Consider the following 71,672-nt stretch of genomic DNA (forward strand, 5'->3'; position numbering starts at 1 on the left):
CCATAATTGAGTGAGCAGGGCCACTGATGTGGGGAGATGTTGAAGGAATCCCCTAAACCCCTCTACATCTGACTTTTCCACTCACCCACAATGTGACCAAAGGTCTACATCTATCAGTTTTGGGAAGTGCTACAAATGCCCTTTTACTCTCGGCTGACTGACTCTACCCCCAGATTTGCTGCTGACAGCAAACCCTTTCATAAAGCTCTCACTTGGAAAGCAATATGCAAAGTGCATTCATTCATAAATCAATACTGTCTTTTTGACAGTCCCTATCAAAAACTAAAATGCGTATACCCTTAGATCTCGCCATTCCACTACTAGGGATCTCTACTACAGAAATCCTTACGCATGTGCTCAAAGATACTGTACAAGATATTTGTGAGATCTATATAAACAGTAGAAAAAGGGGGGCAGGTAGTCCTTCAGTGCAAATGAGGTTAAAAGACAAAGAAAAGAGGCGGGGAAATATCCATTCATAGCAGATAAATTGTGGCACATCATATTATAAAATACTCTGCAACTATTTAAAAAAAGAATGATAGTTCTATGAGTTTGGTCATGGAAATTCACAAGATATGCTAAGTGAAGAAAGCAAGTTGCATGTTGTTTAATGGGTATGAAAAAGTTCTGTCAGTTGCACAACAATGTGAACATACTAGTGAAGTGTACAGTTAAAATGTTTAAGATGGTAAATTTTCAGTTAAGTGTATTTTATCACACTTTTTTAAAAGCAGCTTGCAGAACAATATGCCTAATGATTCCATTTATACTTGTTATAACTGTCAAAGAAATTTCTCAGTTGTGCTTATAAGTATATTTGTATCTAGATAAATTAACAAATTTTTGGATAAAAATTTCAAAAAAAATAAAGCCATTCAATGAAGTTATTTCTGGAGGGGGAATTGGCATCACAGAGGTGGAGATTATAAAGAGAAAGGTTCACACCTCACTCTGTATGTCTGTATATGTATATATAATGTCTTGTTTGAGTTACTAAAATTACTTGTGTTAATTTTCCTTTAGATGCATTCATCCATCCAACAGATACTAAGCACCTACCCTGAGTAAGCTGAAATAAGCCTGAAATAAGCCAATCAGACTGAATTTCTCATCTACCCTTTCTCTTCCTTGCACACGGCTCAAAGAATGCCTGGCTGTCATCCTTTCCCTCCTGCCCTCAACCCTCCTGTGGGTGGGTAGGGCTAGAGTCTCACTATGAGGACCATTTCCTTAGAATAGGTTTGTGACCAGAAAAGGAGACAGCTGAGTGCCAGAAAACCAAAGGCCCCTCTAGGTCTTACTACAAATACCAGGTCTCTCTGCACCACAGACTCCATCTAACCAAGGTCTCGGTCTTAAGACTTAGATGAGATCGTGGTTTCTTTAAAAAGTAAACCTTTGACTGGTGAATTCAGAACCACATGTCTCCAAATCAGAGGGTAAGGGCTGAGAGAACTCAGCTCATTCTGAAACTTGAGGCCTTATTACCCCAAGAGGCGGTAGCTGTTTGAGGAACAAGAGACCCACAGCTGCCTGGACAGAGGAAGGAGCAAGATCACGTTTCACACACTCAGACAGCAGTAGTCAGAGCTAGTAACTGCCCTGGGCTAGGACCAGAGCCACCCAGACAGGATGCTCATTTGCATAAACTTGTACAGATACTTTGCATATCCGGGTCCTGGGAACACTACTATCCTAGGATCAGAGAGGTTGAGACTAGTATTTGGTCACACAGGACCTCAGAGACAACACCAAAACCAAGGGGTGGGGGAGGACTTAGGAAGGAAGGAGGACTCGTGAGCGGGGAAAGGGGAAAATCAGTCCTGGTATTTCACTTGCAAATCCTGGCAGGGGTGTGGGATGGTGGTAGGAAACTTTACTGTCCCTGAGAGCAAGAAAGTTATGCAAACAAATGCATTTGCATGGCAGCCCTGGTCCCTAAAAATGACTTATCATACACAGGTTCCACCACCTCGGCAGCCCCACCTGAAATCCTGCAGGCTTGACAGCCAAAAGACTTCCTGGCCAGAGGCTCTGGGCAGTAACTTACCTTCCAGGCAACTATGACTCCCTCTAGAGGAGACAAGTAAATTCCTAGGTAATCCTGGGTTCCAGATGGTGGTGTGTTAAAAATGGAAAGGGTGGATGCCAAGTATATTGACATTCTTGTGTGAAGTGCCAGGGAGGCTCCCAAGGGCTCCACTTTCAAACTGGGTGGAGTAAGAACCATGAAGACAAAGAGATGAGAAAGGCTTTTTAGAGGCAGAGGGAAGAGGGACAAGGAAGCCCCTAACAATCCTGCTCTTCCAGGAGGGCTCCCAATTTCATGTAATGTCATCATTTTCCATGATGATTCATAAAGTGCCTGACTACAAAAGATCTAAGTTTAAGGTGTACCACTGTAACACTTCTTAAAAAATTAATGAATTGGGTGAAATGTGGCAAAATCCCCATCAGACCACATCCCCAAATTTTGGTTTTCAGGGAGCAAACATCATTTATGAAGGGAATCCAAGTTGGAGGGGCTGGAAAGGGAAAATGGACAGAAAACACCCCAAGGGCACCCCACAGTGGGACATAAATCAGATTTCTCTGAGCAGAACCCATGAGGGGTCAAAGGTCAAGCTAACAAGATGAGCAGACAGCAGTTCAGACCAAAAGACAGGAGGGGCGAACCTGTTGGAGAAGGAAGGATCTAGCTCTTGCAGAGAGAAGCAAGAGTAGAAATGCAATGGGGAAATTTCCATCATGCTGTTCCATTTTCTACCATCAAAACTGTCAGTCAGGTGCCAGCTCCAAGGGCTGCTAGGAAGCTCTCCTGGGTCTCTAACAGAACAGCTCCATCTTATGTACCCCAAACACCTCTGCTCTTGTTTTGGAGAGCATCAGTTCTCCTTCTGTTACAACGCCCGCCACTCCTCTACACTGAGCTCCACAAAGGCTAGACCCACTTCTGGAGTCATCTGTGTGTCTGCAAAGTCCTGAGCACTGGGCGTGACACAGAGGAGGTGCTCAACATGAGGTGAATGTTGAAAATGGCATTTTTACTCTTGGATAGTGGCTGAAGGTCTTCTTTTTAAAGAGCAGCCTAGGCTGAAAAGGCCAAGGCACTGACCTGTCTGAATGGTGGCCCGGAGCTCGGGGGCAGTCCTATCTTTCCACATATGAGTTGCGCTTCCCCCACCTTTCAAAGTCTTGGCACAGCCTCATTTAATCCTCATGAAATCCTCCCCAACAAGGCATGGATGTGAGGTCTTCGTCCAGAGGACGAGGATCCAGGGTGTGGTTTGCTTTTTTGTTTTGGTTTTTTCACCTCACTCATGGTCATCTCAAAACCCCTGGGCAGCTGCCCTATGCCACCGGGGCTTGGATGACACATTGTTCACAGTCTGGAACAGTCCCTAATGTGTCCAGGCCTGTGGGTACAGGGAAAGGAAAGACAAAGTCACTTGCTTCTGCACACAGGCATTTTGTATCTCCCCAACTAGGTTCTCAAGGGCAGGAACTGGGCCCTACACTTCATTTGTTTCTCCCAAAGCACAGGGCATACACCAAGTGCCTGGATTATCTAGCGGTCGAGTATGCTGGGGAGCCACACTATTCCGACTGCGTGCAGGGAGGCGACAGGGAGATGAAGTCAGCAAAAGGACCCAGGGGTGGCTGGAGCCCCTAAATGTAGGCGTCCGGAGACAGAGGCCGAAAGGAGCTGCATTCTCAGGGCTGAGGATGCAGTGGCTGCCCCTCAAAGCCTCCCCTGTCCCCACTCTGCCCCACCTGGGCAGTGCCCAGAGGGTTTGTTTATATTCACCAGTAAGTGGGCCAGCCACTTTCCCCAGCCTCACCACCCTCACCCTCCTCCCTTGAATAACTGAATTTCCTTCACACCCTGAGCAGGCCCGACCTACCCGACCTACCTGCTACCCACTGTACCCACTCGTCACTCACAGCCTCCTGCATTTCCTGTCTCCAACCCAGTCAAAGGAAACCCCCAAATTTACTGTTATTGTTTACCAACCCAACTACCTGCTCACCCCAAGGCACAGAGACCCTCCCTGAAGCTCAGGGCAGGAACATGGACCAGGCCTAGGCCACTGACTCGACTCCAAGCCTGGGGCTCCCTGTGCCCCCACTGCTGAGCAGCCACTGAGGGGTGGGACCCTCCTGGTGATAAAGGCCACCTGGCAGCTGGCATTTTAGGAGGCATTTAAATCCACCAACTAGGCTGGGCACAGTGGCTCATGCCTGTAAGCCCAGCACTTTGGGAGGCCGAGGCACGTAGATCACCTGAGGTCAGGAGTTCGAGACCAGCCTGGCCAACATGGTGAAACCCCATCTCTACTAAAAATACAAAAATTAGCTGGGCATGGTGGCACGCACCTGTAATCCCAGCTACTCAGGAGGCTGAGGCAGGGGAATTGCTTGAACCTGGGAGGCGGAGGTTGCAGTGAGCCAAGATCACACAACTGCACTCCAGCATGGGTGATAGAGTAAGACTCTATCTCAAATAAATCAATCAGTCCACCATCTCACTGAATTCCTTAAAACAGCCACGGGCCTAGGATTATCACCCTCCTTCCATAGCAAAGAAAACTAGACCTTCCTCAGTGAAGCGGAATCTAGCCTCATATCTCCTCTCCTCCCCGCCCCCTCTGCACTTGCTTACCAAGACGACGTCCACGTGCTTTGTTAAAAAAGCTCTCAACTTGGAAACAGGAGATCCAGGTCAGAATCCCTCACTAGCTGTGTGATGCTGAGCAAGTCCCTTTACTCCTCTGAGCTAGTTTCTTATAGGTAAGCTGGAGACGAGACTGACTACCTCAGAGGGTTCTGATGATGAAGAGATGGAGGGGAAGAGCCCAGCATAGGTGCTTGGCAGGGGCCCAGGAGTGTCTGTAGGCTCCTCTTTACATCTCACACCACTTAAGGGTGTTCAAGAAGCACACCTGCTCCTGAACTCATGCAAGTCAGCATCTGCCCTTAGGGACAAAAGTTTCCACTGCCATCCTACCCAGGCATTTAGCAGAGGTGTTAAGTTCTCCCTAGAAACAGGGACTCGCAGGGCCACGCCAGCATGGAAGGTCAAGGGCATGGGCATGGGGGGTGGAAAGGTGTGGCAAGACCCCACTAACCACGCCAGACCCCTCCTGGCCCTTCGCCCCAGCCATTTTCCCTGAAAGCCAACCCCAGGCTGAATCCTTGCTGACCACAGAAGCATCCTCCTGAACTGGGCTGAGTCAGGGAAGGAAGCAAAACACAAGGGCCAACATTGGGCACAAGCACAAGAAGGCTGTGAGATGGGCCTCTGTGGCAGAATCCTGGCCCCCAGTGATGCCCACGTCTTGGTCCCAGACTGTGGCTATGTTCCCTTACATGGCAAAGGGGACTCTGCAGATGGGATTACAGTTAAGAGCCCTGCAATGGGGAGATCATCCTGGATTATCTGGCTGGGCTCAATCTTATCACACCAGCTGGGTCAGAGATGTGACCACAGAAGGATCAGAAAAACGCAAGGTTGTAGTTGAAGATTGAGAAAGGGGTCCATGACCCAAGGAATGCAGGAAGCCTCCAGAACTGGAAAAGGCAAGGAAACAGCCTCCAAAGAGGAATCCAGCCCTGCTGAGACCCGGACTCCAGCCAGCCTAGTAAGACCCTATCACGCTCCTGACCTACAGAACAGGAACACCATAAATTTGTGTTGTTTTAAGCCATAAAATTAATATGGTAGAAGTTTTGTTAACAGGAAACTAATACAGCTTCTAAAGATAGCAGAACTCTGACAACTTCCTCTCCTTCTCTCCCTCACTCCCTCCTACCACCCCTCATTCCTCCTTCTCGGGTTATTGCTTCTAACACCTCCATATTTGCACACACAATAAATGGATTTCTCTGAAAGCAAACCCCCATGCTGCTTTGTTTTGAGCTGTGATTTTAGAGTGATGAGTAGTGTCTCAAGGCAAGAACCAACTTCAGCAACCATTGTCATGAAGAGGAGGTCCAGGGCCTGATGTTCCCGTGAGCTGACAGTGGAGACATGGTCCCTCTGGCAGCAGAGGGGACAAGCAGGTCTCTCCTCCAGGGGGAAGCGGGGTCTGATTTCCAATCCCATCACGCAGCTGCAGCACATTATCCCGCCTTCTCAGTCACTTTCCTCACACTAAAACAGCAATCAGCAGCCACCCTATACTGTCTCTCGCTGGCAGCTCTGAGGGCCACGTAAGAAAATGCGGGTGACACAGCGAAGGATATGCCGTTTTCCCGTCTGACCCGGAGGGACTGCAATGGGGCAGGTAGCCCAGTTTCCACTTTGGGCTCTGCTGCAGGTCAAGTCATCACGTGGCCCCAGCTCTGGGCTTCAGTCTTCTCATCTGTGCACTGAGAATGGGCCACAGGAATCCTGAGCTCTCTTCTAGCTCCGAGGTAGAGCATTTGGTTTCTGCCTGACCCCTATCACCGCCTCCTGGAGAGTGCCGGTACTACACTAACCTGCTCCCCTGGTATCTTTTCCAGGATTTCAACAAAATTCACCAGCACCCCGTCTTCCCTGGACCCTATACCAGTCGGCTTTCACAGGCTAAAGGTGCCAGCACCTGGTGGTGGTTATGTAGGTCAAAGAATCATATGCCAAAAAGAGCTTGGCTCCTGATTCTGCATTTGGCAAAAGAAGATGGGCTTGAGCCTTGCAGCCTCCCTGCCCTGCTTTGAGGATGCCCTACACACATCCTGCCCAGGTCCTCACCAATGAGGTGCTGGCTCCTGCTCGCCCAGGAGGCCCTCTGCTCCTCTCCCAGGACCCCCAACCCACACCCCCACCACCCAACAAAACCCCTCTGCACACAGAGGCATTGGGGGCTAGCGCCTGAGCCCCAGGAAGAAAGAGAAAGAAAAACTCTCAACTATTAAATCTGTTTAGTAAAGACAATTTCGCTCATACAAAACAACAGTTTACAACAATCGAGTGCTGGACACACCATCTGAGACAAGGGAGGCGCTGCAGGCACCCAGCACCTTCCCCGGTGCACAAAGACAACCCTGGGTGCCCCTCCACCACCTGCCCCTGAGGGAGAGGAAAGGTGAAGTATTCCTGCCACCTCTCCCTCCAAGGGAAGGGGGAGTGGGGGGCCATGGCACAGACAGCCTACCCCAGCTGCTCCTCGACTGTGCTGGGGGAGGCCCCTCCCTTCACCGGCCCCGAAGCTGAGTTGTTTGGGGTGATGGCAAATGGCTGATGGGCAAGGGGGCAAAGTCGGGACATCTTTGGTGCAAAGACTCCCCCTGACCCACCAGGCCACACAATGGAAATCTGAGGGAAGACCTCAAAAATGGCCCTGCCTTTGCCCACAAGGGGTAGCTGGCTGATGCCCCAGAACCCAGGAGAAACACAGGAAATGCAAAAGCTTTGTCAACAGAAGCTGCCCAGGCTCACCCACATGAGCTGGGCAGCGGCCCATGGAGAAATGGCTAAAAATTTAAGGAAAATAAACAAAAATGGGTTAATAAATGGCAAGAAGGGGAAGTAGAGAGGTCATTCAGTAGATGAGTGCCTCAGAGGACCTAGGACCAGCACTAAGTGGGGGGAAGGGGGCCCTGGGGCTGGGGGTCCAGTCTTCCTGATCGCTGTGCCAGTGCCCGGTCACTCCTCTCTGCCTCCCGGAACCCAGCGAACAGAGACAGGCCACAGAGGGCCTGGTTCAGAATTTGGATGGGCTTCCCAGGCACTTTGGCAGGCTCAGTATGGGCAGGGCAGACCCAAGAAGGGAGAAGGTTCCTAAGCCCCAGCAGGGCCGTCTCCCTCTGCAGCCCTGCCTGCCCCTGGCCCCTCAAATGCACGATCCCAGGCACAGATCTGCGCACTCGTACACACATGTGCACACACACACACACACACACACTCACTCCTTTTTGTCTGGCACACTGGAGATGTCTGAGGGCTCCGAGAGAGGAGGTGCATGGCATCCTCCTCCAAGGTGGCCTTGAGCTCCCAGAACGCCTGAGCCAGCGGGGACGACCCCAGGCTGTTGTGGAGAAAACAGGGAGGGCAGATGGGACAACACAGGGACAATCCCTATGACAGTTTCCACAAATACCCTCTAACAAACCACAAGCCTTTGCAGTATCCAGAGAGGAAGGCGTCTGGTGGAGAGGAGGAGTGGGGCAAGGACAACAAAAGAGGTTTCATAAAAACTCTAAGTCAAATTACTGATAAAATTGCAAAATGAGCACAGGTTCAAGAGCACCTTGCTCACTTCTCTCCATAGCCTCCCAACCTCCCAACCTCTCCCACTCTGGGGTGGTCAGAGCCAAGGCAGAATTCAGCCACTGACGCAGTTCCAGGCTCCATGCAGCTGAGGAGAGGCGGCGGATGTGGACAGTTCTGTGTCTCTTCGTTTAAAAAATATATTCCTGTAGAGAGTTATTGCTTGTCCTCCCGCGGGCAGGAGGGCGCGGTGGCTCAGTGGGCCAGGGCCGCAGCCTCCAGGGCCCGAGCTTTCTTCCGCCTCTTCAGCAGCAGAGGGTTGGACGCATCCTCAATCTTTTTTATCTTGATCTGCTCGTAGTCGACGCGCATTGTGGCCAAGGCACTGGTCATCTCCTCCTGGGGGCACAGCAGCACCAGGAAAGGTACAGAGAGAGCCAGAAGACAGGAAGGAGAGACAGCAGAAGAGAGATGTAAGAGCAGAAGAGACACGTGGGAGACAGAGACAACAAGAGCAGGGTGAGGGCGGCAGGGGTGGGAGCACAGAGAGAAGACGGGCTGCTTAGTGGTCCACGCTGACAACGGCAGCCTCACCCCAGCACTGAGCAGCAGAGAGCTTGGCTACAGCACTGCTGCTGTTCCCTGAGAGCCCCCCAGTGACCCCGCAGGAAAGGAGGAAGAGCCCCGGGCCAGGAGTCAGGAAACCTGGGTCCGGTCTGCCCCAACCAGTCACCAGCTGCGTGACCTTGAGCAGACTGCCTGTCCCCCTGCCCTGGGGCCTCAGTTTCTCTTCTGCAAAATGAGAACATTATACCAGATGGTCTTTAAGGTCCCGTTAGAGACCCAGGGAGTAAAGGGATTCTAAGAAACAGTCCTGAGTTTGGACAGGAACACAGAATTCTCTGCTCACAACCTAGTCAGCCAAGTGGCCTGGTTGCTGTTCTTGTAATGAAGACACCCCTGGGATGAAAGAGGCAGAATCAAGCTCTCCCCTACCAGCACCATGCCTCACACCTGGGCAATCCCCGCAAGCCGCCCACCCCACCCGGAGCCCCTCTCGCCCAGTGGTGCCCCTCACCTTGACATCCTCCCACCGCTCCTTGTCCTCCTTCAGGACCCGGCTGGTGTGCAGTGGGGTTTGAGGGACCTTCGTCGATTGCTGAGAAGACAGAAAAGGGGTCCGAGTGAAAGCCTGGGGTGGGCAGGGTCCTAAGACTCTGTCCTGTGGAATAGTCCCGTGGGACCCAAGGTTCCCCAGTCTGCCGAGCTTACCATGATCCAGGGGTGGTTCATAAACTCGGTGATGGTCATTCTCTGGGTGGGCTCTGTTTTCAGCAGGTTCCGAATGAGCATCTTCACTGTGGGATGGGGCAGGGGGCAGTGACAGCTCAGGGGCCACTCTCGCTGGCCTGCTCCTTTCCCCAGTTTTCATGGGGAAACCAGATTCAAAGAGGGGTTGCATGGAGGCAGGCTGCCTGAACAACTAGCCCCAAGGACCACGACGGCTCTACCACTTGATAGGCCCTGCACAGCCCCACAGCCTCGGCCCTGCCACTGGCCCTCCACACAGGCAAAATGAGGCAGGACGCACCCCGCAGGCATGGGCACAGGTGTTAACCCACAGTTACACCAGGCACATGAGATGGAGGCCCATACGTGTGTCTGTGTGTACACACACACACACACACACACACACACAGAGGCTCTTCCCCTTGTCCTGAAAGCCTGGATTCTTACCTTCCTCTGATACTTCTGACCATTCTGGGTTGGGAAATTCATACTGGCCCATTCGGATGCGAGTCTTCATGCCCGGAGAGATGGCAAGGCCGTGGTTGGAGTAGAAGGGGGGATACCCACACAGCCTGCATCAACGGGAGGAAGGAAGTGGGAGACACAACAGCTGTCACTTAGGGGCCCTGCACCAGGAACAGGATGAGAAACAGGCTCTTCTCCTTGTAAAGGTCACAGAGAAATCAGGGCTCATTGACACAGGCACAACATACAAAGCCAAGGACGGGGCCCGGGAATCCAGCATAGCAAGTATCTAAGGCGCACACTTTCCAGTCCATGAGCTGGTTTACACCCACCACTTAGCTATCGGAACTGAGAGAAGGGGCACGCAGGGGACCTCCCCTGTAGAAAGAGGAATCTAACGTCTGCCTCTTCCTCTTGTCCTGGAGAAGTACTGGCCGCCCTGACTCCCTGCCCCACCCAGTGCTCTCCCCAGCACACTCACAGGATGTACATGATGACACCCAGGGACCACATGTCACAGGACTTGTCATACTTCTCTGGACCCAGCACTTCTGGAGCTGCAAACCAAAGGTCAACATGGGTGGGCCAGCCCTCAGAATCCTGTGATCCACTCAGTTTCTCTGTGACAGATGCTCCCCATCCCAACTTTCAGCCTATCATGAGGTGGCAGCAGCTGGGGTGCAGAAGGAAGAGCTGAAGCCCAGCCCAGGGACTGGAACAGAATACCCTCCTCCACGAGAAACCCTGGAACTAGGATCTTAAGATTTTAAAGATCCTGAACTGCATGAGACTTTCCGACCTATGCCATCCATTTAATTTCACAGATGCTCTGAACATGCTTTGAAAGCTTTTTCCATGCCAATCAGCTGAGGCTCCAGAACAAGACCTGGGTCCAGATTCCACTGAGAATCTGATGGAAACCATGGCTCTTCTCAGAAAGATCCCAGCAGATCCTTTCTTACAATTCCTCCACTGTAGCTTCGCTCTGACAAGCCCAGCTTCTCAGCAGGTCCCAGCAGAACCAGCACCAGAAGGGGCCATAGACACAACTCTCCTAGGATTTGCGGCGCCCCCCGACAGTCAAGAGGAGGGGCTGAGAAAAGTTCTGGGAAAAGACTAGGTCCCTGGGCCCCCTGGGGACTTACCCACATAGTATGGCGTATAACAAGGAGTGGTCAAAGAGTTGTGGCTGGTGGTTTCCTTGGCAAAGCCAAAGTCAGTGAGTTTCAGGATGGCGTTGGGCCTTTTGGAGGTGTATAAGAGATTCTCAGGCTACAGAAAGAGAGACAGAAAAATAGCAACCCTGCTGGACCTGGGAGGGGCTATCAGAAACAAAAGGGTGCTGGTTCCTTCCTTCCTCTGCTCATCCAGCAACCATTTGCCTATCCCGGGCACTGCCCACCACAAGTGGCAGCTCTCTGCGGGTGTCTGCCCAGCCCACGCACTGCCCACTACAAGGAGTGGCAGCTCTCTATGGGCAAGTGCCTGCCTCTGCAGGGTTTCCAGAGTGCCTGGAGATAAGAGAGTGACACACAGAACCCACAGTAAACACCACAGAGACAGAGAAACCAACAGTGTGACTGGGGGGTTCTGCCTGAGGAGAACCACAGGGCTGAGTGGGGTCAGAGAATGCTTCACTACTGGGTTTATGAGTTTGCCCATGGGCAGAGAGGGCAAGGCCCTACAGGGCAGAGAATGGCATGCTCAGGAACCAGGCAGCAAGGACATCGGGTGGCCTGGCAACCATCCCTGGGGTGGCCAGGCCCCCCTGTTGCCCCCACAGCACTCGGGCTCAGGGCTGTGAACAGTTGGCACCTTGACATCCCGATGGGCAATGTTGATTGAGTGCAGATACTGGATGGCCTCACCGATGCTCTTCATGATTTCGGATGCCTCTGTAGAAGGGAGGGAAGAGAGAGTGGGAAAGAAAGTCACAAGGACATGTCATTAGGCTTGAAAACCCAGTGCACCAGTCCCACCTCTGTGTAGCCTGAGGCTCCCCACAGCCACCACCCACCCCAGAAACAAAGCCACCAGGAGCTGCCCTGGTCAGCTGAGGCAGCCCTTGCAGTGTGCTGGAGGGGACAGCAGCCTCAACACCCTTCCCCAAGAGCAGGCACTGCAGAGGCCCCCTTCACACCCCCACTGCCCTGCCTGCCTGCACCTGTTCCCACAACAGACCCTTTCTACCTCTTTCTGTGAACGCCTGGTCTCCTCGGTCCTGGATTCGGCTAAAGAGTTCTCCACCGTCCAAACTGAAATGAAGCCACAGTGAGATCCGGAGAACACAACAGCCCACTGCCACTCTCTACTGACCCCCAAAAAATCAAGTGTTTACATTCCAGGCTTCAGGCCCATCCCTGGGCTGTCCTCAGAGGGCAACGTGCCTGAGTGAGGAGAGGGGACAGGCTGGGCCGGGACCCGAACAGTGGCTGCTTACCATTCCATGACAATCAGCAGGCACTTCCTCCCTGCGTACAGATTCTCGTACACATCCACGATCCGTACGATGTGCGGGCACTGGGAGGCCCGCCAGTGCAGCTCCACCTCCCTGCGGGCCTTGGGGCAGTCCTGAAGCATCTGCAGGCCAAACAGCTTCCTGAGTGACTGTGCTATCACATGGCCCTGCTCTAAGCCCCCGGCCTGCATGCCCTGACATTGCCACCGACACACCACAAACCCCCCACTCCTGCTGGCCCTTTCTACCAGCCCCCCTGGCACATTTCCTGAGGCCTCTGCATTTCCTTATCTGCTCTATATAAAATCTCACGATGACTCTTTTGGGGCCTTGACAGCTACACTGAGATCAGCCCTCGGGCCATTCAGTCCAGCTTAGGCCTGTCTCCAGCTTAGGCCATGAAGTCTACTCTAGAAGGCAAACAGCACTCAGGTACTGGGAAGCAGGGGGTGAAGGGGCTTCAGGAAGAAAGGCCGACTGAGAAAAACCAATACAGTATGGGAAAGGGGGCTAGAGAGAAGAGAGACTCCAGAGTCCAGAGGAAAAGGCACCTCCTCAATTACTCAGACCCAGCACAACAAATCCAGAGTAATGTTCTCTCTACCTCTGCGGCTGACTTCAACCAGGCAACAGATGGCCTTGGAAGTCAGCTAGATGCCGATTTGAATCCAGTTATTACTAGATTTCCAAGCCTGAGCAAGTTACTTAACTCACTGAACCTCGCTGATACCCCTTCTCCCTGGACAAGTTGGCTGGGGGTATTAAAGAAGGCTGGCTTCTCACCAGCCTCCGGGGTTCAATCTTGACTTGTCTAAGCCAGTCTCATTAATTCCAGTCCCTTTGCTAGTGACTGGCTTGGGAACGAGCCTACAACCCAACTGGCCAAGAACCTTGTAAGAAATCTGCTAAGAGGCTTCTTAAAGGGAGCCCAAGAAACCTACATCTCTCTCCTGTATATGGCACCTGGGACCATGACAATCACATCATTACCAGTAAGGGGGGCCTAAGAGGATAAACCAATGCACCAAGGAAGGCAACCAGGAGAGATGGCAACTACCTGGATCCTTGCTGACATCACCAGGGATCCCTCAGGACTTATTTTTGACAAGATAATAAACTCTTCTTACTGTTTAAGCTGCTTTTTGTGAAATTTTTTATTGCCTGGAGCCAAAATCATCCTGATCTACCCTTCCTTTGTAAAGTGGGGATGGATAATGGCTTCTGTTTCACATATTTGTTGTGAGGATTAAGTGAAATATTTCCACAAAGCACCTCACAGAGTGTCTGACATATATGCTCACTAATAGCTGTCATTTTTATCACCAATTGTCTGCTAAGTGCAAGCACAGGTGCCAAAATAATTAAGACAACGACACTCACAGATTTAGCATCTTCATGGGAAGTCAAGAAGAGCCCTATATGGTCTACACTCCAACTGCTTTGGACATTCAGAGGGCTGGGGTGTCCAAGAGACAGGCTGAGAAGGAAATGGACAGGCAGAGGGAAGGCAGGCAGGCAGAGGGGAATGGGGCAAGCAGGTGCTGACACTGAGATGGAGTGGAGCTGGGGTGATACAGCAGGGAGGCCTAAGAACCTGCTAGGAAGTGTCTGAAGCTTGCAAATAAGATCAGATGGCCACGATGGAGCCAGCTTGCAGGGGGCAGGGAAGGGCAAATGAGCATTTCCAACAAGAAAGCTGGCATACATTCATGCTATGGCCCATGGTATGTTGGGTTTTTCCTAACTGTACATTTGCCATTTTACAGGATGAGGAAGCTGAGGCTCAGGGAAGTAGCATGCCCAAGGCTAAGTTTCTGAGAAAAGGCAGAGCCAAGGTTGGAATCCAGGCCTGGTAGATTCCAAAGACCAAGGCTTTCCACCACACCACCCAGTTTTTAGAGGAGGCTGGAAGCCAAGATTTCTCTGACTGACTTTGCAGAGGCAATTCCCCAAGCAGGTGTCTAGAAGGAATCAATGGCTAGATACCATGGAGTAACAGGTGGCTGGAGCCAATAGGTGCAGGAGGCAAGGGTCCCATGAGGTCACACTGCCACCTTGTGGCCATATGAGGACACGGCATGGGTCTTGAGTTCTGCCACCTTTAACTTCCTTCGAGATTTTTTGTTGTTGGTTTGTTTTGGGGACCGGGTCTTGCTCTGTTGCCCAGGCTGGCGTGCAATGACACAATCTTGGCTCACTGCAACCTCCACCTCCCAGGTTCAAATGATACTCCCACCTCAGCCTCCTGAGTAGCTGGGATTACAGGTGTGAGCCACCAGGTCTGGCTAATTTTTTGGTGTTTTTAGTAGAGACGGGGTTTCGCCATGTTGGCCAGGCTGATCTCAAACTCCTGGTCTCAAGTGATAACCTACCTTGGCCTCCCAAAGTGCTGGGATTACAGGTGTGAGCCACCACGCCCAGCCTTCGACTTCATTCATTTGGATGTACCAGGAAAAAAGTTTACTTTCCCATGCTCTAAGGGGAGCAAGAGAAGGCAATGGCCAGTTTCTTTGGTATATAATTCAATCCAACAAGCATTTACTGAGCTCCTACTATGGGCCATGCATTGCACTGAATGTCAAAACCAAATAGAACAGTCCTGATCTGGAAAAGCCTAGGCTAGTGGGGGCAGAAGAAGATATGAGGGGAAACACAGAAAATCCTTAAAATCCAGTGAGATTATATGCTGTAAGAGTGCTAAATTCAAAGGGTTCAGGAGGAACAAGTTTTCCAGAGCAGCCACGCAGAAAGAACCTCGATCGCCCCCTACAGGCACATAAGAACTGGAGCCCAGAAGAGAATTAAAGTTGTCAGATTTACTCAGAAGCAGTGCATGGTTGTAGAGCTACAATCAGGGAAGACTTGGCCCAGTCTGAAATTTGTCAGTTTCTTCTTGCACAGCTTCACAGAGAGGTCTGCCTTCAGAGTCTGTGCCACATGCATTTAGGAGTGATGATACCTGCCTAGCCTCCCCTTCACAGAAACATTATGAGCATCTAATGAAATAATACCTCTAAAAGTGCTTTATTGTCAGAAAGGCATTCATCACTGTTAACCAGTACCATTAATGCCACAGAACGGGGGGTCCCTCCGTCACCAGTGAGTAGAGCCTGGAGCATGTAGATGTAACCAGTACAAGTTACTAGCAAGACTGTAGGCTGGGTTTCTGTCTTCAGTGCAGTGACCACCACCAGGACATCCGCCAACCAGAGCTGTGCTAAGTGAGGATGCACCAAGGTCCAAATCCAAATGCATGCTCCTTGGCACCCCCTGAATTGCAAGTGCCCACTGCAACCTCCACACTTTCTGCCCTAGACACGTTAAGAGTGCATGGTACAAGGCAAAGGAGAGTTTGCGCAAGAAGGGCTGGGTTCACATCGCACTTCCAGACTTGCACAAACTCTCTACCCATTAGAGGAGGCGGGTGTAGCACAGTGAACCTGGGTTTTGCAATTACGGGCATTTTGAATCCCAGTTCTGCACTTCCTAGCTTGTGTCAGGCAAGCCCACCTATCTTTCTGAAAAGGGTTTCCTCATCAGTAAAATTAGATTCAACTTCATGAAATAATATCCTTGAAGGTGCTTCAGAAACTCTATACAGGGTAGTTTTCACTTTTAAAAAATTTACCCTTTTGCATATTTATGCCTTATCTGCCCAACCTGAGTTTCTAATGGGCAAGATCTAACCTGATTTCTGTTTACTCCCTCCCCTCTTCCTTCCCTCACCTAGTGGTTAGGAATTTCTGAGCCAATACCGCCTCATTCTGTTGCTTCTTCTCCCTACTAAACTCTCCCCCAGTGACTGAGTGAGGGTGAGCTGTCCTTTCTGTCCTGAATTGGAAAAGGTAGTATTTTTAATTTCTTAGAGAAACACAGCAAGAATTTCCCATGAAGACTGGTCATTGCACATCCTGCATTTGTATTCCAGAACTTAAATTAAATTTAAAAAAAAAAAAAAAAAAAAAAAAGGACTGGTCATTGACATTCATCCAGGCACATGTTTATCAGAATTCCCTGACTGGATAGGAAAATCAGCCCAAGCAATGAAAGACCTTCAAATGGGTGAGGCAGGCTGGCTGACGTCATGGGCGCACAGCCCTGAAGTGCCAAAGTGGCTTTGTGGACAAGTGTGGAGCGCAGAAAGCCTGGAGAGAGGAAACCAAGAATGTGCTAATCTGGAGTACAGGGCTAAGTAAAGAACAGCAGGGGAGGTGGCCTGCACGCCAAGCCAGAGAAGAGACAGGGAAGGAAAGCAGGACTCCTAGGGCACTGCCAGAGGCCACCAGCAGAGTGAGGCTGGGGGCCCACCCAGAAGCCAAGGCCCCCGCACCTTGGGCATGGGCATGGCCATGAGCAGTGGAGGCCAACAGGCCCTGGACCACAGCTCTGAGGACTGGAGACTAGAAGAAGGAAGGGTCTTCCCACTGAAAGACCACAGATCGTTAGTCAAGGAATGCCTGGAGGAATTGTGAAATATTTTAAGACCAAACTAAGTCCCAGTCCAACATTGTGACTCACCTCAGCCCCACACAGTTTGTGCCTGAAATGATCTTACACGTAGAAAAGGTTAATGATTGCGTGTGCTCAGCTGCAATGCAACAGGCAAGGCCCCCTGCCAACTGTGGCAGGGGCAGGGGGTCAAGCCACAGAGCCCATTGCCTGGGGAGGAAGCTCTAGGACAGTGGCAGTAAGGGAGCTGCGGGAGCTGCCTAAATACAGTCCTATGCCTCTCTGTCTCTGCCAAAACCTGAGGGGAAGAAGGACAGGACCCCTCCCCCTATTCAGGGTGTGCATGGTTCCCCTCATCTCCTCCTGCGAGTCTGCCATTGTGGAGCCACGTGGAAAGACTCAGGAGTGGTCGGCATTAGAAGCCTGGCTGAGCCAGAGGACAGGAAAGCAGCCGGCACCCAGGGCCTGACGTCTCACTTGCCAGCAAGGTGGATATGAGGACAAGACTGGGAAGGAGGAGGCCCCAGGCCCTCAGTAGGACCCCCTCCACAAGCGCCACTGCTCACTAGCTATGTGAACTTGGGAAAGTTTCCAACCCTTTTGTGCCTTGGTTCCCTTATCCATTAATAGGACAGTAACAGCCCCTACTTCACGGGGTTGCTATATGAGATGAGTTAATAGATGTGCATGATGTAAATAACTAAGAATAATGATTGGCATAATAAGTACTGCATCCGTGTTTGCTATTATTATTCTGCTCCCCACTCCTCATGTGTTGGAGTTCCACTGGGGTGGGCAACTGGGATTCCATTACACCCATTTCAATGAAAGTGTTACTAATAGCTCTGGGCACTGGACAGAGGGGGGACCCCGGGATACGGGGAGGAAAGCAGGCTGTGGTATCCCAGCCCTAGGCGCTCCCTCACTACACCACCAAAGCTGGGCAGCTGGGGGCGGGGATGCACATGTAATGAGAGAAGGAAGACATCCCTCCCCAAGACAGACTGATTCAGCACCAAGAGCGATGCAAAAGGCTCATTCTGGCACCAAGTGTGTTGTGGGTGTGTGGTGCGGTATGTGGTGCGTGTTGTCAAACAAGACCTCCTCCTCACTCCCAGGAGGCAGCTGGGGGTCAGGGGAAAGCCACGTGTGTCACACACTAACCCACCGTGCCTCCAGGCCAGGGCCACCCTCTCCGCCTCCTGGACCACCGGTGCCTCTGCTGCACCACATGGAGGATGGCTGGCCCGGGTGCTCTGCAGGGTGTAAAGGAAAGAGGACTCGGGAGGGCAGCTGCTGCAGGTGAGCCTCGGCAACCTCTTAGCAAGGTGCTGGAGCAGGCTGCTGGCCGAGGGGCGCTGGCAGTGCTCTGTGCTAAGTGGCTACTAAGTACTGTCGGCCCTTAAACAACCTGGGTTTGAACTGTGTGGATCCATTTATTCAGGGATTTTCTTCTGCCAGCCCTGCAACAGCAAGGCCAACCCTTCTGCTTCCTCCTTCTCTTCCTCAGCCTACTCAATGTGATTTTCTTAACAATGTGCATTTTCTTTAGCTTATTTTATTCTAAGAATAAAGATAAAATACCCATAACAGACAAAATATGTGTTAATCAACTATGTAATCAGCAAGGCTTCGGGTCAACAGTAGGCTACTTTTTAATAGTAGTTCTGGGGGAATCAAAAGTTTTCTTTGTTTGTTTGTTTTGTTTTGATTTTTTGAGACGGAGTCTTGCTCTGTCACCCAGGCTGGAGGGCAGTGGTGCAATCTCAGCTCACTGCACGCTCCGCCTCCTGGGTTCACACCATTCTCCTGCCTCAGCCTCCCAAGTAGCTGAGACCACAGGTGCCCGCCACCAAGCCCGGTTAATTTTTTGTATTTTTAGTAGAGACGGGGTTTCACCGTGTTAGCCAGGATGATCTCGATCTCCTGACCTCATGATCTACCCGCCTCGGCCTCCCAAAGTGCTGGGATTACAGGCATGAGCCACTGCGCCCAGCCTTTTCTTTTTTTCTTTTTTTTTCTTTTTTTTTTTTTTGAGACGGAGTTTCACTCTCGTTACCCAGGCTAGAGTGCAATGGTGCGCAACTTCCGCCTCCCAGGTTCAAGTGATTCTCCTGCCTCAGCCTCCCGAGTAGCCGGGATTACAGGCACGTGCCACCATGCTCGGCTAATTTTGTATTTTTAGTAGAGATGGGGTTTCTCCATGTTGGTCAGGCTGGTCTCGAACTTCAGTCTCAGGTGATCCACCCACCTCGGCCTCCCAAAGTAGGAATCAAAAGTTTTCTGTGAATTGTTGACTGCTGAGGGGTCAGTGGCCCTAACCCTTGCATTGCTCACGGGTCAACTGTCCTTCTGACACACGTGGTGCCAGAACCAGCCTTTTGTACACCGAAGTACATTGAACTGCACTTCAAATGGGCCATCTCTCCCACTTCACCCCTCCCTGGGAGGAAACATCCTATTTTATAAATGAGAAAACTCACTGAGTCATTAATTCATGACCTTTTGGACAGTTGTCCCTGGCAGGGTTGGAATCTGAATCCTGCTCTGGCTGCTCCTACAGCCTCCTTTCCACCACCCCACAGTAAGGCAAAGAGTTCAAAATCTGCCCAAGACTGCCTGCAACAGCAACAGCCAGAAATGGAAGTTGAAAATGCCTTAAAGTACAAACGCTTTGATGTTAAAATTCTACTTTTAGAATTTCATCCTCAGGTATTAATCATAGATGTATCTTTAAGAAAATATACATCTCAAGAGTTATTTACCTTTACCAGAAATAGCTAACAAACTTATTAAATGTCTACTTTGTATTGCTATTAAGAAATACCTGAGACTGGGTAATTTATAAAGAAAAGATGTAACTGGCTTATACTTCTGCAGCTGGTACAAGCGTGGCACTAGCATCTGCTTTTGGTGAGGCCTCAGGAAGCTTACAATCATGGTGGAAGATGAAGGGGGAGCAGGGGTGTCACATGGCAAGAGCAGGAGCAACAGGGGCGGGGTGCCACATACTTTTAAACAACCAGATCTCCTAAGAACTCACTATCTTGAGAATAGCACCTAGCCATTCATGCGGGATCTACCCGCCGGGCCCAAACACCTCTCACCAGGCCCCACCTCCACACTGGGGATTACACTTCAACATGAGATTTGGAAGAAACAAACATCCCAACTATATCACAAACTTAAGGCCCAGAGATAAGTAATAGAGGTTGTTTTATTTAAAAGCGAGTTTAGCTACACAATCTACAGTCACTAAAATGGTGTTTCAGATGAATATTAAATGGGGAAATGTGGATTCCTGAGTGTCCACTAGATTCTCAGGTATCATCACTGTCATTGTCTAGAATACTATCCTATTTTTTCTTTTGCAACCCAAATCCCAATGTGTACTTTCTTTAAATTTCATTATCAGAACATGTCTGATGGTAAATGAAAATTACGAACCCTTATGTACAGCATAAACTCGGTGCTATATGGATATTTATTTGGATCTGTATATAAAAACAATAAAAGCATAGGTGCCAGGCACGGTGGCTCACGTCTATAATCTCAGCACTTTGGAAGGCCAAGGCAGGCAGATTACTTGAAGTCAAAAGTTCATGTCCAGCCTGGCCAACACGCTGAAACCCTGTCTCTATCGAAAAATACAAAAAAATTACCCAGGCATGGTGGCACGCACCTGTATGTAATCCCAGCTACTTGGGAGGCTGAGGTGGGAAAATCACTTGAACCCAGGAAGTGGAGGTTATAGTGAGCCTGCACTCCATCCTGGGCAACAGAGTGAGACTCTGTCTCAAAACAACAACAACAACAACAACAAAAAACAGTAAAGGCATTAAGACTCGATGACTTGTTAAAAGTAATGATCTCTGAAACACAGAATCACAGATTTAATTTCCTTTATTATGTCTTTATTTTCTAGGTTATTTATAATTAGTATATGTTACTTTTTAAAGAGACGAAGCTTAGCTCCCCAAATTTTAGTCAGAGGGCAGCCATCCACGCCTCAGGCCCTATGGCCATGGAGCATATCTCTGGGGCTTCCAGAAACCCTGCCAGGTAGAAGATCTGGAGTCAGAGAGGGACACAGGAGGAGACACACGAGCACCTGATCCCATCCTCACAGAACGGATCACTCAGTGAAATCCCAGAGTGCCCAGCATGTGCCACACACTGGTTTAGAGGATGCCAAGGATATAATAGAGAATATGACAAATAAGGCCCGTGACCACCATGGAACTCAACATTTTAGTGCAGGAGGTACACAAAAAACAAGCTCAAAGAAAATAGTTTTAATTATACACTGTGATTTGTGCTGCAAAGGAAAGAAATAAGATGCAGCCACAAAAGTGGCAATGGTTTTAAGGAAGAATCCCTCTCCTCTCTCAAAATTACAGACAGCTGCTTATAGGCTGGAGCGAGACGTCACACTTCTCAATTAGCCCAGCTTGGAAGCATAAGAGGTGGCAGACAGAGCAATCTTGGCTGAACTACTGACTTTCCTCTACATTGATGGGGGAAGAGACTATATCCTCCTTTCAGAGCCTCTGCAAAGCTCAATGAGGAGTGACAATGGTTCTCCCCTAGAACCATGGTCTAAACATAAATCTAACAACAGATTTTAAAAGGCTTAGAAGGTTGATGAGATAAAGATACCACACAGACCCTTCACATGGGTGCACACATTCCCAAACATTTGGTTGGGAGGCAAAAGCAAGTCTCTATTTGTTATTAATGTTCATTAATATGATGGGGAAAAGTCCCTAACCAAAACAAAGCTAAAACTTACAACGGGGAATCCCAGTACCAAAAGCCTTAAAACAACCACGCGGCACTGCCCAGAAGATGGGGCCTGGCTCGACTGCGGGCCACCGTCCCTGTCGGCCCCCTCTCCAGAGCTGTCACAAAAGCCTAGGGCTCAACCAAAAAGTCAAGAGGCCTAAAAATCGCACTGTAGATGACAAATCTTTAAAATATTTACAACACATGATGGATAAAAGGCTAACTTAACTCAGACAAATCAATTGTTGAAGATCGCCAACCCAGTATAAAAACGGACAAAGGATAAGAATAGGCAGTTCAAAGCAAAAGAAACACAGATGGTGAATGGAAGATGCTCAGTGTAGCTCAAAGAGAAATGTTTATAAAAACAATGATAATCTCACCAGACTGGCAAAAAAAAAAAAAAAAAAATTTAACGTTTGACCAAAACAAAACTCCCGGGTTTATGCAAAGATCTAGGGAGAAAAGGCACTCTCTTACACATTCAGTTGGTAGAGAAATAAACTAGTATTTTTGGGGAGGTATTTAGCCATGTCTATCAAAATTGTAAACATTCAAACCTTGGACCCAGTAATTACTCAGCAAGAAACCATCCTACAAATTATATTCATAAAGCATTTTAATGGCAAAAAAAACTGGTAACAACCTAAATGCCTACCAATAATAGGCTGGTCAGATAAACGACAGCAAATCCATACAACGGAATAACGTGCAGCGTCGTAGAAGAAAGAGGCAGCTCCCCATCCGCAGCGACGGGGACAGCAGGATGATATTAAGTGGGAAAGCAGATAAGGACCAAGATGATATAATACTTTGGCTTTATCTTTAACATCCTAATTTTTTAAATGGAACTGCTTCCACCTTACTTAAGTAGCTTTTAAAGTATATTCAGAAAGACAAGAAGCAAACACACCAAAAAGTTAATTAGTGGTTAATTTAAGTGGTAGTAATAGGGATGACATTTTCTTCTTTTGCGTATTTTTTAAATTTTCAGAAACAAGTAAAGTACTGAACAGAACACATAGCATAATCCCATTTGCATAGTTTTGTTGTTATTGTTTTGTTTTTTATGGAAGAGGGGAGAGGATATATGAAATTGTAGATGTTTAAATTTTTTTCTGGAGGAATTTACTTCCCCTGCAAAAAAAAAAAAAAAAAAAAAAAAGGTAGCAGTGTTGACTACTGGGGAATAGGTACTAGAGAAAGGTGTGTATTTTTTTTTTCTGTTTTATATCTCTCTGTATTGTTTGAACCTTTACCATCTCAATGAAATTTTTTTTAAAAAATTAAGTGAAAGGGTTTGGATTCTGAGGTGCAGTATGATTCAGGTCTTACATTTGAATCCCTGGGTTGAGACAGTGCCACGAATGTGCCCCAAATGTAGGCCAACCTTCCTGCTAGAGGCAGGAGAGCAGAGATGAGAAATTTCTGCACTGGCCACAGGAGGAAGAGAGGCCTTGCATAACTCTAGGTCAGAGGCCACACTTGACCAGGCCTGGCATCTTCCCAGAGGATGTAACCCTAAGAATTGATAAGGAGCGAGCAGAGGCCCCAAAGCCCCAAACCACTGCTGCAAACCACTTCTGACTTATATGGACATGAACACTGCACACAGCAGTGATGTCAACCACACAGGAGTCTTGGGTAGGAAACTGAAAGATGGGGACAGAGATATTTCTGTTTCTTCCAGCAAATGACTTTGAAAGAGAAAGAGGAATTTTCATATAAACCGCATCAATCATGTACCAGGTGCACTTTATATATAGAAAATATTGCTATATTTAAGCTTCCTAGCAGCCCTACAAAACAGGATCCATCGCTGACTCCATCGTACAGGTGTGGCAACCAAGGCCCAAGGAAGTATTAATAATTTGCCCAAGGCCAGATGGCTAGTAGGTGATAAAGCCAGGACTCAGATCCAATTCAGATCTAACCTTTTATTCACAACGAAGGAGGCTTTGACAAATAAACCCTGAGTTGGTAATATTAGTTTACCATTGGCCTCTGTCGTCCCCTCCTAAGTGACTCGTCTTTGCTCTGTTCACAGGCCTGCCCTATTCGCATCAGGCCGGGGGCCAGAGCCCAGTAGAGAAGAGCCACAATAAACACTTACTGATTAAATGGGCAGACTGTACACCAGAACAACAAGATACAAGGCATCTTTCCCTAGGAGACCAGGCAGACAGTGGTAGGAAGGAAAAACCCTAAATGCTCCAAGTTGGCTTTAAGCTAAAATCCAAGTGGCAAGAAGAAAAAGATCATGATCTTAGTAGTATCGAGGTATCTAGTATCTACTTAAAAAAAAATCCACAGAGATGGGCAAACTAGCAAGAGAAAGTAAGATGGAAGGAGGTCAGCAACACGGTGCCTCTGGCCTAAGCAGCCCCCATGCATATGACCCTGCGCGGCTGCCAAAGCAAATCTAAAATTTCACTTTGAAGTGACAAAAGCAATCTCACCTTCATCACCCCAGCTGAGCAGAATGAGACTCACGGCAACATATACCTGAGTCAACAGATCTCATAGCGGGCAGAGGGGAGTTGAGAGAGAATGTGGAGGAAGAGAAGGATCCTACAAATCAAGAGGACAGCTCACACACACATCCTCCACCCGGTACACAATTCCACACGCCTAAGACTGGAGACTACTGGGTGAGGAGAGAAGGAAAAAGAACCAGAAGATAGATTATTGTTGTGGTGACACACAGCAGACTACATGGCCAGGGAGAAGACAGGAACCATTCTTTCCTACACAGTGAGAGAAACGGCCCAGACACAAACGTGAGTTCAAGCCACCAACACAAACACAAGGTCACCTGTGAGAGAGAAGTCGCGTCTTCTGCTACGAGCAGGGCACCTGATAAATTCTCATTCTACATCACCTTTCACACAGCTGAAGACACAAGGAAGGGAACTATTACCCTGTACTTACTTCTGACCAGGAAGAAAAATCTAGTAAATTATGTTAAAAAAAAAAAAAAACAAAAACAAAAAAACAAAAAAAACTTCAGCTAGCAAAAACAATAATAAGAACACCACATTGGGAGGAAGTAACCTTGTCAATTCCGAGTTCAAAGGAGGGAAATTAAAAAAAAAAAAAAAAAAACTGAGACAAAAACAGTTGTTTTGCCTAGACTTCAAAAAAACCAATATTTAGGTCAGGTGCAGTGGGTCACACTGAAATCCCAGCACTTTGGAAGGCTGAGGCAGGAGGATGGCTTGATGACTAAGAGGATATAAAAAGGAGAAGGAGGAATTCAAGACCAGCCTGAGCAACACAGGGAGATCCTGTCTCTACGAATAATTTAAAAAGTTAGCGGGGCATGGTGGTACTAGACTGTGGCCCTATCTACTCAGGAGGCTGAGGGAGGATCACTGAGCCCAGGAGGTCAAGGCTGCAGTGAGCCAATGATTGTACCACTGCATTTCAGCCTGGGCAACAGAGTGAGACCCTGTCTCAAGAAAAAAAAAAAAAAAGAAGAAGAAGAAGAAAGAAAAAGAAAAAAAAAACAATATTTAGATATTGAGACCAAGGAATATGATGGGCAGAGATCCCAAAAGGGAATGCATTTTGAAAGACATGGTCCAAGTCTCTAAAATGTGAATTCTGATCATCTAAAATACAATAATCCCCTAAAGAAGAAACCAGGAGAAGGCAGCCACAAATTGTCAACGAGGAGTGATGAGCTGAGATAGTAAAGGATGTGTGCAAAGACACGAGCAACTGCCCCTGAGACAGGACAGGCCCAAAGAGAGTAGTCTGGGCTCACTAAACAGAACGAGCAGAGCTTGTGAAAATGCAAGAGCTGCTAGGAGCACGTCTTCAAGCTATATCCAAAGCCGCAAGAAGAACCAGGGAGGAAGTGGCCCCGGGATGGGGACAGAGACTCTAATAAACAAAATGACACAGAATGGGAGAATGTTCATCTCCAGCATTTCCCATCTTTTCTATGAAGGAGAATGCTCCAGACTAGAACAAGCTAAACAGTTACACACATTCTCTCTCTCTCAAGAGAGGCCTCAAATCTAAGCTAGACCATAAACCAATTTACAATCACCCAGAATTACACCCCAGGATGCAGAAGGAAAGTGCAGGTTGATTCCAGAACCACTGCTGGCAGTGGTTCAGGAGCTGAGGGGAGAGGAGGTGGTGGCGTTCTGCTTTCTGGCAGCACACATTCTCTCGGTACCCGGTACCCACAATGCTCCAGGCACTAGACCAAGCTCACAGGGCTTCAAGGTTCACAGTCTAGCCAAGAGGGAAAAAGAAGCAATATGTAAACAAAACTGTTAATAAACTATGATGACTAAGAGGATATAAAGAACTGTGGTGTTGGCACTTCTTTTTTTTTTTTTTTTTTTTTTTTTTTGAGACGGAGTTTCACTCTGTCACCCAGGCTGGAGTGCAACTGTGCGATCTCGGCTCACTGTAACCTCCACCTCCCAGATTCAAGCGATTCTCCCACCTCAGCCTCCTGAGTGGCTGGGATTACAGGTGCCTACCACCACGCCCGACTAATTTTTGTTTTGTTTTGTTTTGTTTTAAGTAGAGACGGGGTTTTACCATGTTGGCCAGGCTAGTTTCAAACTCCTGACCTCAGGTGATCTGCCTGCCTCAGCCTCTCAAAGTGCTGGGATTACCGGCGTGAGCCACTGCACCCAGCCAGCACTTTTGTTTGTTTAAAGGGAAGGGGATAAATAGGATAAACTCCTTAACATCTGTCTCTGGAAAAGCTCTAGAAAAATACATAATCTGAACCATCACAAGCTAGCCTGGGTCGCTTAAGAGGTCACAGCAAGCTAGTCTCGTTTCCTTTTTAGCAGAGTTTACTGAATTATAGACCAAAGGAATGCCAGACGCAAGAGGTCTGGACCTCTATAATGTGTATGAACAGTCTCCTGCCAGACCTTAGGGATGACAAAGGAGGAGGCAGTGCGATGACAAAGCATTTAGATAATATTTGCAGTTGTTACAGATGACCAGTAATAAAGTGCTGTTTGGTGGATCTAGGACAGGCTGCTGAACATGCACCCAACTCAACTCACCGCCCCCTTGAATTCGCTTCAGGATCTCAGTAAATTCAAGATAATAAATCTTGAATACTCATCCTCAGCCTCTCTCCCTCCCTCACCCACAGAACCAATCCAATTTTGTCTCTGGGAAGATCTCCCAAATCCATCTTTCCTTTTCCAGTCCTGCTATTGCTTACTGGGTTGCAGCCCCCTTTTCTCTTGTGTGCTTTCTCTTTTTGAGACAGGGTCTCATTCTGTCCCCCAGGTTGGAGTGCAGTGGCATGACTTCAGCTCACTGCAAACTCCGCCTCCTGGGTTCAAGCGATTCTCCCGCCTCAAGCTCCTGAGTAGCTGGGACTACAGACATGCAACCACCACACCTGGCTAACTTTTTATTATTTGGTAGACACAGGGTTTCATCATGTTGGCCAGGCTGGTCTCAATCTCCTGACCTCAAGCGATCCCTCCACCTCGGCCTCCCAAAGTACAAGGATTACAGGCGTGAGCCACCATGCATGGCCTACTCCTGTGTGTTTTCTAACTGGTTTCTAGAAAGGAGACTTACTCCATCCCAGTACATCCTGGGTCACATGCTGAAAAGCAAAGCTGAGCAGGACATTTTCTTCCTTAAACATCTCCACTGGCTGACATGATAAAATCCAAATTCCCTAACTTACTCTTCCGTAGCTCCTACCCACATTGTTGCTACCCTCACCTCCCGATACATCCCCTATATTGAAGCTACAATGTACTTCCTGACCTCAGGCAAGCCAGGCCTTGTCATGACTTCACGTCTGTAAGAACCATGGCAATGTCACCTCCTCTGTGAAGCCTCTCTGACCACTTCCAGGCAGAGTCAGCCCCTCTGCCTCTCTGTGCCCACAGAGTCTTGCTAAACTCCTACTTCAGCACTCACCAGTGGGATTTATAAAACGGTTTCTCTTCTCACTGTAGACCATGTACCTCTTGGAGGCTGGGACAATGTCTTGTTCATCTTTTTATTGCAAATTCTAGACTCAGTATATGACATTTAGGAGGTGTTCAATGAGTATTTGTTGACTAAACCCAAAGAACAACCTCAGTGGCAAACCTATTTGTGTGTGTGTGTGTGCGCGCGTGTGTTTGTGTGACGGAGTCTCACTCTGTCGCCCAGGCTAGAGTGCAGTGGCGCGATCTTGGCTCACTGTAACCTCCACCTCCCGGGTCCAAAAGATTCTTGTGCCTCAGCCTCCTGAGTAGCTGGGACTACAGGTTCTCACCACCACAGTCAGCTAATTTTTATATTTTAAGTACAGATGGGGTTTTGCCACGTTGGCCAGGCTGGTCTCAAATTCCTGATCCCAAGTCATTCACCCACCTCGGCCTCCCAAAGTGTTGGGATTACAGCAGGCGTAAGCCACCAACAAGCTGACTAAAGACATTGTAGGCAATAAGCTTATCACAATTCCAAGTGACACCCCCTAAGAAAACAATGGGAGAGGCAGGCTGTGCTAGGTAGTATAATTTTTCTTTTTTTTTTTTTTTTGAGATGGAGTCTCGCTCTATCACCCAGGCTGGAGTGCAGTGGCACGATCTCAGCCCACTGCAAGCTGCGCCTCCCGGGTTTACGCCATTCTCCTGCCTCAGCCTCCCGAGTAGCTGGGACTACAGGCGCCCGCCACCAGGCCTGGCTGATTTTTTTGTATTTTTAGTAGAGATGGGGTTTCACCGTGTTAGCCAGGATGGTCTCGATCTCCTGACTTCGTGATCCACCCGCCTCAGCCTCCCAAAGTGCTGGGATTACAGGCATGAGCCACCACGCCCGGCCGCTGGGTAGTAGATTTTTAAAAGATTACAGTAGGAGAAAATATATGCCAAAACTAACCCAAAAAAAAAAAAAATCTATAACAGCACAGGATGAAAGAGACTTTTCTCAAGTCATATCTTTATAACATGAATGACAGCCAAGGTTCTAAGCCAGGCTACATGGGGGCAGTCCCAGCTCCTCCATTAAACAGCTGTGGACCCTGAGCACCTTTCCTAACCTTCTTATACCTCAGTTTTCCTTCACTGCAATTCAGGGATAACAACAGTATCTAACTGGCAGGTTGTTATTTAGTGAATAATAACAATGTAATTGCACTTAGAATTGTGCCTGACTCAGTAAGATCTTTTGTTATTATTTGTTGTCATTGTTAAAAGCTGCTTCTAAGAACAGGGAAGAGAAGGTGTAAAGCATTGTGATTAAAAGTAAGGGCTCCGAAATTCAAACACCCCAAGTTCAAACACCCCAAGCTGCCTGACCTTAGCCAGTTACTTCACATTCTAAATCTCCACTGAACTCATCGATTAAATGGAGTTTATGATAGTATCAGTCAAAAATACTCACTTTAGCATTATTTCAAATTGGGGGACAGAAGGAAATAAACTAAACACCTGTTCATAGAAAACTGGGCCAGGCACAGTGACTCACACCTGTAATCCCAGCACTTTGAGAGGCCGAGGTAGGTGGATCACTTGAGCCCAGGAGTTTGAGACCAACCTAGGCAACATGTCGAAACCCTGTCTCTACAAATAAAATACAGAAAAAACTAGCTGGCTGTGGTGACAGAGGCCAGTAGTCCAAGCTACTTGGGACGCTGAGACATGAGGATCACTTGAGCCTAGGAGGCAGGGGTTGCAGTGAGCAGAGATCATACCACTGCACACCAGCATGGGGGACAGAGTGAGACCTGTCTCAAAAAAGAAAAAAAAAAAAGAAAAGAAAAGAATGAGGTAGATTAAGACATACTGAAATCAAAAGTTCTTCAAAAATACATTCTTCTGGCTGGGTGCAGTGGCTCTCACCTGTAATCCCAGCACTCTGGGAGGCCGAGGTGGGTGGGTCACTTGAGGTCAGGAGTTCGAGACCAGCCTGGCCAACATGATGAAACCCCATCTCTATTAAAAACACAAAAATTAGCTGGGTGTGGTGGTATGCACCTGTGGTACCAGCAGCTACTTGGGAGGCTGAGGCATGAGAATCACTTGAACTCCGAGAGATGGAGGTTGCAGTGGACTGAGATAGCGCCATTGCACTCTAGCCTGAGCAACAAGAGAGAGATGGTGTCTCAAAAAACAAACAAACAAAAAAACTTCCATGAAAAAGCAAGTTGTAATTTGATACATATAGGCTGATCTCATTTTGTAAAATGTTTTAAAAAGAGAAAAAGCACGTGTGTGTGCATGCGTGTGTATTCACCCACACTTCTTGTAAATACAGGCAGCTCTTGCTTTGCACAGTGATGGGAACTATAAAAATGACCATGCAAACTAACCTTAATCATCAATGAGGAAAATTATGATTTTTCCATGACATTTAAAAATTTCTGTCAAAACATTAAAAATTCTCTTGCTATCAAATTATAAATAAGGAAATGAGAAAACTAAAAACTATTTATTTTGTATCTTCTAATTTAAAACATTAGATTCACTAAGAATGAGTGTTTTCTTGCTTTGTAAAAACCTTATCCAGAGTAATTTGAACAGCGCTTGCCTTCTTGTTGTTTAACATCCAATATGAAATGAGTATCTTACGTATGCCTTTGCAAACTGTCATACTCCTTTCTAAGTTTGGATCTGTTTCTAACATTTTATCCTTTACACTTTCAATGTTGTGAAATATGTTCAAGGATGCCTTTAATATGAACTTTCCTTCTGCAGTGTCCTCTGGAACCTCTTCGTCCTTTTCATCAAACCACTTTCCCCATTTATGCTGACATGCCGCCTTCACTGAGTTTCCCAGGCTGTACATGTAGTCTTGAACAGTGGCAGTGTTGACAGTCCCACAGTCAGCTATTTAGTCTATAATTCCATTACGTTTGGCTTGAATTTCACTACCAGCATTACCACATTTCATTTGAAATTTCATCTTTCCTGGCCAATTCCCTCATCAATTGTCCATTTTTGTAAAATGCCACATGAGTTTCTCACTAGGAGACAGGGAGGCAACACAACTACACACTTTCCTGTCTGCGTGTGAAGTGAACAGACAGGCAGTGACCAATCACCAAAAGACTCTTCAAGAAGAAACATGATTGGTCAGTGACCATGAAGAGCATCTGTTACGTACATAGTGATCTGTGGACTGCAGAGCTAACAGCAAAGTTTGTACTCCATGCACCTACTTATAATACAGATATCTTGGCAACTCAAATTTGAGTCAAATTCTTGGAGGACTGATGTTATTTAACCAAACCATAGTAACTGCAATTCATGCAGATTAGAACCATGGAAACTGAGGACTGTCCGTAGAAAGAGCATAATCTGTAGGTATATATGCTAAAGAGCTGACAGGGATTACCTTTCAGGAAGAGCTATATTGTTTAAATTTTTTATCAGTGACTAAGCTCTATACCTTGGGAACAGTTCTCAAGCTCGTGTTAATTTGCCCCCCAGGGGACATCTGGCAATGTCTGAAGGCATTTTCTATTGTCATAACTTGGGGGGATGGGTAGAGAGTTGCAACTGGCATTGAGTGGGTAGAGGCCAGGGTTGCTGCTAACTCCTACAAAGCGCAGGACAATCCCCCACAACAAAGGCTTATCTGGTCCAAAAGGTCAACAGTGCCAAAGCTAACTACTCTTGTTTTAAATCAAAGAGTTTTTATTAAGCTATTTTGAACAGTACCTTTCTCACCAAGTGGTAGGCAAAAACTAAATGACACAATGGCAAGTAGAAAGTTCACAATAAATGCCGTTAGTATCAGAGGTTCGGACTGACTTCAAGCTGAATAGATATCTTAATATGAGATTTGTGGTATTTTTACAAACATTAACTCATCTGATCTGATGCCATGACGTGGCTGCTAAAAAGTTAATCTTTCCTTCAGCTCATAGACAGATCAAGTACCTAGCTCAAGACAGGGATCCAAATGCACCCATACTCTGTATTTCTCCCATACCTAGAATCCACATGTAGATCACATCGAGCAGCGAGCACTCAGTTCTGGGCAACACATCTGTAAAACAGTATTATATTTCCAGAGGAGGACAACCAGGATATAAAAGATCTAAGGAGCATAACATATGAGCAACAGTTCAATCAACTGGGGTGATATGCCGGAAGAAGAGAAACCCTGAAGGAGCAAATGAGGGACTGGATGTGATAAGTCGTAAAACACTTGGGTGCACAGTACAATGAGAGGGCAGGGCAGAGAGTCAGATAGGAACAATAAGTAACAGCCTCCTGTAACCCGGCAATCACACTCCTCGTTGTTTACCCAGGAGAAATGAAAACATTACGTCCACAACAAGACTTGTGCAAGAATGCTAACAGGAGCTTTATTCATCATAGCCCAAAACTGGACACAGCCCAAATGTCCATCAACAGGGGAATAAAGAAGCAAATTTTATATCTATACAATGGAATACTACTCAGCATAACAAACTACTGATACATGTCACCATGCAGATGAAATTCACACAAAAGGGAGAGTTCACACTGATTATCCCATTTATATGAGGTTCCAGAGCAGGCAAAACTAATCTACAGTGAGAAAACATCAGAACTGTGATTACCTGCAAAGGGGTATGTGTTGGGATGACTGGGAAACAACACGAGAGAACTAACTAGGTAGTAAAACTTTTTGTTCTGTAGTTGACAGAGGTTTGTGTTGCATAGATAGAGGGATTTATCAAAGCTTATCAGGTGATACCTTAAAAGTTGTGCATTTTTCACTGTTATATAAATATTATCATCAAAAAATGCATGAACAAATATTGAACTCAAATTAGTGCCTATGTATGCTGAGATATTTAGGGGTAAAGTACATTGATGTCTGCAATTTACTACGAAATGCATCCCCAAAATAAGATGGACTGGTCAATGGATAGATTGAAACATGTAGAGACGTGATAAAGTAAACATATAAGAGGCTAATGGTAGAATCTAGGTGGTTTGGTGTAATCCTGTTCACTGTACAATTCTTTCGAATTTGCTGCACATCTGAAATGTTTCATAATAAAAAGTTGTGAGGAGGAGTAGGAAGTAACAACAGGTGGGAAGCACCACAAGGGAAACAAGAGGTGGCTGGGAGGTCACAGGAGGAAAGCGCAAGGGGAGGAAGAGGGCTAGTTTCAGCCAACACAGGGGCCTGCAAAGGGCAGAATTGCAAAAGGCCAGGGTGACCTGGGCACAGATAATCTTAGCCAACAGGGAATCTTAGCACATGTGAGGCTGCTACCCAGAGCTTTACTGTTGTAAGTTCTTGTTCTGACTGTGTGGTCAGAGCAGGTAAGTCCCTGCCCCTCTCTGGCTTTGGTTGAAGGGATCAATGTACAATGTAGAGATAGGTTTAAAGGATCCCTACTAAACGCTTTCCAGCTCTGACAGTCTATTCCTCACAACATTTGTGGAAACCATTTTTTTTAGACAGGAATAAAAGAATGCAGAGACACAATTACAGCTTCAGCAAAATCCAGGTGGTTTCACACAAGCAAAATGCAAGGAGCCTCCTGCTACATCACTGTATTCTCAAAGAAAGGACCTGGGTGCAAGTAGCTCTTAAGTGTCTGCATGTGGGCTGTCCATTTTGTAGTTTAGCCACAGCAAACACTAAATCAGTGAGCAAGAGTCCCCTGCCCTACCCCCAAACCCCCACACACACAACCCAGCAGGTCTCTGGGGCACAGAATCTGAGTGAAGCCAACATGTTCCCCACCTTAGGCATCTTGGTGGAAACTAAGGTGCAGAGAGTTGCAGGTGTTTACCAAGGTTACACAGCCCGTTAACACAGTGAGGGCTACAACCCGGGGACCTGGGAAGACCATGTGGATTCCCCAGAAAAGCGCTGGGACCCAGAGAACTCTCCTCAATTTCAATGCCTACAACCAGCCCCTTTTTTCTCTGCCTTTGCCACTCTGGTTTCCAAGGAAACTAGAGTCTAGTGCTTCTGGCTTCACATCTTAAAGAAGAGGGAGAGATGTATGTTTCTCAAAGCAAAGTCTATTGCCTCACAAACCAAAAACAACTTCTGGCAGAACTTCCTTCCCACCATTCTCCATGGGGGGAGGTGGAGTTGGGGACAGACCACTTAGAAGTCACCACTGAAAAGTAGGGGTCTAGAGGAAGTCTCTGGAGTGCCTGGGGGTGGGAGAAGTCCTGCTCCCACCCTGGAATGACTATAGTCATCACCTAGGGGAAATCTGGGATCCTCATTATGCAGGATAACAGGACACTCCGTCTAGGTCCAGATGTGCCACAGCTGCAAGCAGGGCCCTGACAGGAAGTGGAGGCCCAACAAGAATAAGACCTGTGGGAGAGAGAAGGGTGAGGCTGCAGTGCCATCCCTTCCTCCAACTACATGCCTACTAAGCTCCAGCTGGAGCCACAAGGCTGCCAAGCTGATCAGGGCTGATGGGTGGAATGATAGGTGAGGGGAGAGAATGAACGAGGGGTAGGAAAGGGGCTCAGACACTGCCCTGCCTTCTAGCCCCAAGGGGCTGCAGGTAAATGCTCAGCACTCAAGCCAGGACCTAGAAAGAGCACATCTGAAGCCTCTTCTGAACAAGTAAAGCCCCACCCAGGGGCAAGAAAAAATTTCCATCATGACCGATTTGTCTAGAAGTGGCCTGAACGTCTTCCCAGCAGCGGTGATGCATCCCCAGCTGAGAGGAAGGAGGGAGTCATCTGCACACTTCTCCTGCTCCCGAGGCCTTCTCCATCCTTACCCCACACCCGCCTCGGTGAGCTCAGAGGTTCTTGGCAAGGGCTTGCTCCCTGGGGACCACAGCAAGCCCATGGGGGTCAGAGCTGCTGGTCCCTTCAGAGAGCCTGGAGCCTGCGAGTCTGCAAGTACAAGCCCAGTTGGCAGCTGCAGCTAATACTCCCGATTCCCAAACCAAAGCCCAGCCCATCCAGACGTCCTGCAGGGTGGTGGGGGTAACTGCGGAGCAGCATCTGCCCTTACTCCACTAACAAAGGGGCAATGATGAGAGGGACTGGCTTTGCTCTGAGTGACTCTGGGTCTCCGTGGCTGTGGCCAGGGAAAGGCAGGGAGAGGGCCAGAAAGACTGGGAGACGAAGGACACCTCCCCTAGCTCCTTCTGGAAACAGACTAACTCCCATCCCTGTGGAAAGACCTGGAGGGGAAAAGCAGCCTTTTAAGATTAAGCAAACAAACAAACAAACAAATAAATAAATAAATAAATAAATAAATAAATAAATAAATAAAACAGAGATAGGAAATCCTGACCCCGCCTTAATTACACTGGAAGCATATAATCTTCAGGAAGAGTAGCTGATTCCCACCCCACACTCCCATTTACTCCCAGTTGCCCATTTCCTGAGAAATAACCACTGCCTCACAGCGAAGCTGCGCCAGAAGGGTGCTGAGGCCTGCAAAAGGCTCCGGGAATTCCCTAGGCCTGGGTTTGTTCCAAGCGAAAAATCCAGTAAGGCCCCAGGCATGTCTCGGGGAGCTGGCCATCTGCAGGACCCATCATTCATATCCACCTCCGACCAACGTTCCAAGCACAAGGCCAGCCAGGGCTCTCGAATTTTCAAACTCCACAAACCTCCATAAATCCAGTTCACAATTCTGAATTCCTCCTTGAATTTAACCCAAAATGCCTTCGTCTCAGCTCCCCTGGGTAACAGAGAGCTAATCGCCTTTCCACCCTAGTCCACCCTCCAGATGCCCTTGGGTTGGTGGACAGAGGAGAAAGCATCCAGCCCACCTGCTTCTTCCTGGCTGTCCCTCAAGGGTCAACACAACTGCCCCCATCGGAAAGGAGAAGGCAGAGAGATAAGGGAGCTAAATCTTGTTCCCCTCCGCTTCCAGGATTAGCAAGCAGCTGCCTCAGAATCACCAGGGTCTCCCTTGTCCAATACCCAGGCACTCTCGGCAGCCTGGCCCTCCAGCAGGAGTGTCTGCTCAGGCACCCCCATGCTGCACACTGCTGCTTCCCAGGCATGACAGATGCAGCTGCTATTCAGTATTTTCATGCCAGGACAAAAGCTGCTCCAGAAGCACAAAGCCAACAGGGAGGCAGACAGGGCTGACTTCAATAGAAGCCACCTGCCGGGGCCCCTCCTCTGCCACACCCCTCCCCCCAACCCACCACACATACACATGCAAACATACATACACCTTTTTCAAATCTCTCCAACTTGTGCTGACCCAGAGTCAGGTGACTTTTGCTCTGAATCACTGAACAGTTCTCCCAGAGGACAGGGGACTGTTGCCATTTCTCAAATAGTATTCCGTAGGATGTTAATAAGTGCTAAGTAAAAAGGGGTCATATAGATGGCAGAAGCACTAGGTTAAACAAAGTTAAACAGATTCTTTCACTGTAGAACTTCTCAGAGCCTTTAATTCAGTAATGTGCATTGCAGACTGTTCCCCAATTTAGGATCACAGAGTGTCTCGGGACTGGCGCAGCACTTGGAGAAAAGGGCGGCTCCTTCTTCCAAGTTCACCCAGTTCCCTGAACATAGCTCTTCTACCACTTGGAGTACATAAGAAATACCTTGCTTACATGTTTCTCCCTCAATAAGCCTGCAGTGAACAGATGAATGGACAGATTAAAAGTGCACACACACACTTGTGGTGCACTCATCTTCACTTACTCAGTTCAAATGATGATGAAGCTTCCGGAAGGACCATTAGACTTCACAAATGGGACTGAACCCATGCACACCCTCAAGTCAATCTTGACTGCAGATCATCTGTGCCTGTGTCACCACAGACAGATATCAGCCCCCAGATGAGCCAGCTGGTTTTATTCCCTTATCAAATCCTCCCCCACCCTGGACCTCAGGCACTGTTTTGCATCTGGCTATAAAGGAAGTTGGGTGACTGCTTTCAACGTACTATACACATCAGCAGTCAGTGAGAAGTCACCACCTTAACCATCACACACAGTCTGGGTGAGCTGAGCCACCACCACCACCAATTCCACAACCTGAAAGGAAAAGCAGGAAGGCCCACCAAGCTTGCCCAGGAAGGGGACCCTGGGAGACTCCATCCAACCTCCTCCATCCGTGGGCCAGGTAACGAATGGACAGGTAACAATGAGTGAGAGACACTCAGACAGGAGTAAATCTTCAACATTTCCCAGAAAGTCGAATGCATTCACATTCGAATGACATATCTCAGATTTTCTTTTGGATCTGAAAGTAGGACCCCTCCCCAACCCCAAGAAAAACTATCAGACAGACTCTAACTTTGGGTTGAAAAAATACAGCCTGTGTACCCTGGGATATACCCAGCAGCCTCTGTGATTTCCTGGGATAGGTTTTTTGCTTCATTCATAATGAAGCAGACCCTGAAAGGGTGTCTCCCACCGACTTCCGCAGGCAGCTGAACCCCGAAGCAGATGCTCACCTCCCCCAGGATGGGGTGCAGAGCACTCTCAAGCTCCCCGCCCTCACAAGAAGCCTCTGCCTCTTTAGCAGGCTGTCCCTGCTCTGAAGCCACTGACTGTTCCTGGCCTGCATGTTTCTTACAACGCCTTCAGCACAGATGCAGACTGTGGTTAGTGTCTGGGTACCTCAAGGGGCTGGGGAATTCCTCATGCTCTGGTTGTGATCTAGAAGGGAGGAGGCTCTGATGTCAGCTCTCCCCTCCTGCCCCCAGGAGCATCAAAAGAAAATACAATGAGATATTACCAGGCACTACGGAAAAGTCTCTATCGCTGAATACAAGTGTGTGCTGCATCACCTTAGGATAAATGTCAGGGTTGATGCCTACCCTCTGTTTCCCAATTTTTCTTCTTGGTCACTTGGCAAAATTAGTCCAATCTATAGAAACTGGGAATGGAAGAGAACAGACAGCCCTTTCTAGGGAAGCACCTCCCACCTGCTCTCCAAGCAGCTCCAGCCCCACCCCAGAGAACAGAAACATGAAGGCCCCTTTTCCAAGCTCCTGCCAATATGCCACCCAGGCCTCTTTCCCCTGGACTCTTCTCAAGGCTAGAGAGAAATCTTTGGTTCCACTCATTATTCCATTTATCTTCTCTAACTGGGCAGGATTATGTTTGGAAGTAACTGCTTCTGAAGCTGACACTTTAATGCTTGATTTTTAAAAACCTTACTGTTTAAATACCAGTTTTGCCTCTGAGGCAGCCAAACCTCACGTCCCGTCTGTTAATTATCAGCTGCTAAGTAGCACTTTTCTCATTGGAGCTGATGAGCTCTGGGCCACTGAGGGTAAGAATACCAGTGCTGGAAAGAGGGGCTCCAGCACCGGTGCTTGCTTGCACTTGGGGATATCAAGCAAGACATAGTTCTTATCCTCAAGGAGCTCGGTCTAGCAGAGAGGGCCTGGCAGGGGGCTGTAATTCGAGTGCATAGCAGTCATGCAGGCAGAATGAACCATCACTAGGGCAGAGGAGGGAGGCAGTTCTGCCTGGAATTGGGCAGGGGAGTAAGGGGGTAAATTTTATTATGAGCCTTGAAAGATAAATACAGTTTACAGAAAAAACTTAAGAGGAGCAAATGTAAGATCCAAGAGAAGATGCAAATGTAAGTTCCAAGCAAACGAATGCATGGCAGAGCAGGAAGGAGTGCTCTCCTGGAAGGGAGAGGGTGGAAGGCAGGACAAACCAGCTTGCTTGAATGCCATGTTTAGAAGTTTGAATTTTACACTGGAGATGAAGGGAGGCTACTGAAGATCTCTAAACAGAAATGACATCTGTCATCACCGGGAATGGATGGCTGAATCTCTCAATGCCTCTGAAGAAAACCAGGTCGGTGTTAACAAGTGCCAACGTGCAAAGAAACAGGGACTCTTCCCTACAGAGCAGGATGCAGAGAGGCAGAGGTACACATGGCCCTCACCAGCTGGATGGCCCTTGGGCTGTCCCTATAGGGCTCCACTGAGATTCAGACCTTTCCTCTGGGTCTCAGCAAGGCCTGACAATTGGAAGGATCCTGGAATGATGTTGCATCTCTGCATCTCCCTAGAGCCCTTGGCAGATCAGGCATTCTGACGCGTGCCATGACTTGGAGTGGCAGGGACCACACCACAGCTGACCTCAAATACCTGCTGAAGACTGAGTGCGGAGATGAAGATGATGCGTTCTGCAAGGCTCTGAAGACGCAATGAGTACCAAAGGATTTCACGACCTCAAAGAACCAAATCTCAAGATTTGAAAAACATAGAACTTTAACAACAGCAAATTTTTCTTTAATGGTAAGGTTTTCTCGAAAAGGGATAAGCTCCTCACCATTGGAAGAATTTAAGCATAGGTATGATAGGTTGGTGGTTGCCAAACCCAGATAATTATCACTTGGGGAGCACATTAAAAACGCACATTCCAGGTTACCTTGTCTGAAGAGTCTTGGACTCAATTAGACACAAAGAGTGGTGCCCAGGAATCTGAATCTTGAAATGCTACCCACAAGTGAGTCTAACAATCACCCTGGTTTGGGAGCCACTGGGCCAGGTGACCATCTGTTAGGATGTAGTCCTCAACAAGGTGAACTCCTTTTTTTTTTTTTTTTTTTTTTTTTTTTGAGACAGGGTCTCATTCTGTCACCCAGGCTAGAGTACAGTGGTGCAATAATGGCTCTCTGCAGACTTGACCTCCCAGGCTCAAGTGATCCTCCCACCTCAGCCTCCTGAGTAGATCGAACTATATGTGCATGCCACCACGCCCGGCTAACTTTTGTATTTTTTGTAGAGACAGAGTTTCGCCATGTTACCTAGGCCGGTCTCGAACTCCTGGGCTCAAGCAATTTGCCCGCCTCAGCCTCACAAAGTGCTGGGATTATTGGCATGAGCCACTGTGCCTGGCCCTACAAACTAAATACTTTTTAAGATCCTTTTCTAAATGAATACCTTCTACTTGACCTCTCACCTGGGCTTCAAAACCTCTCCCTGCACCCTTCCTCAAATCCCTTTCCAGCTCAGATAAGTGTTTACCAGGATTAGAAAAATTATCTCAGAATCTCACATTGTCTAAGAGAATATTCTGTGATGATAAAATGTTCTCTATCTGTGCTGCATAAAACCATGGCCACCAGCTAACTACTGAGCACTTGAAATGTGGCTGGCACTATTGAGGAACTGAATTTTAAATTTTATTAATACTTAATTTTAATAGCCACTTATGGCCAGTGGCTACCACAGAGGCCAGCATAGCTTCTCGTGAAAGAGAGCTTCTGTATTCTCAGTGGGATCCAGTAAACAAGTAAATTCTGGCCCCACTTCCTCCACCACTCCTCTAAGCTTGTCTCCAGTCTGAAGAGATGCACCTGATCACAGGGAGATTAAATTCAAAGAAGACAGCAGGAAAGGAGTGGCTCTGCAGCAGCTGTACCAGAGGCAACAGGTACAGGGAACACAGTGCCTGAACAAAAACTCTCGCCCCCAAGGACTTTACCCTGTTCTGCCCAGAAACGTAATTAACACCAGCAGCTGTCACCCCATCCTAGGCAACAGGGCCTGACACCTGGTGCCATTTCCTAGCTTCCCCGGAGCAAGCAGACCTCATTCTCTGGGATGACCTAGAACATCCCTTAGTTGACTAATGCTGGAGTCTCAAAACTGGTTTGTACTGGGCTCTACTGGGGTATAGAAGTCCAAGGGAGAGAAACTGAATCTCAAAAGAGGGAAAGAGAGAAAGCGAGCTAAGTTTATTCCAGATATCAAAAGGTTTCATCAGGAAAATAGATCATCTGTACATTTCCAAACACAACTGGCTTCTTGCCCAGCTATAGCACACAGGCCAAAATCAAACCTGACCAAGTACTCCAGATTAACATGTGTGGTCTTCTAGCCTTGATTTCTACCTCCCACACACATTCTGGGCCCTTTTTCCCAGCATCCGCCTTGACACAGACACACACTGAATCTACCAACAAGGTGGTTATCTGAGTTGAGAAGTAAGTATTCCCTCAGCCTTCTGAGACACAACACAGACCTGTGCAGCAGCAAAAAAAGGAAAAAAAAAAAAAAATGCCAGGTGGGAATCAGGAACCACCTGTCACATTTAAACAGCTCTCTGTCTAGGGAGAGACCACCAGCAACCTTCCAGGTGTGAGTTGGTGCAACAGCTCTCTCACCTGGAGGACAATGGAGAGGATTCTTTCTCAAGGTTGCCTCAGTCCAAGCACTGACTACTTCCCTTTGGAGACATAGCTGGCCTGCTGCAGAGACACAATCTCTCAGAGGAAAGGAGAGTGGAAGGTGTGGATGGGAAAGGAAAAAAGAAAAACTACACAGGAAAAGCACTGCAAGGGGAGGGGCAAGAACCACCCATCACAGACCAGATACTTTTTCTGACGTTTCCTAGAAGATGGTTTTACCTGCCTCTTTATTTAAAAAAAAAAAAAAAAAAAAGGAAGAAGAAGAAAGAAAGAGAAGAAAAGAGACAGAGAAAAGAAAGAAAGGAAGGAAGGAGAAAGGGAAGGAAGGGAGGGAGGGAGGGAAATGGAAAAAAGAAAGAAGAAAAGAAAGAGAGAGAGAGAGAAAGACAGACATGTTGCAACTTCCTTTGTCACAGGACATGCTCAGGAATGAACAGACCCGACCCATTGCTTCACTTTCCCATCTGCACTAACCGAAGCCCTGACCTCTGTTCTCTCAGCTCCTGAGCTGCAGGGCACAAACACAGCCTCCCCGTCTCCCTGCATACAGTCTGCCCACTCCTTCACCTAGAAGGCTAAACTCAAGAAGGATGAGATTCTTCAGAGCAGAAGAGAAGCCATATGAGGGCCCAAAGGAGGATAAAAAAGGTTGTGCCACAGCTTCAGCCCAGCCATTTCTTTTTCATGCCTCCTTCGTGACTTCTCCCGGCTCTATGTGACGGTTCGGTTCACACCAATCTCAAGCATTGCCTATTACCAGATTCCTGGAGAGGCAGCATCTCTCCCTCCTTAGCCAAAATATGGGAGCCCCAGTGCAGTTCCTCACACTTCTCCTTAGAAACCATCCCACTGGACGTATTTTCATCTGCACCCTCCCCCGGGTGTGTCACAGGTATGTGTCCATGAAGTATCCTCTGCCCATGCCAGGCAGTGATCCCACCCTCTACTCCCTCCCACCTTGAAGAGCCCATTGTGTGTCTCTGCATCCTTCATTGGCCACCCTGGTACCCAGACACTTAACCCCCACCCAATCCCTGAACCTCTTCCTTCAGATACAAAATGAGGAACCACACCACCCGGCGCCTACAAGGGTCAAATGACAACATGCAAGAAATGGTACAACCTGGATTTTGAGAGGAAGTCTTCTTTCATTCATTTTATACACACGGGTGTTCATTCCTCTAAACTGTATGTTTCCCAAGGCAGGGCCTACAACTTATTCATATCATCGTAGCAATGCACACAAAGTAAGTATCCCATAAATATTGGATGATAAACTTAAATTGCTAGGTCATCTAAGTACCCAGTTATAATGGAGTCACAAAGGACCATTAGAGAGGCAATACTGTGAGCTGGAGGGAGCCTAGGTTTTAGCGCTAGACACACTCATTAATAAGCCTCAGGCTTTTGCCTTTGCATTTGCTATTCCTCTACCTGGTCCCCCTTCCCACCCCCCAGATAGCTTTTTTGTCTGTTTTATATATTGATGTATATCCAGAGCCCAAGATAATGCTTAGCACTTAGTAAGTGCTCAATAAATAACTGCTAATGAATTATTCTGTATATGTTTGAACATGTTTCTTCTGTAAAACAGGGACTTTCACTTTGCACTAAAAGGATTATTTTAAGGATTAACAAGAATATAAGTAAAACACCTAACACAATGCCTGATATACAGTATCTGCTCAATAAAGACTTGTTATTAATCTAGGAAACCTTCACAGAGTTGCTAAGTTTCCTACAGTGATCTGAATAATAGAAAATTGTTATATTGTATCAAAGTCTATCTGCTGTTTTGAGCTATCCTTAGGGAAGCTGTACAAGTCACTCTTGGCATTGCCAATTAATTTTCTTGAGTAGTAAGTTGCTTTGGATCTCAAGGGTATAGAAGGCACCCACAGGCAAATCCTGCTTAGAAAGGCAGGGGTCCTAGTCTAAGCTGCTAGAAGGAATCAATGTTCTAAATTCTTCTCATCTCATATAGCAGAGGTATTAAAGGGGTCTAAACCCAAGAGGATGACCCTTGATTGTTCTGTCATTCCAAGCTAATCCTGCCATCTGGGCCTCCTGATGGCCAGTCAGCAGGAAAGACAGGAGGCAGGCATGGAGAAGAATAAACATTTATAAACATTGTCTGAATGAATAAAAACACTGTAGCCAGGAGAAAGGTGAAGTAACACTGTCCTGCAGAAACTGAGGACAGACATGATGGCTCTTAGTCCCGAAGGCTCCCTGGGACCCAGGCTGACCACTTGTTTCCCAGCATTAGGTTATTTTCCCAGCAGGGCAGATGCAACAACAGTGATGAAAGGCCTTCGGTGCAAGAGTCCTTCAAGGTCAAGTCTGGTCCTGTTCATTTACAATGAGGAGACTGAGTGAGGCCCAGACAGGTCCTAGGACTTGCTTGGGGCCACACAGGTAGAGTTAGTAGCCAGGTCTCTCAGATTCCAGTCTAGTGTCAGGTTCTCTTTCCTGTGCAAATCTGTTGTGGCATGGAGTTAAGAAGCCCCTTGAGATTCAAACCTCTGACCTCAGTCCCGGCAACTGGGTACTTGATATAGTTTGGATATTTGGCCCCTCCAAATCTCATGTTGAAGTATGATCCCCAGTGTTGGAGGTGGGGCCTGGTGGGAGATGTTTGGGTCTTGGGGGCAGATCCCTCATGAATGGCTTGGTGTCCTCCCTTGTAGCAATGAGTTCTCACTCTGAGTTCATACAAGATCTGGTTGTTAAAAAGAGTCGAGGGCCGCCCCCACCCCCATGCTCCCTCTTCTCAACATGTGACATGCCTGCTCCCCCTTAAACTTCCCCCATGAGCAAAAGCTTCATGAGGTCCTGACCAGAAGCAGATGCTGGTGCCATGATTCTTGTACAGCCTGCAGAACTGTGAGAAATAAACCTCTTTTCTCTATAAATTGCCCAGTCTCAGATACTCCTTTAGTGCAACACAAAATGGACTAATACAGTGTTTAACACTGGTCCGTCTTGCAACACACAGGAGCAGGACCAGCAGATAGAACACCATGGACTGCATCTGTGTGTCTATGCCATGTCTGTAGCTAACTAGAAAATGCCAGGAGCTGTAGGAAAGTTGGCAAGCTCCACATCTGTCCCTCCCTCAGTTAAAGTTCTCCAAAGGGCAAAAGGGTCATCTCCATGACCGAACAGGAATAGGAGGGGCCCTGGAACAGGGAGAAGAAGGAGAGGTATCAATGAGAAACTGTGGTCAGGGTCCTTGTAAGAATGAGAACTCTGTAAGCAGAAATAGAAGGTGCCTGCTTGAGTCAGAAGATCCAAGTGGGTAGAGGGAAGAAATGCTCAGAAGACTGTCTAAGAGCAGCTTTTCAGCAGCAGGAAAAATAAAAACAGACATTGTCAGAGATCATCACTCTACCCCAGCTCAGTCCCACAGAGCACAGCCCAGTACTATCCCACTTCTGGGGCTGCCACCGCCCCTGACTCTGAGGATTACCTCTAGTACATTACATTTAATATCTGTGGCATCCACTATTACTCAGTTATCACACCTTTATTCAGCAGCTAAGTATAATGTGTATAATGCACAGTGCCAAAATACCCTAGGATTCTTTTTTCAGAGACAGGGTCTCGCTCTGTCACCCAGGCTAGAGTGCACTGACATGATCATAGCTCACTGTAACCATGACTTCCTGGGCTCAAGTGATCCTCCCACCTCAGCCTCCTAAGTAGCTGAGACTATGGGTATGTGCCACCACAGCTGGCTAATTTTTTTAATTTTTTGTAGAGATGGGGTCTTGCTATGTTGCCCAGGCTGATATCGAACTCCTGAGTTCAAAAGATCCTCCCACTTGTCCTCCCAAAGCACTGAGATTACAGGTGTGAGCCACCATGCCTGGCCTGTTTTTCAATGAGGACATACAGTCACTACATGAAAATAAAAGCATACAAAAATAATGAAGATGTGGGTTTTCAAGGAATTTACAATCCGATCCGATATCTAAAGAGGTGCCTTGAGTTCCTGTGCGGAGTCTGGAAACAACATGCAGAAATGGCACCTTGAAAGGGGAAGGAAAAGAAGAAAGGTCATCAGCCTCAGAGCTCAGGTAGCTGAAGGAGAGAATGTATTTGGTGTCTGCCATATCTTTGCATCCTTCAATGACACTTTTGTCCATGTCACTGATCTTTCTGGCAAAGAAATCATCTGCCGTGCGACTGGTGGGATGAAGGTGAAGGCAGGCTGAGATGAATCCTCACCACATGCTGCTCTGTTGGCTGCCCGGGATGTGGCCCAGAACTGGGTACCACTGCCCTACACATCAAACTCCAAGCCATAGGAGGAAGTAGAACCAAGACCCCTGGACCTGGGGCCCAGGTGGCCCTCAGGGCTCTTGCCCACCCGGTTATCAAGATCGGACAGATTGAGGACGTCACCCCCAACCCCTCTGACAGCACCCACAGGAAAGGGGGTTGCCGTGGTCACTGCCTGTGCACAGGACTCCTCAAATACTTTCCATTAACAAACTGCCTTCCTGTTAAAGAGAGAGAGAGAGAGATGCCTTGCACATGGAGAAATGCACTTAAACAGAGAAATAAAAGGTAAGAGTGTATCACCAAGTTTGATGGAGAAGAATAGGAAGACCCGCTTGTGGTGTGAAAGGTTCTGGAAAAGCAGCATCTGTGCAGGGTGGAATAGGTAGATATAGACAGGACGGGGAACGGGCATGGTACAGAGAAGACGCAGATGGATAGATGCTAAGGTGTGGGGGTGGAAAGCACAGTTCTGTTAAAGAAACAACATATATAAGCCACTTAAGCCGGGGAGAAAAAAAAAGCACGTGTTCCAAAAAAAAAAAAAAAAAAAAAAAAAAAACAGATTGGGGCCAGATCTGGGAAGGATTTGGATATCTCATGTATTCTGCAGGCAAAGAGACCCACTGAAGGGCTTAAGCTGGGAAGCTACATGATCAGTGCTGGCCTCCAAGCAAACTAATCCCCCACTGCACACCAAAGAATCATGGGGGCAAGACCTTCCTTCCATAGCTGAGGGTTCTCAGAGTTAGCCACATGTTTCAACCGCCCATCCCACCCCCTACTACTCTCTATTCCTTCCCTCTCTGGTTACATCTCAAACCTAATTTTATTTTCTTTTAAAGCATCCAAGCCCAGGTAGCCAAATCAAATGCATAAAGTTAGCAGAGTTTGAGACCCAGGAGAGGGGGCACTGCCACCCTTCCTCCTCCTCTCTGTGAGCACAGGTCCCTAGAGCACATCAGGGGAAGAGAACACAAAGGGTATGAAGTCACTAAGAGTCCCAGGTGGGCTCTGCTAGAAAGGACATGAGGACATGATGCTCGTGAGCCTGGCAGTCAGAGGGAATGACAGCACTTGGCATGTCTGCAAGCGTAAGCATTTCCAAGGCAGGTTACTACGTATGCTCATTTTCTCCCTGTGGTCTCCCCATCTGCCAGAGATCTGGGTGCCTGTAAAGATGGAGAAGGCATGGGATGACCCCTCGCTGGGCTGTCCAGCTCAGCTGTGCAGCCAGGCTGCTCTGAGCTGCAGGGCACATGCAGCCTCCTCATCAAGCCACTTGCATTCCTAGGATGCTCCAAGTTCCAGACACATGGCCTTTAGTGTCCAGGACTCTCCCCGCAGGACCCTTTGAGCTCTGCAGAAGCCAAGCATGATGAGCAACCTGCAGACTCCTCACTCAGAGAGGCTGCCCTTCTCCAGCTCCTGTGTAAGCCTGGCCTTTAGAATCCTACTAACCTTCTTCTAGGAATCACAGAAGCCAAGGAAGGCAGTTGGGATAGGGAAAGACAGAGGATATGGCTATTCTGAGGACAGGGGCTCCTTCTGTCAGAGTTAAAAATAAACACTTAGCAACTATAACCAACTCTTCCCCGGCACAGGCCAATGGGCCCTGGCAGATTAATCTTTCCTTGCAGAGGAAATGAGACCCCGGGGAGAGGTGGGAGAAGGAGGCCATGGACACATGGTCAGAGGATGTAACTCTAGCTGAAGGCAGAGGGTTCCTCAAGTCCTATGTCTTGGTTGCCATTACCATCACTCTCCACCATACACCCCTTCCCCCAAATAAACCGTAATTCCCGAAAGCAGACATAGAGCCCTCCTAGGTCACGATTAGTATCGACACCTGTCTAGGGATTAGAAAAAAAACATAAAGAATAGTAACGCCACACTGAAGAACAGAATGCCAATGTCACACTCTGCCCAGTATCTCTCAGCTAAGCAGATATTCTAGCTACCTGAGCTCCTTTCCTCATCTTGCTCCACAAGTCTCCAGGATCTCTGGGGAGCAGAGGAAGAGGCCACACCTCCATGGACACACATCAATACTGCAGTCAAGAGGTAGAAGAAACCCATGCACTTGGTGATATTCTGCACGTGGCTGAGCTGGGAGGGCCAGAGGTGCCATGGCCTGACTCAGGAAGGAGGTACTGAGAGCCAGGGCCCAGTTATTCTTGGAAGCTGACAAGATGACGTCACACTTTTGAATGTGGTAGCCCCAAGCCTCACAATGCGGGTGGAGAATATAACGTAGCAACAGGGCAGGAGTACATGGTAGGTAGCATGCTCAGTGACAGGGCAGTCAGGGTGAAGGCCTGGGGCAGACTATGCCCACATGGGGCTGTCCTAGCATCCCTAGGTAACTCTGGCAGAGAAGCCTGCTTGGAGGTAAAACTGGAGGAAGCCAGGTCTGGAGGCGAGCACAGTAGAAGGTCTGATCCACTCTGATGAGCTTGGTCACTCTCCTTTTTGTCTAACCCTTTCCCTACTGGGAAATAAGCAGAACAGCTTCACAGAGCTTTCATACACACAAATTCTAGGTACCTGGAGACATAAAAACCATAGCGCATCTCCCAGCACTCAGAAGAGTTAGCCCCAAATCACCTACCAAGCTCAGGCTAGAAGAGAAAGGGGTAAGCAGGGAGAACATCAGCAACAAGTGAGAGAAACAGGTCAGCAGTGTGGCAGGAAGCACTGGGACAGCTAACAGGGCCTGGCTGTGAGGGGAGACTGCAGCAGTGGCAGGTTTATTTTTAGCTATTGGGCAGAGGGGCTGAGTAACAGTTCTGGGCCCTGGGCAGGAGGCCAGGCTACTAAGGTCTGGTGTGTGCTGAGAGCCCCCTAACAATATGGATCATTAAAATGGCAGCAAACGATCAACTCAATCATCTCCCTGTAGACAAGCAAGAGGATAAGGAGCCCCGCAGGAGGACGAAGGGGGAGGAGGCGGCAAGGGGACAGTCAGTAGATCTCCTATTCAGCCCCTCCCCTTGGAGAGATTTCACCTTTGCTTCTGGTTCAAAAGAATCTTCATGGAGATGAGCCAGAGAGAAGGCATCAACTGTACAGCTCCCTCAGCTCCCTCATATGCTCTGAAACAGAAAAGGCTTCCATCGGGTGGCCACTGGCTTCCGCCTCTGGCCACCACCCTTCACCTCTCAGATGAGTCCAGGATGGACAGTGGCCACAGAGAAGCTTGGAAATGTCCCTCAAGAATAAGATGCCCTTTCATATGACCCTTTTGGAGGGCTCAGGTTCCCAGCAGAATGAGCACACCGCTTGGCTAGTCTTGGAGGAGAACACCAGATACAAATATGGGCTGACCTTGGCACCCTGTCCCAGCTCATTCTGGCACACAGAGGTGTTTACTGATCAGAGAATAAAGACCCCAAGAACCTTTCACTGCCAGAGGCCCAGCCCAACTTTATGTCTCCTTCTACTGTGGTTTTCTTCCTCCTCCCACCAAACCTGATGACCCAGCACAGAGGACCCCACAGTCCGAACCTCCAGGGCTGAAACAGCTGCTCTAGCCTTGCATGGGCAGGAAGAGGAGGAAAGAGAACAGACATCACTAGGCAACCCCTTTTCTTCCTGCTTCCTTGGATTCCTGATATCTCTTCTTACTCAGGCCTGTCTCAGGGGCTGAGGGTCACCTGAATATAAATCCTAATTTCCTCATCAGCTCTGGGAATCAGTCCCCAACTCTAAACTCAGAACCACCCCTAATCCATAACTATACCTTTGGTGAATTAGAAAAAGGCACTCCTTTGAAAGAACCCAGCCACACACAAAGACAAAGTCGAGAAAGGGGACAGTGGCTAGACTTCAGTCCTCCCTTAGTTCCTCAACCAGATCCCTGTGCACAGGGCACAGCCTGCACCAGCAATCACAGTGGCCTTCGAATGCCCCATGACTTGAAATGAGAAAGGAATCTCAAGTAGGGAATAGAGTTCCTCATCTCTACTTTGCACCACCACTACACCATGATTCTTCTGATTTTAAGGAAAGAGAAGATGCACACCCTGCTAAATTATGTAGTCTATCCTCTCTGCCGAGTCACCAGTTAGAACACTTTCTAAGTCTTCATACAAGAGAAGGAGCAGCTGGTCAGTGACGATTACTCATTAACTGAACACAGGCTGCCCTGGAGCCCGGCATTAAGCCTACGAAAGGGCATCTATGCTGACCCAAATACTGCTGATGGTCAGACCCGGAGCAAGTCAGCAAGCTATCCTGCCTGCCCTCCGCCTCTGGCCTGCAGCACCACCTTCTACTGCCTCACCCTGCCAGTGTTCAAGAAGCTGCTCGAGCCGACCCTCTATGCAATGAGCCCTGGCAAGTTTAGCCGACCTGTTCAAGGTCATGTAACTTGTTAGCAGCATACAAACACTAGAACCTTTCTATTTACGTATGTACTTATTTTTGCTTTCTTATCTAGCACATAACCCATGGTAACAAGCTCATCTCTACATATCTGTATCTATATGTATCTTAAAATACAAAATATCAGTATTTTCCTAAAAACTAGAAAAGGTACACAGCAATCTGATTTGGGTTCTATAACTGCCATACATGATCACACTGTCCAGTAGCACGGCCGTTTCTCTTCACCAGTGCCCCCTTTTACAAGGTGACCTATGTGGAAAGATCCTAGCTGATCCATTAGTGGAGCTCAGTTTTGCTCCACCAGGTCTGCAGTCTTCTAGCAACCAAAAACCAAAGGAGCCCAGACCAAGAGCAGGTCCCAAGGAACCAGGTCTCAAGATGTGGCTCGGATGCCAACACCATGTAAGACCTTGGACATGCCACTGAACCTTTCTGCACTGGCCCAGCTTCTTCCTCAGTGATGTGCAAGGAATCAAGAAAGATGGCGAGGGAGTGTGGGTTCTAAGTTACTATGAAGTGTGGGTCGCTTTGCCACTGGGCCTCAAACCATTACCAAGAAAAGCTGCAGTCCCTGCAAAGAACAACTCTTCTCTGCCCATCCACCTCCCTCCAGGACGCAGAACCATCTGGAAAGATACAGTGCAGGGGAAAGAGGGGGAAAAGAGACCTCACATGACCTTTGGCAGGGCCTGAAGTAGAGGAAAGGTAGGAGAATAGAGTGAATCCTGCACCACAGACATCACGCCACCAGGAAGAACCCCGGCTCAAAGCACGGCAAGGCTGCTTGGGAACTGGGCAATGGCTCAGATGCAGACGACTATGCCCTGCTCTTCCCCATCTTGGCTGACATTCCTCTTGGCACCCACTCAGCACACTCCTGGGCTCTGGGTAACGGGAGCTTTGGCCCCTCCCCTAGCCCAAGGATTAAGTTTGCCTCCAGCAATTCTGAGGCTGGACTCTTCCAGGCCCTCCTCCCAATCCCTTGTACCTGCTTCATAAGAAAAATCATCAACTGTGGATGGCCCAATCCCTCAGGTCCTAAGTAGTAGAAATGTCACAGGTCCCAACACCTTCCTCCTCCCACAAAGGGGTTCTTTTGTTTCCTAGACACCCACCAATATTTGGCCCTAAGGCCCAGGGACTGCTTTTCTCTCCCTTCCTCTCAGCCACTGATCCCATATCTTAGCTGGAGATGGTCTCCAAGCTCAGTCAAAGCCCAGAACTCACAAGTGAAAAAGGACAATGAGCCAACCCGGCTTCGAACCTGCCTCAGCAGATACCAAGAGCCCTGCTGCAGGAGCCAGGGTCCAGGGCTAGGGCCAGGAAGGACAGGATCTCTGAAACCAGAAACCTGACCCTTCCCTCACAATTCTGCAAGCCCAACCTCAGTGATCCCTAACCTTTTTGACACCTTCATGCCCCTCAAAAACTTTAAAGCCTGCTTTGACACAAGATGAGTTAGCTTCAATTTCGAGCCACCAACCCCTGACCACTCTGACCTCCTGTTCCTCTCCTCAGTTCTAGCCAGGCCAACATCACCACACCTCTCACAGACTTGCTTACTCCTCAGAGGCACAGCCATGTCCCACTGACCCCAGCTGGAGCCTCCCTTAGCTCCCAGAGTCACCACAGATTCCCCTCTTTCAAAGCTCCTCTATCCCAGCCACATGATTTAGCTCCCAGACCAGCAAAGTCTAGGAGAACTTTCTGCAAGTATGAAAATGTTCTTCTGCACTGTTCAATTCAATAGCCATTAGCTACATGTTTACTGAACACTTGAAGTGTGGCTAGCAACTGATTTTTCAAATTTAATTTAGTTTAATCCATTCATGTTAATTAATTTTAATTTAATTAATCATGTGAGGGTAGTGGCTACCAAATTGGACAGTGCAGCCCTAGCCTACATGTGTTAATTTCACCTTCTCTAAATAGGTTTCTTGACTCAAAATTTTACAGGCCAGTTTTTACATGTGTGTCCTCCATGCAACTAAGCTTATGACAGATACGCAGCAAACTGTTACCTATCTGTAACCATACTGCATATAAAAGAGGCAGCTTGGTCAATGAAATTTTCCTAACCTTGTGACTCCTCCAGCAAACTCCAGTTTGGGACACTGCCTCTCACCTAGCCACACTACCTGTCTTGCCCTCCACAGGTACACAGTATGAGGTGTGCTGGAAAGGAGATGGTGCCTGTACTGTGAGGATGTGGGAGCTCTGGCATTTCCCTCCAACAGCATCCAGAACAATCATGAGAGGCTCTAATCATCTCCCCTTCACCAGAACAAAGGAAGCCACATCGCAGTGGCACTTCCACGACGACGTAGGGAAAGAGGACTGCTGGAGAAAGGAAAGAAAAAGAAACTACAGGACCTTGTTTTCTCTAATCCACGCAATGGAAAGATACACAGAGATAAGTTACGACAACATTCTATAAAGCAGCAACATACCTCACCTAATCAGAGTTGCACGGCAAAGAAGAACAACGATACGGTCTTTAATTAAATTTGTTGAGCTAACACCTAAGGGTCACCATGACACAGTGAAGTAGCAAGCAGCTGAGGAACCCTCCTGGGGAATACAACTAATTAATACACAAGTGGGTTGAGACTAGGTGTCCTTATCAAAGAAATAATAGAATTCCCATGTTCTTGTACAAAAAACAATTAAGTGAGGTGTCTATCAAATACTCTCTTAAAAAGGGGAGGGAGTGGTTAAAAAAATGCATAGAGCTACTGTTGAAGTTCCCCTCCAACTTTCGGGACTGTGCTCGAGGGTGGGGGCGTGGGGGGGCAAATACCCACCCATCCCCCTTCGCTGACCTCCCCTCCTGTCAGTCAGGGCCTGAGGTGACAGAACAGCTCCTCAGGCTGGAGGCACCCTGGAGCAGCAGCTGGCCATGTCCCTGAGCCTGTGGCTCAGTTAGGAAGTAAGTGGCAAGAAGCCTGAGATTGGGAGTCAGGCAACCTGGGTTCCAATCCTGCCTCTGCCAAGTGAATGGCTATGGTACGTTGAGCAAGTCACTCCCTCACTCTAGGCCTTGGTTTTCTCTTCTGCAAAAGGAGGGGGCTGGACAAAATGACCTCTCAAGTCCCTTGCAACTCTGACTGGAAGCATGACTCAGAACTTAGCAAAAGCAGCCAGGAGAGATGGTGAGGTAAGGTCAAAGCACCCACCAAAAGCATTTAAATGGGAGCTCTCTGAGGTGGAGGGAGAGAAGCAGCAGGGTGAGCTGGGACTGTTTTTCAAACGCTGATTTCACTTAACAGGGCTAAGAGGTCACCAGACTATAGGCAAGGAGAAGAGCATCTAAGCACCTGCCAGCTGCCATCAACTCTCAGAGCTGCAACATAGCAGACTTCTGAACCCCAGCAGAGGCTGGGCTGCTGCTCTCCAGCTCTGCCCTAGCCCCCAGCATTGGCCTCTGCACACTGCAGAATAGAGGTCTCCTCCCCTTTTCTCAGGCACCTTCCCAAGGGGGTAATCCCTCCTGCCCCACTCCATCTTCCTCTCCTGCTTTATAATCATGAGACTTCTGGTTTTGAAAACCATTTCACTACTCAGCATCTGAGGTTAATCAAAATTCAAGATCTAGAAATCTCTTTGGTGTGTGTCTCTGGAACAGGGTTCTTTGAACCAGATTCCCCCCACAGCTGTAATTATGTCTCAGCCAATATTTGGATATGGAAGTGCTGTTAACACTGCTGTCAGACTCCAAATGCCTTGTCTCTCCTTTATTCCTCTATTATTACGTTTTAACACAAAGATGTGTGTGGGAAATCCACAATTTAACAGTTGAGTCAACTTAAAAGATCTGGGAGCAGGCTGCCTGTCAAAACAGACTGACTTCACTCTTCACCCACTTCTAACCTGAGAGGGATAAACTATAAGTGTTATTTAACACACTGCTGGATTTTTCCTTCCAAAACTATTCAAAGTAGAAAAATATCTAAACCTCTATCCCATTAGTTACAAGAGAAATCTGAATTGCCACTCAAAAGCATTTTACAGGATGATTTTGTGCATGTGTCTATTACACAGAATACAGAGCAGAAGCTGGGAGCTTTTGTTCTGAAGTCTTTACATAATATTCCAAATATCCAAGAAAATGAACAGCCAGTGTTCCCAAACTACTAATGGGTGAAGGCAGATGGTGTCTCAGAGGGGACAGCAAACGCTCCTGTAAAGACCGTCTGTCACTTCCTCAATGATACAGGTTAACTGTGGTCAAACTGTATTCACCCAACTCCAGTCCCCAAGGTCATGGAGTTGGGTGAATGGTCAATCCAAACAATTTCTCCTCCTCCTTTCCCTTCAGTTATGAGTAGGGAAAGAGAAGTCTAAGGCACAAATATTGAAGTGTTGAAGATACTTATTCCCTCTCCAACAGCCAACATTAAACAACAACCGAGATCCCACAACAAGAACTTACAGCAGAAACCACAGAACTCTGACAGGGTTGGGTATGAGAGCAGCAGGAAAATAATTCTAGAGGCCTAAAAATCTAGAAATGGAACATGCTTGCTCTGTACAACTTCGAAGTACTGGTGTTTTTCAAAACATCTGATTGTATATTCCAATAGTTCCACCCATACCTCATTTCTGAGTTTTGTATTTGATAACTGAAATACAGCTCGCTATGGGGGCTGATGGGGAAGAGAAAAATACAACACAGGAAGTATTTTTCTCCTCCTCCAATCATTGAGACACCCCAGGGGAAACAAACCTGAAATGTCACCTTTAGAGATTGGTTTGACCTGAAACCCCTGTGAGAGGAAAACCTTGTTGGTGTCCCTGCAAGACCGGCTCACACTTCACTGGGGACCCACCCATCTCCAGAGACCTCCCACTCCATTCTGTTTAACTTCTGAAGTCGATTTTCTCACTTGAATCCTTATTCTCCCCACCACCACACCCCTTAAAGAAAGAAAAGGGATGGGCTTCCCCGGCTCAAGGATAATGTTTCCTCAGACTGCCCATCACCGCGCGAGTCCAGGACAGCAAGTGGCCCTCTCCGGGAGGCGGAATCAGCACGGGTCCGGCCGCGGGTTACAGACTCAGTTCACAATCATCAGCCGGGCCGCGGACACCGCCGGCCTCTCCCCGGAGCCGCCCCGCGCGGGGGTGGGACGGGGCCAGCTCCGGGATCCAAACAATCCCGCCCCCGCAGCCGGGGGACGCCCAGGACCCTGCCTCAGCACACCTCCTGGCTGGCGCGCCCCAAGGCGGCCCGGATGCCCTCGCGAGGCTCGGGGAAGTGAAATCACACATTCCGGCTCCCAAATAAGGAGCGAGGCTAAATAAACCTCTGCGATCCGACTTCTCCAAACCAACCGACCAACCGGCTCAATGAGTAATGGGCCTTTTGTGCCCGCAGAGAGAGAAAAAGGAGGGAGGAGAGGACGGTGAACCACCCCCCCAAAATCACTTCCTTGAGATGGAGTGAAATTAGCAGAAGTCCCGAAGCCAACCGTTCCGACTCGGCTGGATTCCGCTCAAACCCCAAAATGGCAGGGTCCCCTGAGTCCCCGGAGCGGGTTCCAGGGCTCCCGCCCGGCAGCGGCCGGAAGCGGTCAGGGTGGCGAGGGCGCTGGGACCCGCCGCCCGCCCCGCACTCGGCACCCCCGGCCCGGCCGCCCCGCCCCGCCGCGGCCACCCCTCCGCCAGCGCCGCGACCCAGGCCGGGACGGGAACCCGACGCTGGGGAGCTCCAGGGCCCGGGGCCGGCCCCGCCTCCCCTCCCCGGGCCCCAGACCTACTTTGAGGGCGAATTTCTCCTGGGTCCTCTTGTTGAAGATCTGCAAAACTTTCCCGTTGATGCCCAGCCCCAGGACCTGGCTGGTGACCTTGTAGTCATCGATGATGGCGTTCTTCTTGATCTGCAGGCCGGACTTGACATGGAACTGCGGGAACTGCTGCGGGGGCGGCGGCGGCGGCTGCGCCGGGGGGTGCGGCGGAGCAGGGGCGGGGGGCTGCGGCGGCGGGGCCGGGGCGGGGAAGGGCACCGGCGGGCTCTGGCCCTGGGAGTTGGACAGCATGGTGCCCGGGGGCTCGGGGATACGGGCGAGGGTGCCCGCGGCCGCCCCCTCCTCCGCCTCCGGGCCCCCTCCCCGCCGCCCCCCGACCGGCTGCGAAGTTCGCTCCGAGCTGGAGCCGGCTTCCCCGACCCGGCCCGGCTCCAGGCTCGGCGGGTCGCGGGGCTCCGTGGGTCCCGCCGCTCGCCGCTGGCGCCCACCGGCCCGGCGCCCTCCCTCCCTCCCTCCCTCCCCCCGGGGGCCTGGCGCTCTGGGGACCGCGGGGCGGCGGGGGCCCGGCCGGGGGGAAGCGGCCGCGCGACAATGTACCCAGCCCCGGGCCGGCGGCCGCGTCACAGCCTCGTCTGCGTCCGGGGCCGGTCCTTAAAGGGGAGGGGCGGGGGGCGTGGCCTGGGGAGGCGTGGTGTGGGGGAGGGGCGGTCCTTAAAGGGGAGGACGCACGGTGCCGGGAGCTGGGAGGATCGCGGAGTAGTCTGGGGGCTGCTGCCTGCGGGACAGGGAGCGAGGACGAGGAAATCCTAGTTCTTAACCAAGGCCATGCAAAGGGAGAGGGGAGGCGTGTCAAAGGAGCTGCTTAATTCAGATGGAAAATCCACTCCTCTCCAATTGTCTGGGCCTCTCAGCGTCAGCGAAATTGGGAGAAGGGTGTATTTCCAAGGAGAGGGATGGCTCGTAGGTGTCCAGCTAGATGAGACCTCGCGGGGGAGCTGGAATCGTCCCAGGAAAAGGTGTGAGCCAAAGGCGGGCGTATTAAATATTTCCCTAACTTCAACATTTTCCTCTGAGGTTTTTTGCATCTCTTTTCTCATTAATTTATTGTTTTTCAGTAAAGACGTATTATTGTGTCAGGAGCACTTTACTAATTATACCTTTGAACATGTTTTCATGTAAATAAACTAAAAAGGATACAGGGTGGCAAGAGGATGGGTTGAGATTTGGGCCGCCTGAATTCCCGCCATCCTTTGCCACGGATTGGCTGCGTGAGGCTGAGCAAGCCTTGCACCTCTCTCTCCGTGGGAAGAACAGTGAGAGTTTTTCAAAGGTTGTGGGCAGAGTCAGAGGAGATAATGAAACTGAAGGGGAGGCCCTGGGGAATGGCTTCTGATTTCCGATGTGGAAAAATTAATCCGTAAGAAGTGGGTTAGCCCCGTGTATCTCAGGAAAAGCCCAGGGATCTAGCTGGACCCTGCATAGAAGCTGCCAGGAGGCCTCCACACACATTCTAATGGGGTTCGAGATGACCAGGTGCATCCCTGCTGACCTCCTCCCACCTCTGACTGACAGAACAGTTGAGAAATGGCAGGCGACCCAGACAGGTGAACACAAAACCTCAGCTTAAGTCTTGGTGAGGCCAGTTAGAGAATGAGGCTTGACCTATGGCCACACATTCCCCCTGAGAGGTCCCCCAAAACTCCAGAAAGAAGACAGCACCTCCGGAAGGGGCCCTTGGGGATAGAACTTAGGCAGGTAAGGCACAAGTGCCAATGTCTCTTCCCTCATTCGCCTTTCCCAGAAGATGCTTGTGGAGGCAGGAATGAGGGGGAGGAGTGAGGGGCGGGACTTACCCTCCCAAGGCTGTCCTTTCCTGGGGCAGGCAGGGCTCTGTGGACCAAGGAGAGACATGGTTTCCCGGACACGAACATTTGCTCTTCTCAAGCAGCATCTGCTTAGCGCCATGTACAAGGTGCCATGCTGAGCCCTGCAGCGGTGGATGGTGTTAATCTGGTGGGGAAGAAGACAGATACCAGTGGCACAGAGAGGATGGCAGACACCTTCCTAGGAGCCCAAAGCACAGGGATTCTCTTCTGTCTGTAGCAGCTAGCAGCTTCCTCCCGAGTCTACAGGATAGATATGGTTAGACAGCTCCCCGGATTCCCTTGACTCTTCAAAGACAAAGACACTACCTAAGGCCAAGGGGATGGGAAAACATCTTCACTCCAACACTTCTATAGCACTGCTGTCATCTCCCGGAAGCACACACAGGAGATGCCCAAGGACAAGAGGAACACAGAGGTGGGAAGGTGGAAGGCTCCAACTGCTCAGGCTCTGGTCTGGGGCTGCTCTGGAATCTGAGTTGGTCTTTTTTCTCTTTGCAGAGTCACTGGAGGCTCCCTATGGCTTGGTGTTGAGGTATCACCTGTTTTTCTCCACAAAGCTAGAAAGAGAGTAACTTCTTTCTGCCTTTTCAGAGGCAACAAGGCACAGCGGTAAGATGACAGGATCTAGAGACAAATGAGCTGAAGCCAAGGCTGTCCTCCAGCTGGGTTACCTTGAGCAAGACATGTAACATCTCTCAGTATCTGAAAAAGAATAGAGAAAAACAATAAAATCTACTTTCAGGGCTGAGAGAGAATAAAATGAAATAGTAATTATGAGAACACATCCTAAAGCATAAACTATAAATTATCATTAAATATTAAATATCACCATTATTTGGACATTGTTGGCTTGCTCCTCTGCTCTGTGCCCACGGCCTACAGATCTATTCCTGATATCAAAGCCGCTTTCCTACCAAGCTGGAGCTCTGGGGAGATGGTGAAGCCCTATGACCTAGGAATAACAGGACAACTGAATTCCCACCTGAGAGTCCTCCCAAAGTTGCAAGAGCCAAATAGGCCTAGGGGGCACACAGGGACTCTGAGGGTACATACATAGTGGATAGAGATTATATGAACTGTGCACACAGCACCAGAAAACACACACATATATGAACACAACACATAAGCACAGCATGCCATGTAATAGAATAAACGCCTAGTGGATGAATAATTGAGGAGTGAGATGTGCTAAATGCAGAAGCACTGGACAAGAGATCCTGAGTCTTAAGTTCCATTCTGATACTGTCTCGCTATGTAACCTCATGAGAGCCCCTTGCTCCCTCAGTTCCTTCCTTCTCATCTATAAAATAGTGACAATAACATCTGCCTTGCCTACTTTGTAGGGCTTGTGCAAGGATAAAATAAAATACCCACAGGAAGCAGTCCAAAGTCCTATTTGTGTAACACCAGGCTCTCAGCTATCTGTAATGAACTACTTAATAAACAGTTTTTATGGATGTGTAAAAGCACTTCAAAACTTGAAAGTATATGCAAATAGAAAGTCCTATTTTTGTCTACTATTAATATGCAAACACATATGCCATACAATATAGCACACACAAAGACAATTTAAGGACCTCAGGTACATAGAAATGGATTAATTATAATCCTTGATTCATGACACACTCTCGTCATTGGATCATTGATCCATGCAGCTCCACTTTTATTGTTAGTTAATAATTATTTTTAATAATGCAGTAAGCACCTGTGAATCCACTACCCAAAATAAAAACTAGAACTTCAACAATTATATACATCTAACTAGATGATTCCTCCACCCACACTCTCCCAACTCCTCTATTTCCCTGGCCCAAGACCCCATCATCCTGAGTCCTATATTCATCTTTCCCTTGCTTTCCTTTTTATATGGTTTTATTTCATGAAGGCATGTTCAAATGTATCATAAAAGATGAAACTCAAATCATCTTAAAAGGGAGGTGGCCAAGGGTGACTTTAGCAGCAAGACCAGGTTAAAATAAGAAAATGCCTTGTCATAGTTTCAAAGTATTCCTCACCTTCTTATGATGCTGCTGCTGCTGCTGCTGATGATGATGATGATGACAATGTTTGTCGAGTGCTTCCTGAGTGCCCAACACTGTGCTCATCCCTCTACCTGCATTGTCTCATTTAAATCTCATGACAATCCGTGGCCGAGATTGCTAGCTGGGTGGGCTAATACCCTTTTTTCCTCTCTTTGACAGTAAAGAGCCCCCCATATTTAGCTAAGCACAAGACTGCCTGGAATAAAAATTACATTTCCCACTTGTCCAGCCTCCATTACAGCCAGTTACCTTCATAAGATTAAGTTATAACCAATGACTTGTAAATGGAAGTGGTTTATGGAAAGAAGTAGGTCCTTCTTCTCCTTCTCTTTTTTCTTTCCTACTGGCTGGAATAAAAATTTCACAGCTGGAGCCATCTTGGATTGTGAAGTGGAGGTTACAGGTTGAGGAAGACAGAACAAAAAGACAGAAGGAGTCTGTATCCTGGTGAGCCTAGATCCGTCATATCAGCACTGAACCACCTATCCAGACTTTTATATGAAAGAGTGATAAATGGCCTTCTTGTTAAAGTGACTGATGGTCTAGGTTCTCTGTCACTCACAGCCAAACCTTATCCTACTTTTATACAGCCCTATGAGGTCTGTACTGTTATCCTCACTTATCTGTTGTCTAAACAAGAAAACTGAGTCCCAGAGAAATTAAAGAACTTTCCCAGAGTCATTCCACTAGCAAAGGACAGGACCCAAGTCTTTCTGACCCAAAGTCCAGGCTCACGGTCCTTACTGGAGATCCTGAGCAGACATACACTCACATATCCTTCTTAATGTCAGAAATACGGTATCTGCTATTTCTGGGCAGGAATTGCCTGAAGAGGTATGGGCTATTCTTTCCATTTTAGAGCAACATAAATTTTCCACCTCAATTTCCTTCCATCTTGCCCTAATTGTTACAGCGTATAGGTCTATGTTAATTTGCATGACTGGGTTATATGATAGGATACATTGTGACAATCTTTTTCTTCAAGATTCCCCCGCCCAGCCTTCACACCATCAGGGAGTATAAGTTTCCTGTTTTACTATGACGTGGCATTATGAACGAGTGACAGAGGGTGGAAATTTATGGAGGTGGATTTCTTGGAAATTTTCAGCTAACACTCTCTTGATGAGAGAGGATCATCCACAGGCTGGCGGGTCTGCGCGTGGACACAGATAAAGCAGCCTTTGTATCCACTGCTACTACCACAAACAAAATATTGCAAGAAGGAGCATGATTTACAGAAGAAGCTCTGTCCACTAAAAACCCACCCTTGGAAAGAAAAATGGCTCAGAGCCAGAAAGAAATAGTCTTCATGTCATAGGCTAGTATTTCTGTGATAAAATGAGAAATTCCCCCAAAGCAAAAGTGACAGATATATATACATAAGACTCATTAGTCACAAAAATTTCTGGCCCAGAAAATGACCTCAAAATATTGGTCAGGATGGTCTCTACCATCCCTTCTATCTTAGCTCTTTCTGAAGATGCTAACGGCTGCCTCACAGAAAGGAATTCTACCCAAAGCAACTGCCATTGGTAATGCCCTACTTAAGACATCCCAGAGGGGAAAAATGCTTCCCCACCCACGATGCCCTCGGTGCCCTCATCTGCACTTCATCCTTTGATAGTTTAATGCCATGGAAGGGAACAGCTGGGGCAGTGGCAAAGAATGCGAATAGAAAGAGAAAGAAGGAAGTACCCAAAGGGGAACAGAAACTTCACCTCTGCACATCAACAGACATAATATGGTCCAAAGGGACTACAAATGAGAGTAATTAGGACTACAGCATGCCTAAGTCTTTTTTTTTTTTTTTTTTTTTTTTTAGACGGAGTATTGCTTTGTTGCCCAGGCTGGAGTGCAGTGGCGCAATCTTGGCTCACTGCGACCTCTGCCTCCCGAGTTCAAGCAATTCTCCTGCCTCAGCCTCCCGAGTAGCTGGGATTACAGGCACCTGCCACTAAGCCTGGCTAATTTTTGTATTTTTAGTAGAGACAGGGTTTCACCATGTCGATCAGGCTGCTCTCGAACTCCTGACCTCAGGTGATCCACCCGCCTTGGTCTCCCAAAGTGCTGGGATTACAGGCGTGAGCCACTGCACCCAGCCAGGATGCCTAATGCTAAATCCACGGTTTACAATGGGAAATGTAGGGAAGAGAGGCAAATATCCAGCTGTATTCAAGAAGGCTTCCAAGGCTGTTGTCCTTGTATTAAAAGCATTGCCCTCCAACCTAGCTTATATCTGGCATATCAGTTGCTACTCAGATGAGTAACAGCCTGGATAATGATTGGGAAAGCAGGAAAGGAAAGGGGGAACTATCTAGGAACACAATCAAGGTGGGTCAATGAAAAGGATCATTATCTTCTTACTTAGTGACCTGGTGATGCCTGGAATTTTCTCCCTTGCTTAAGATAAGTAAATGGAAGTGGAAAGGTAGAAAAGGTAGGGGAGAGATACACACATGTGTATGTGGAATGGGTAGAGATTTCCTAAGGGTATAATGAGCCATAGCACCACATGAGAACATAACTTTAAGGCAGCAGAGAATGGTGGAATCAAATTCTGGGTTCCAATCCCACCCCATCACTCACTACTATACTTAACTGCACTTCATTGTACTGTTTGTATAATGAAGGATTAAATAATATTCCCTAGATTAAATACAGGGTAACATTTTCAATGGTTTCAGACACATAGTACTTGGCCTCTATAAATGTGAGCAGTTACTATGCAGCAGGTACTTTCATAGTAACCATCTCATTCAATCCTCTCAACAATGCTCTAAGGAGTAGTATTTCTGGCATTTTGATCACTGAAAACATTGTGGTTCAGAAAGGTTAAATAACTGGCCAGTCATCACACAACTAGATGGGGAAGACCTGTTTCCACATGTGTCAGAGCCTATGTTCCTCAATGCTCTTGAAAGTGGTCCAGCTCCCTGACACCTGCCAGGCTGACCCGGGGAAGCCATCTCAGCCTATGTGCATGGCTCAGGAGAAAAAGACAGTCTGCAACTGCAACTGACTCAGAGCTTCCAGAGACTGTCCCTACCACTAAGATAGACAGTTAAAGGCAATGAATAGAGTCATTTGAGCATTAATGGATTTGCAATCTTAGCATTTGTAAACTTTTGAGGAAGTACCTAAATATTTGAGGTATATGTGATATAATTTATGTAGTATATGTGTATTGTATACACATATATAAACACATTATATATATACACTATATATATACACACTGTATATGAGCAAAAACAAAACAAAGTGTGTGTGTATATATATATACACACTATATATACACACACTATATATATACACTATATTTTGTTTTGTTTTTGCTCATTCCATGACAGATCAAAGTAGGACCTAATTTTTCCTCCCACATTTCTTATGAAGCGATGAAAACTACAACATTGTAGAGACAAAAGGGACATGTACAGATAGATCTGTACCTTTCCTCCAAAGACCACCTCTACACCATCATATAGACAGGTAGGTGTGTGACTTTAAAAACTAGGCTCTCAACCCAGGTACGGTGGCTCACACCTGTAATCCCAGCACTTTGGGAGGCTGAGGCAGGTGGATCACTTGAGGTCAGGAGTTTGAGGCCAGCCTGGCCAACATGGCAAAAACCTGTCTCTACAAAACATACAAAAATTAGCCAGGCGTGGTGGTGTGCGCCTATAGTCTCAGCTACTAGGGAGGCTGAGGCAGAAGAAAACACTTGAACCCAGGAGGCAGAGGTTGCAGTGAGTGGAGATCACACCATTGCACTTCAGCCCTGGTGACAGAGCGAGACTCCATCTCAAAAAAAGAAAAAGAAAAGTAAAAGAAAAACTAGGCTCTCAGAACTTCTGGTGCACATTTATTGTACCACAAGAGGCTGGGTGCAGTGGCTCATGCCTATTATCCTGGCGCTTTGGGAAGCCAAGGCAGGAGGATCACTTGAGACCAGGAGTTCAAGACCAGCCTGGGCAAAAGAGCAAGACTTTTTTTCTAAAAAAAAAAAAAAGCTGAGGATGGTGGCAGGAGCCTATAGTCCCAGCTACTCAGGTGACTGAAGTGGGAAGATTGCTTGAGCCTAAAAGGTTGAGACTGCAGGGAATTGTGATGGCCTCATGATTCTCCCACCTAATAGATAACAGGAGCCCCTCCTGACCCAGAGAGGTCAACAGGGGCAGGCCCTCTGTGCTATTTGGTTAGCCTTGTATTTGGAAGCTGACAGGGAGGGAATGGGGCAGTGCTAGTGCCATGGGTACCCAGGATTCTCCTAGATGGATGCCAGACATTACTTCCATATTGTGTAATACACAATAGGCATTGTGCATTGATTATACAATAGGCATTGTGCATTGATCTTGGTACTTTTGTTCCTTTTTTGAGACTGAGTCTTGCTCTGTTGCCCAGGCTGGAGTGCAGTGGCATGATCTCAGCTCACTGCAACTTCCGCCTCCTAGGTTCAAGTGATTCTCTATCTTGTGCCCCAGCCTCCCAAGTAACTGGGACTACAGGCGTGTGCCACCACATCAGGCTAATTTTCATATTTTTAGTAGAGACAGGGTTTCACCATGTTGGCCAGGCTGGTCTCGAATTCCTGACCTCAAATGATCTGGCTGCCTCGGCCTCCCAAAGTGCTGGGATTACAGGCATGAGACACCGTGCCCTGTCACACTTCATCTCTTTAAAAACGTTTCTCTCCTTTTTATTCTACATTCTTATATTTATAGAGTGTGTTGAAGTTTGCACAACACATTGCCAGTAGCTCCTTATTGACCAAAGTCCAAAGCCTGAGAAGAATTTCTATCCCTTAAATCTGCCTCTTACCTTACATTTTGACACCCTCCCCTACAAACCGTATATTCTTGCTGGTGCTAACCACCTGCTGCCTCAAAACAGGCCATGCAGTTTCTTGTCTCTCTTCGTTCCTCTTTTCGTTAAGTCTTTCTCCTATGTGGTTTTCCTCCTCCACCTGGAGAATTCTTGCCCATCCTTAGAAGTCCAGGTCAAATGTCACCTTCTCAGTGAGAGCTTCCTGCATATATCTCTCCCGTTTCTGAGCCCCAGGGCACCATGCTTAAACCTTCTTAAGGCTATCCCCATTGGAATGGCTATTACTAAAATAAAAACAAACCCAGAAAATAAGTGTTAGCTAAAATGTGGAGAAATTGGAACTCTCGTGCACTGCCGGTGAGAATGCAAAATGGTGCAGCCATCGTGGAAATAGTATGGCAGGTCCTCAAAAAATTAAACATAGAATTACCATATGATTTAGCAGTTCCACTTCTGGGGATATACCAAAAAGAATGAAACAGATATCTATCTATCTAGATAGATAGATAGATAGATAGATAGATAGATAGATAGATATAACTCCATCTCAAAAAAAAAAAAAAAGGAAATTCTGATACATGCCATAACATGGACTAACCATGGAAATATTGTGCCAATAAAATAAGCCAGACACAAAAAGACAAATATTATATGATTCCACTTATCTGAGGTACCTAAGTAGTCAAATTCATAGACACAAAAGGTCAAATGTCCTTCTAGGCCTGGATAGAAGCTCAGGCCCATCGTCCTCCCTCCAGGACCATCACACTCAGCAACACAACCCTCATTGTGCAAGATTCTGTGTCATTCAGACACTTAGAAAATCTCAAACCCAAGCAGCCACCTGCCTTTGTCAGCCCCTTCTAAGCCTGAAGTCTGGCCCAAATGAGGCCTTTTCCATGAGGCTATCCCACTCTCCCTTCCTCCATGAGGACAGGGGCGAGAAATTCTCTATATCTGACATACAAGAGGTTTACAAGACCACAGAATTCTTTTAAAAAAAAAAATTTTTTTTTAATACATTCACACGGTACAAAATGCAACAGCCCTAAAGGGCATCTTGTAAAATTTCTCCCTGGCCACCTAACCCCTCAGCCACCCAGTTCTCCACCCCAGTTTCTGTGTATCCTAGAAGTATTTAAGACAGTTCAACCTTCCATATAGGAACTAGCAAGAACTGTGCTTGGCCTAAACATCCAGGAGACCTGATCCTACACTCAGAAGTCATATTGTGAAGATGAAGGCCCTGGACCAGCTTTTACCGCCTGTGGGCCAGTGCCCCTTCAGGGCAGGCTTCATTCCTGGGTGCCCGGGATCAAGGCCTCTGCACAGGAGCCTAAGGTTTCACCTGGCATTGATGAGGGACATGCATGATTCTCCCTCAAGAAGGAAAGCACAGGGAGTGCAGGATGACAGCCAAGGGTGGGAGTCAGACACATGAGTAGGGAAAAGGGTGGGGAAAATCCTGGAAAAGAAGAGGTGATGGAGGAACCTAGTCTGGTTGGGAGATGGGGGCTGATGGTTGCCCACTCGTATCTGCAGAGCCAATTGGTGCCAAGGCCCCTGTAATTCAGGCCAAGAATGACTAAAAGGGTAGCAAAGAGGGACATGTGGGCAGCCTCTCCCGTGGGCCTTCCCCAAGCAGGCCAAGGCCGAGCAAGAGGTGTTTCTTCATGTCTTGGTGTAATCACACAGCTGCCTCAGCCACAGAGCTCCGGCCTGCGTCACTCCCCAGGAATCTGGTTCTTGTTTACCATGAAGAAGTGTGGTTATTACAGGGCCTAGTGGCCCTCTTCCAGCTTCCCCAGAGAGCTTGTGGGAGAGCTGAGGGCCTGGGAAGGGGAGCCTGGCCCAAGAGGGATTGCTGAGTGGGAGGAGCGGTAGGCTTCCCTGGGGTTCTGCCCCTCCCAGGGCTCCCTCACCAAGAAGAGCCCTAGAAGAGCCTGGCGGGATTCCAGGGTCCTTCCTTGGCGGAGATACCTGGGGCCTATCTTCCTACAGAATTCGGAAAGAAAGAGCAAGGAAGCAGAAAAAGCAAATGGAGAGAATGGGTGAGGAACAGGACCAAGGAACAGCAAAAATTGAGTTCAAACTTATTGTATGTTCTGCTCTTAACATTAAGAATTAATGTTTAATTCTTTAAGAAACAAGAGAATTAAGAAATTAAGAAATAAGAGAAACCGGATCAAGAAATAAGAGAAACCTGGGGAGGGGATCAACCCTCTGACGAGATTTATATTCTGCTAACTTTGTGCCTATCCCTAGTGACTTGACCAGCGCCTGTCACAGAATATGGTATTTGTATTTTTGCTGGATGGATGAAATGGAGGATGGTGAATGGCACATAGAGAAAGACAAATTTAAAAGGTCATGGTAATAGCTCTCATTTAGTGAGGACTTATTATGTTCCTACAATGCCTGTGATTCCAGGTGTTGATTCAATCAATGCCCCATAACAACCCTGCAAGATAGGTGTTACTAATATCCTTCCAGGGGCCCAGATGAGGAAACTGAGGCCCAGTGAATTTAAGCAACTTAAAGTAAGGCCTGGAGTGGGGATCTGAATGCAGGAAGCCGGGACCTAACACCTGTCTTCTCAGCCACCATGTTCTCCCCAGCAGGGAGTAAAACTTACAACTGCTGCAATTTGGGATATAAAGCTCCATACTAGAGTTGTTCTTCCTCAATCAATTACCTTGTTATGATCCTCATCCTCCATCCCAGCCCCTGGGTGGGCTTCGCTGGATTCCTAGTCTAGGCTCAGAAAAAATCATAGCGAGAATAAGACGGTTATGTTTTTCCCAACCCAAAATTCCAATAATCTATTAATCTAGCTCAAGATCTTGGTATGACAGCCATAAAAAAGGTGTGGGCCCAGGGACCAGAACATGAGCCCAAAGCCCTGCACAGCTGAAATGCTCTTTCTTTCTCTTCCTTTGCTATCCCCTGCAGATGCCTTTTTCTCTTCTGTTCCCTATGCTTTTTTTTTTTTTTTTTTTCAGAATATTGTCCAAATGAGGAGGTGTTTCTGAAACACCAACTTGGTTCATTTACTCCCCACATAGCTGCCTGCTCTTTTCTCCCTGGGAAGTTGAACGAACAAGGTAGTATGAAAATCAGGTCATTTTCACTGTTTCAGTGTTTCCAGAGGCCATGGTGCTGAAAATGGAAATGTCAAAGTGGGATAATTACATCGGCCCTGAAGCCCTGTTTTCTAACTACCATTTATCCATAATCGATTCCTGAAAAAGACAAAGGACATGAATAATCGACCAAGCAGATGGAGCCTCAAGCAGTGAGGCAGAAGAGAAAACATGGTCCCCCGAAGGGAAAAGGAAGAAAGGCCTGGGGGCCCAGGGAATGTGTCTGCCCTGGAGACAGACCCGGTGATCAAGAAAGGCACACAGCTGAGACCTGGCCTGGGCAGATAAGGCATGTGTAGTGAGAAGCAATTAATCATTGGACTTCTCCTTTAACGTCTTCTGACAGCCGTGAGAAGCTCTCTCTAGGAAATGGGGAAGGAAGTAGTAAGGAAGAACCCTGAGGATATCACATGAAGCGGGAAGCTTGGGCATAAAAATAAGGTTGAAAGATCACAATTTCTAGAAGCTGTTTATTTAAAGACACTCCTTGTAACACACACACACACACACACACTACACACCACCAGAAGTTGTTAAAGCTTGTGGTGGGGCTACAATTTTCTGTGGCCGGTTTCTTCTTTGCCTTTAGGTCCAGCTGAGGAGACACGGTCAGCCACGTATCACTGGGCATTTTAGTCAGTTTCACTTCCTGTTTCTCATGCTGAAAACGTAATAATCATCGTAATGATAATAATAATTCTGCAGCCTTGCCTCTGGCTTCTATTTATATAGGGCCTCCCAGAAGTGTCTGCATCAGTGGGAGGGGGAGTAGAGCACATCTACTCCATCAATCAACAGCTGAGGGTGGAGGCAGGCTTGGAGGAAAGGGTGGGGACATAGAAATTAGCAATGGAAATTATTAAACTCATTTTTTCAAGAGCGGGAATCTAAGTGGGTTGGTAACTCCCCAAATGGCTATTCTTACCTTAGAGACATTTATAAAGCCCTTCTCCCAAGATCCTCTAAAAATAAATCATTCCCAAACACTTTTCAACCTTCAGCCTGTCCCCAGTCAAGTTAATCTTTGTGATCTGAGGCCCAAAAACATTTAAGCTAACTTCCCAGAGTCCCACAGCAGGCCAGGAGGGAAGACAGGACCAGACTAGGCTTCTTCTACATCTATCAAGAGCCGTAACGAGGAAGGGAATTTCCAACTTTATGGGGAACTTGCAAACTTGTCAGGAAAAAGTACAACTGCTTCTGCTAAGGAAAAAAAAAATGCATAGTTCTTGCAGATTTAAAACCCTAGGACAATGAGAGAGAGTTCTCTCTTACTAAGAATGTGCTGCGAATGTCTAAGATTAGAATAGGGGTAGGAGGGGCAGCTTTCAGACTTTGGTCAAAACAACAGCTTTGCGTAGAGGTATTGAGCCAGTATTTTAATTTTTTACCACTGGTAAAGGGTTATACTCGAAGGACAAAGGTTGAACACTCCACAGGCTCAAGAGAATGAGATGGGAGTGGAGGGAAGCGGGGGAGGAAGCCATTATCTTGATGACAATGGTGACACAGTCATCCTTTAGATCCTGCCCTCCCTCCCCTGGGGATCTGAGGAGAAGGGGAGGGGGAAGGAAGCAGGTGGTTTCAGGGTCCTCTCTATATGAACCAAAAAGGCAGGTAAAGAAAAAAAAAAATGAAACCACCAGACAGAGCCTCTAATTAATTGAATTAAAATTAAATGAAAAAAAAAAAAAAAACTCTTTCTCAGACACAAAGCACACAGACATACCCTGAAGCATTAGCTAGCTACACTAAGGATCAAGAGAGGATGTGATATCACCTATGTATTTATTGTGATAATTATTGTTGTTGGAGTTTTTCCCCCAAAGGACAATCATAAGCCTGGGGCTGCATGGTAAGTGACAGGTTAGAAATGCGAAAATGAGAAAAGCCCACTGTGACCCTTCGAATGATCAACCTCAGGCTGTCAGGTGTCGAACCAGTGCAAGGAGGGAACAGTAATGATATCAAACACTTCCACAGCATTCCCTATGTGCCAGGCACTGTTCTAAGCACTTTCCACATATTTTCTCATTCAACACTTGCAATAACCCTGTGAAATAGACTACTACTATTGGGACATTATCATTCATATGCCTTTCCACCCTGGCTGTCTTGGCATCTCCGAGCCTGTAAAAGATAAGGTTCTTTAGTTCCCTACCTCTGTTCAGGGCCATTTATCTCCTTTGCAGGACCCAGTGCATGCAGAGAACCTTGTTCAGAAATTATTAAGAATTCCAGGCAGGGCGCGGTGGCTTACATCTGTAATCCCAGCACTTTGGGAGGCCGAGGCAGGTGGATCATGAGGTCAGGAGATCGAGACCATCCTGGCTAACATGGTGAAACCCCATCTGTACTAAAAACGCAAAAAAAAAAAAGGAATTCCAAGTGAGTATTAAATCCACACAGGGTCCTTATAAGTGCAGGTCCCTGTGCAACTGTATGGCTTGCATGCCCATGAAGCTGGCCCTGCGTAGAATCTCCCAGAATCATTGCACAGAACAATTGTGCTGTCTTCTGTTTTCCTACCCTGGTGCATGCCCAGCTCCTAAACAAGGAAAGAGGAGGGAGAAAAACACATCCTACCCCAAATACGTGGGCTGTGTGTGAATGGCTTTGTTGAAGAAGGTATTCCTCAGCTAAATGAAAGTTTGAGAACCATGATCTAGATGATGTTTTTCTTCTCTTCCTATCTTCCCCCATACCTAGAAGACAATACAAATGATTTGTTAAGATCTCTCCCATTGTTGTTTTAGGAGGTTTGTCCTTTTATTCACCCCTCTCCTCACATCCCACATCCAATCAGCTGGCAATTCTTGCTGACTCTATCTCAGCAAGGCCTCCTGTATCCTGCCCTCTTTTCTGTCTCCCCTGCCACTGCCCTAGATTTCTCTCACCTAGAATATTCCACTAGCTCACTAACTAGACTCCTTGCCTTCAACCCCCTGCTTTTCCAATCCATCCTTTATGATGCTTGTTATACTTGGGCTTTTATTCGTCACTTTTGAGGACTTTTTTTTTCTCCCAGGCTGTCAATTTCTCAAGGACAGATACTCCATTCCCAGTCACCTGTGCCCCACTCAGTAGCCCCAAGAGGAGCAGTCTGTGATTGCTGAGTATGTGTGCAATGACTCCCTTGCAAATATCTCTCCTTTTCCATCAGGCTCACGTTCTAGACAACAGCTCAGCCTTTTGAACTCTCAGTCTAGAGAGTTCCTTTGTCTTAAATTCTAGAGAAAAGCATGACATCCGAAGTCCTATCTCACACTACAATAAAAATGTAGCCAATTGGAATGATTAGGAGGGTTTACTTCCCAATGTACAATAAGGCATAGTAGTAATTATGAGAAGCTGTGGAGCGGACTAATGGGTGTTTCTTGCTTGGAAGGCTGGTTTGACTTGGCTTCAACCAAAAAAGGCAGAAAGGCCTGACTTCCATAATCTTCACTACCCATAGCAAAGTCATTGGTCTGTTTAAACAATCAGGATTGTTTTAAAGAATGATGGCCTTGAGTACTACTTTAGGGAAGAAACTGCAATCAAAGATGGCTTACCTCAACATTTCAAAAAGTCTTACTGGTACCCTAATCTCATTTTAAAACCAGCTTAAACTACCTTGGATCCAGAATATGAGAACCATCCTATATCAGTTAGGATGCATGCAGCTGAAAAGACAACTGGCAATGGCTTAAATAATAAAGATGCTAATAGTTTCTTAATAAGACTAAAGGGAGGTGATCTTGGGTTGTTCAGCAGCTCAACAAAGTCCTCAAGCTCCATCAAGGATCCAGGTCTAACCGTCCTCTGCTTTGCCATGCTCAGCAGACAGGACATCTCCACCATCCAACTTAGCATATCATTTCATTGTTGCAAGACGGCTATAACAGCTCTAAGTATCACATCTTCACATGGCATGATTCAACAGAGCAAGAAAACAGGCAAGGGTGAAATAGAAAATAAAAGTAAAATTTTTAAAAAATTGAAGTCTTGGCTGGGTGCAGTGGCTCATTCCTATAATCTCAGCCCCTTGGGAGGCTAAGGCATGAGGATCACTTGAGGCCAGGAGTCCAAGACCAACTTGGGCAACATACAGAGACCCCGTCTCTCTAAAATATAAAAATAAATTAGCTGGGAGTGGTAATGTGTGCCTCATCCCAGCTGCTCAGGGGGTGCTGAGGTGGGAGGATCGCTTGAACCCACGTGATCAAGGCCGCACTGAGCTGAGACCACACCATTGCACTCCAGCCTGGGCAACAGAGTAAGACCCTGTCCTAAATAAATAAATAAATAAATAAATAAATAAATAAATAAATAAAATTTCCTTCTATAACTATCTCATTTATCAAGGGAAAAATATTTCCCAAAGAACTTCAGTTGGCTTCCCATAATGTCCCATTGGCCAGAAGTGGGTCACATGCCCGCTCCTAAACCAATGGCTGCACAAAAGAACCAGAATGTCCCCCAGGTCGGGGAGGAACCAAACTTCCTCTGGCACTCTGCTACCGACCTGCTGAACCAGGTGTGGGTTCTGTCGCAAGGAAGGAAAAGGGGGATGGGTTTTTCGTTCCGGTATTGTTTTTTAGAGAAAGAAGCTTCAACTGGGTTGCCCAGGCTGGACTCAAACTCCTGGGCTCAAGGGATCC

General features: G+C 47.7%; 1 protein-coding gene and 1 pseudogene across 4 annotated transcripts; one reads left to right on the forward strand and one right to left on the reverse strand.

The window, feature by feature from the left end:
* Positions 1-6,892: 6,892 nt before the first annotated feature.
* MAPKAPK2 (MAPK activated protein kinase 2) lies at positions 6,893-55,750 on the reverse strand. 4 transcript variants are annotated; one of them, XM_003893198.5, is made up of 10 exons: positions 55,144-55,750; positions 12,393-12,532; positions 12,143-12,207; positions 11,768-11,847; positions 11,098-11,224; positions 10,434-10,509; positions 9,935-10,059; positions 9,470-9,555; positions 9,276-9,356; positions 6,893-8,596 (listed from the first exon to the last, which is right to left on the reverse strand). In XM_003893198.5, the coding sequence occupies exons 1-10, from the start codon at positions 55,420-55,422 to the stop codon at positions 8,453-8,455; spliced, it is 1,203 nt and encodes a 400-aa protein (XP_003893247.1). In that variant the 5' UTR covers positions 55,423-55,750; the 3' UTR covers positions 6,893-8,452. The 4 variants fall into 4 exon arrangements, with proteins under 4 accessions (XP_003893247.1, XP_021783255.1, XP_009186868.1 ...); XM_021927563.2 differs by having other exon boundaries at positions 9,276-9,389; positions 55,144-55,748; XM_009188604.4 differs by having other exon boundaries at positions 12,134-12,207; positions 55,144-55,748.
* LOC108582465 lies at positions 44,724-45,557 on the forward strand (annotated as a pseudogene).
* Positions 55,751-71,672: the final 15,922 nt, after the last annotated feature.

This window comes from Papio anubis, chromosome 1 (assembly GCF_008728515.1).
Source record: "Papio anubis isolate 15944 chromosome 1, Panubis1.0, whole genome shotgun sequence".
Taxonomy (NCBI): Eukaryota; Metazoa; Chordata; class Mammalia; order Primates; family Cercopithecidae; genus Papio; species Papio anubis.

What these genes read in the sequence shown, in the direction of transcription:
- MAPKAPK2 (XM_021927561.2), bottom strand. Translation starts at nt 55,422, where the DNA reads ATGCTGTCCAACTCCCAGGGCCAGAGCCCGCCGGTGCCCTTCCCCGCC. An exon ending in CTGCTGATTGTCATGGAATG is followed by an intron (nt 12,208 to 12,392) that starts GTAAGCAGCCAC and finishes GCTTCATTTCAG; the next exon opens with TTTGGACGGTGGAGAACTCT. An exon ending in GGTGTCATCATGTACATCCT is followed by an intron (nt 10,060 to 10,433) that starts GTGAGTGTGCTG and finishes CCGTTGATGCAG; the next exon opens with GCTGTGTGGGTATCCCCCCT.